At 35.4% G+C, this 72089-nt stretch overlaps 3 protein-coding genes across 3 annotated transcripts; all 3 read right to left on the bottom strand.

The window, feature by feature from the left end:
* Window positions 1-9991: 9991 nt before the first annotated feature.
* Window positions 9992-10432, bottom strand: LOC131151254 (repetitive proline-rich cell wall protein 2-like). Its single transcript, XM_058102508.1, has one exon. The coding sequence runs from the start codon at window positions 10430-10432 to the stop codon at window positions 9992-9994; it is 441 nt and encodes a 146-aa protein (XP_057958491.1).
* A 21151-nt stretch (window positions 10433-31583) lies between these two features.
* On the bottom strand, window positions 31584-33738 carry LOC131151992 (D-3-phosphoglycerate dehydrogenase 3, chloroplastic-like). The gene is made up of 2 exons (XM_058103534.1): window positions 33404-33738; window positions 31584-32900 (listed from the first exon to the last, which is right to left on the bottom strand). The coding sequence occupies exons 1-2, from the start codon at window positions 33438-33440 to the stop codon at window positions 32692-32694; spliced, it is 246 nt and encodes an 81-aa protein (XP_057959517.1). The 5' UTR covers window positions 33441-33738; the 3' UTR covers window positions 31584-32691.
* On the bottom strand, window positions 31815-32309 carry LOC131151256 (repetitive proline-rich cell wall protein 1-like). Its single transcript, XM_058102509.1, has one exon. The coding sequence runs from the start codon at window positions 32307-32309 to the stop codon at window positions 31815-31817; it is 495 nt and encodes a 164-aa protein (XP_057958492.1).
* Window positions 33739-72089: the final 38351 nt, after the last annotated feature.

Genomic DNA, 72089 nt, shown 5'->3' on the forward strand with positions numbered 1-72089 from the left:
TTCATAGCTACTGTGCGTCGTGCTTCTCTACTAAAATTCAAAATTTGGTTTTTACTCTTCATTTTCAAATATTTCAGTCCATAAAGCCCTAGCTTTCTTTTTAGCTTCATTACATCTTCTTATTGAGAGATTATTTGAGTTTTATATAGTACAAATCTGCTCTTCTTAGAGAGTAATTTACTTGTACAAAAATATGTTGTATTGCTTATTGAACTTTCGATTTGGGAATAGAATCGAACTAGCAAGAGGGTTGTTCTTGCTAGAGAGGTGTCTCTACCTATTTAAAAGAGATAGGGAACTCCACCTATTGAACAGAGAAAGTAAAGGAAATCCACAAAGCGGGTTGCTTGAGGCAAGGACGTACATAGGCCACCAAACCTTGTAAAAAATCTAGGTGTTCTTCTTTCCCTTATCTCCTTAATTTCTTGCACATATAAAATGATATTCATTCGTTTGAATGAGTTAATTATTTGGGATTGGTATGAATGCTTAGATAGATTTGTGGATATTTTGAATGAATTAAACACAGATTGAGATCAAACGCTACTGCAGTTGCATATTCTGAATTGGTTCAATCAGCTGAGATAATTTCATTTGGGTTGATTAATTGTTTAAATACAAGAAGAATATTTGCTTGGCTTAATTTGTTGGGATTGTTTGATATAGACATATTCATTTCTTAAACACAAGATTAATATTTATAAGGTTAAAAATCTTGTCACTCATATTAATCTTCTTGGAATATAATATACCTTGTGGTTTGATATTATATATAGGATTGTTCATTGGTATAGTCATTCGCTGATTAGACTTTTGTGTTGATTTAAATATAGGGAGTATGTGGTAAATACGTTTCAAAATTAATCAAGCTTCCGTGCATTTAAAGTTTAAAATACCCAATTCACACCATCACTTTCGATTGGAATCAGAACATAGGTTGTAACATATCCTAATAGGTAGTGCACAAAGATCACAATGACCAACCTAGGTGTATCCCCATTCGGTGAAGGACAATCCACCACTAGACCCCCCCCCCCCCATCTTTTGCGGTGTAAATTATACCTTTCAGAAACAAAGAATGAGGATATTCTTACAAACAATGGATTGGAGAGTCTGGAGAGTCATAATCCAAGGGAACTATGTTCCTTATAAGATTATTAAAAATAAGGAAATTCCTAAGGAAGAAAACGCAATGAATAAGGTTGATATGAAACAATTACAGATAAACTCTAATGCAATAATTACCCTGTATAGTGTGTTAGATGCAAATGAGTTTAATAGGACAATGAACTGTAAGACTGCCAAGGAAATCTGGGAAAAACTAGAGATAACCTATGAAGGAACCATAGATATTAGGGATACCAAGATAGACATGCTCACCAGTGAGTATGAAGCCTTCAGGATGAACCCTGAAGAATCTGTATCGAGTATGTATACTAGGTTTACCCACATTATTAGCTTTGGTGTATTCCTAAGAGGGGGTGAATTGGGTATTTAAAAACTTTTTCTTAGGTTAAACCAGATCAACAGTACATTCATAACCTAGGATCTGTCTATGCAGTTCCAAATGAGCAGATAAATATAATGTGCGGAAATTAAAATCATGCGCAGTATTCACCAACTATAACATACACGTGCAAGAATGTAAATTGCAGAAAGATAAACAGTACACACACGATATGTTATTGGGGTTCAGCCAATACTTCCTATGTCCCCACCTTGGCTACACCAGCAAAAGGATTCCACTATGGCTCACTTAACGGATGGAGCAGCACCGATTACAACCAGGTCAATTCAAGGGGCTGACCTCAACCAACACGCCTTACCAAGATGGTGCAACTAACTTTCCTAACCAGATTTAAGCCAGTCCAAGACTATTCAATAAGGCTAGTCTCCCTCTTCAAGCCTTGCCTGGAATACAACTAATGATATAAAATTTACGTACAAGTAAATGCTTCTTACTCAAGCTAATATGTACCAATTCAGCACAAGATAATCAATGCACCTCAATGATGTAAGAATTATAAGCTCCGTGCTCTATGTGTGCAATCAACACTTAAGATTATGTCTATAAACAATCAAACACAAGAGTGTATCAAACAAGCTATTCTTTGAAAACCAGATAAACTAAATCTCAATGTCAGATTAGGGTTTCAAAGATGTTAGCAATAATATTCAAACAAACGCAAAAATATTTTCTTCAATGTAGCAAGCACAAAAGTTGTTTGAAAACAAGCATTTAAAATGATTTTTGCACACAAAAATATAGGCTTAAGTAGCTTGCAATGACAATGCAAAACCCACAACCTTCCAAGTCTTTCCGCTCAAGATTTATCAAGTTAAATCAGTGGAAGAACTTGATGCTTCTACTCTCAATAAAATCAAACAATCAATACAATCTAATGAGAGTATTAGCAAGTATGAATGAAGCACAAGCACACAAATATACTCACAACACTTGCAAGATCAAGAAGGATGATGTGTATAAGTGTTTTGGAGTATTATAAGCTTAAGAAGGATTTTTGAATTTGAGAGAGTTTGCCCCTAATCAATTTTGCTAATCCTTACTAATTATGACAAATGAACAGGTATTTATAGGCAAGGAGGATTTTTTGACCGTTGGGGACTAAATGGGGATTCTTAAAATTGTTTTAAAACGGTTTAGGAAAATTAATCCATTTTACCCCTTTTAAAAAATTATTAAAAATATTTTAACCCACGAGGTTCAGGTGCCCGACCTGAGATTTGGTCGCCCGAATAGACTCAACCAAAAAAGTGTTTTTTCAAACTTCGGGTGCTCGAGTCTGGGATCGGTTGTTTGAATAAAAGACAAAATGTTTTTGCCCGCAGTTTGGGTGCCCAAAGCTAAGTTCGCTAGCCCGAACTTGCCAATTCGGTCACCCGAGGCATATTTCAACGTAATGTTCAGGCGCGCGAGTTAGTGAAAAGGTATCAAGTCAGGGATTCGGTCGCCCATGGACGATGTAGTCAAATATGCTCGACTGCTTGAATCTAGGTCAACATGTTGACTTGTCCACGGTTCGGGTGCCCAAGGCTTTTTGAACGCCACAGGTTCGGTCACCCGACCTCTCTCTAGATTTTCAATTAAGTCTAATATTTGTTTCAATTAATTTCCCTGATATTATAATTTATATTGGGGACTGTTTGTGCATTTTTTTAGGGACCTAAGGTCTTTCTATCCTACCAGAAAAATTCGGTGTCGGTCAACCAACCCTAAGATCTCTCTAAGTTAGGGTCTTGAGCTTATAAGTTCCTACATGCATGCAATGTAGATTATTACAGACCCGAATAAGGCAATAATATAAAGTACAATAATGAGAAAGCTTCAGGGTCTTTGTTTTCTTCAAGTCTTCATGTGCCATCAATTGATTTCGTCAATATAAACTTACACACATACTTGGAAAACATTAAATACCAAGAGTATTTGTCATTATCAAAACTGGGAACGACCAATAGGGTCAACACACATTATAAACTCCCTAAATGCACTTAATTGGGAAGAACTACCCAACTTACAAAATGATTAGGAAAATCCTTAAAGGAATTTTACCTATTTGGGAACCCAATGCCACTGCTATAATTGAAGGCAAGAACTTAAAAGTTATAACCTTAGACGAACTCATTGGGTCCCTTCTCACATATGAGATGGTCATTAATGAAAGATCATCTGAAGTTGTAAAAACCAAGAAATCCACAACACTCAAAGCTTCCAAAGAAAGCTCAAGTGATGAAGAAGAAGAAGAGATGGATGATGATAACCAAGCGTTATTCACCAGACGACTAGGTAGATTCTTTAAAAAGAATAAGAGATTTGCTAGAAAATTTAGAGGATCTAAATTGGACAAAGGTGAAACTAGCAAGAAAGAAACAAAAGCAAAACTTCCAACATGTTATAACTGCAAAAAGGTAGGTCGCATAAAACCTGACTGTCCACAGCTTAAGAAAGAGTCTAGGAAGAAGAAGAAGAAGGCAATGAAGGCCACAACTTGGGACAACTCTAGCTCAAGCAACTCGGAAAAGCGACTCGAGTGATCAGGAAGTGGCAAACCTTTCAATTCACGATATTAAATGATGAGGTGTGTTTTAGGTCCACCCCTTCGAAAGACAAGTGGTACTTGGATAGTGGATGCTCAAGGCACATGACGAGAGATAAGTCAAAGTTCACGTCGTTAACCCTAAAGTAAGGTGGACATGTCACTTTTGGAGACCAGTGTGATATTATTGTTTTAGTATATACTCTTAATATATATATATATATATATATATATATAAAGAGTAATATTTTAGAAAAATAAGAAAGGAAATACAAATTTAATTTAGACCATTGTTAGGTGATTGTTTATGATTTTAATTAATTAATAGGTGACTTTAATTAATCTTTACAATATACTTTATATGGGCTTTCGGCGATATTGTTTTTATAAAATAAATGTATATAAATAAAAATAAATAAAATATATTATATGTTATGTTGATATTAGTTTTGACCAATCAAATATCTTACTCGATCGACTAAAAGTCTGAATTTATTTATCAATAAATTACCCAGCAATTGGCCAGAAATGATAAAGCAAGCTGTTAAGCAGTGACTAGAGAGAGATACAGAAGTATCAGATACTCTCGGGATTAGAGCTGAAACAGTAAGACAAATGATAAAAGGGCTGGTTTCCCCGTGTTATAGAACTTTAAATATAACCTGGCAATGAGCCTAATGCACCTCCTATCTGGGCTACATTTTAACATATTCTGCCAATCTCGCGTATTAACTCTTATCTGCAGAGTTTTCTCCACACTTTTATCTTGAAGATCCATATGTAAATCTGGTATAACTTTTATCCAAGCTGCTCCTGAATGTACGTTAGCCTTTGCTCCTCCTAATAAGGACCTACCAAAATTACCAATGCTTCGATCCATAACTGCAATAAGGATAGGAAGATCTTGCCTTTTTCTAACTAATGGATCTATCCCTACCTGAATAATTCCATAATGGACATATCTTGCTCTTTTATCCATTGCTTTCTAGACTTCCTGTGTGGTGAGTAATGGAACTATAAATGTTCCTGCATCCGTCTTGGATACTTCTACTGTTACCTTTTTCTCGATTACCTTTACAGTCTCTTTGTAAGGTATCCATGAGGTTTGGTATGCTTCAGCCCAAATGGCTCGAGGCATCCTCCATTCCTGATAATCCCTACTTTCTAAAGGACTTTCAATTTCTGCAGTTTGTACTAGATCTCCTTCTTCTCCCGCTAGAGGTACTTTATCTACTGCTCTCATCATAGCTAGTCTTAGCTGACTTAGCTTTAGATTAAAAGGAGATTCGTCTTCTGAATCTTCCTCTTCATCTTCCAAATTGGAGTATTCTGAGAAAATAGAATAAATACTCTCATCATCTGAGTCTATCTCCTCTCCCCAAATCGGTTCATAAAGCAATTTTGAAGAATTTTCCATCAAGATACTCTTGAGGCTACCCTTCCTTTTCTTTGCGTCTGGACAATTATTAGCCTTATGACCCTTTTTGCCACAGAACCAACAACAGTCACAATTCTCTAGAAATTTTCATTGCGGACATTTAGGATATCGTCCATATTTCTTCTTGGATGATTCCTTAACATCTCCTCTAACCCTACTGGGTCTAAGATATCTCTTCTCTGGGTTTTTCAGCCCTTTTTTAGAGCTTTTCATTTTTCCAAATTTCTTTCAAGTCTTTCCTTTGACTTTGGATGTTTTCTTCTTATGGCATATTCCTCCTGCACAACTAGTTTCTACTCGTTCTGAGTATCTAGTTGGTCATTGGTTATAGTCATATCTCCCTACTACCCCACTTAACTTGGGACAACACTCTAGATTCATATAAGGCATGTTTCTTATATCCTGATACATATGACGCTACATACAATAAAGTCTTATCATTTGTCTTACTATTTCAGCTCTAACCCCGAGAGCATCTGATACTTTTGTATCTCTCTCTAGTCGCTGCTTAATAGCTTGCTTTACCACTTTTGGCCAATTGCCGCGTAATTTATTGATAAAGACTTCTTTTGTGTATGCTTGATCTTAGGGACCGAGCTTGTAATACCAATATTGAAATTCACAAAGAAACTCTTCAAGGGGCACAGGATTAGTCACGTGGACCGTAAAGCGAACACGTGGATACCTGGTGCGTAATCCAAAAAAAAAGATAAGTCCAAGGGATCATGTCTGTTCTGTTCTACAGCTAAACGTAAAGCGAAAGAACGACATTGACGTCATGTTGTCATTTCAACCCTCATGTGATTCTGCAGCTGTGGTGGCCCGAGATGGTACAAGTTGAGTTTCATTTCATTGTTACAATATATATATGAAGTAAACATATTCAGGACAAATTCTAACCATATTTTTTATCAATTATATTTTCAAAAAAACTCTTATGAATTAAATTTTCAACTTTCAAACAACTCATCTCTGTTTTTTTTCTTTTTTTCTTTTTTTTGTTCTTTTCCTCAGTGGGACAGACCCTTCCTTTTTTATTTATTCATTTTTTGGATATGACAGTTCCCAATCCTCTTTGATTTGTCATTTCAAATGACAAAATACTTTCAATTATAAATTTTTTTTAAAAAAACATTTCTATCATTTTTCCTCAATTAAAAAAATAATAAATCAATACGATAGCTTTATTTTTAAATTCCTAAAATATCTACATACTTTTTCAACTCAGTCTCCAATTAATAAGATATTTGACGGTCTAGAAATTATATGTAGTTCACGTCTAAGTTTATCTATGTTTTATTATACATGTTATTAATTGTCATTTTTAGGATTTTGTTATTGAGATGTACAATACCTTTTCAATATTGAAACTCTTAACACATTTTGTGTCTTGACCACAAAGTCTTGCCATAAAAATTATAAATGATTTTTTTTTTCTATCTCTCCCTCCAATTTCATAAGAAAGTGTTACAATTTATTGTCATACGTACTGTTTGACACCTTAATATATGACATTTCTTGTGTTTTTTGAAAAAAAAAAATGCATTAAGAGGATTATATGTGTCCAAATTGTGGATAATTTGACAACAAATGTTTATAATGATTCTACTATTTTTCGCTTTTTTAGTTCAAGCACACTGGCTGAGCTCCACAAGGGCATAGTTGACTTGAACTAACGTCATTTGTTACCTTAGTCCATTTCTCTATTTATGAAAGTTAGAATTTAAAAGTTAAAATATGAAACTTCCAATTAATGAAATCATTTTTATAGTCGAGTCATAAAGACTAATAAAATATTTTTAAATATTTTACATAAGGATAAAAAACACTCACTCTTCGGAGATTTGACAAAAAGACATAAACCTCCCCTAAGATTTTGAAAATCTCACAAACATCTACTAAGTTTGGCCAAAACACATATACCTCCCCTAAAAAAATTGTCTTTTTATAAAATACTAGGACATGTTTGTGTCCTTTTGAAAAAATCACAGGAGAGGTCCTTATAATTTTTGAAACCTTAGGGGAGGTTATTGTCTTTTTGCTAAACCTCAAGGTAGGTCAATGTATTTTGCCCTATAAATAATGTTGCCAATAAAATTTGGATCAAACTTGTTGGCACAATCATGATCTTGACCACCCAAAAAATAAATAAAAAAGAAAAACTTAGGATTGGGGGTATACTTCAGGAGATCATTTCAATGCCTAAGTCGAGAAGATTTAAGGGTATGCATTGAATGAGAACAATATAAGATAGAGAACTTCTTAGATGAATTTACCTCTTCTCAAAACGGCCCTTTTATAGTTGTTTGGCCTTCTTCTTATTAATTCTCCAATCAAGGAGAGATTATAAGGGAGTTATGAGCCTTTATGCTGAGAGTTACATATGATTTATGAGTTTTTAATCTGACGTTTATTTGGGGGTTATAAGGGTTTCATTATCCTATCTAATTGTCTTTTAATTCCATGTATTTAGAGGAATATTGACTTTGTATATGCCATGACCTTGTAATCACTACCATTTGATTTAGGTGTATTAATTTCGGGGATCATTTCGATGCTTAAATCAGGAAGATGGAATGGTATGCATTAAATGACAATAGTATAAGATTAAAAATTTCTCAGATGATCTTACCTCTTCCCGAAGTGTTCCTTTTATAATTGTGTAGGTCTTCAATCCTCTCAATAATTCCCCATTTATGAGGAACAATTAGTGATTTTTGAACCTTTTATATATGTTGGACATTGTATATTCGACTTATGGGTCTTTTTGAAGGAGTTACAAGAGTTTATTATTTCCTTTAATTCTATTTAATGTTTGTTTGACTTTATTTAATTTTAGACTAACAATTTGCTACCTATCAAATACAAATTGCACCTTGTAAATTTTATTAGTTAACTATCAATTGCAATACTAATATAAAGATAAGTTTTTGAAACTAAATCATTGATCTTATAGTTACAAATTTGTTAAAGTATACCTTATATCTCATTATTGCAAATTCCATCATGCCTAACGAAAGAAAAAGAAAAAAGAAAAAAGAAAAAAAGAATTGTAATTCAGTCATAGATGTAGTTCGATATATGCTTTTAATTTTTTTTTTATTTAGTTTCAAGACATTTATTTTTTTTCCAAATAATCACATAATTTATTTTTTAAATATTTAATTTTGAAGGTTAAGATATAAGTAGTAAGAGATTCTTCAAAAATACCAATAAATGTTGACTGAAAACTGTAAGCCCTTCTTTTAATTAGTTACAAATTCTTAAAATGACCCAATAAATATCAGTTAAAATATTTGAGCACTTTTAGTTAATTAGTTGCCATACTTGTATGATTAGTATGAGATATTATATAGTAGTTAGTGTTCAATAGCATCAACCTCGGAATTTGGATTTGAATTTGTATAAATTTAAAAGAATGATAATATAATTATGTGCTATATTTTATTCAAATTCATACCATCCAAATCCAAGTTCAAGTATTTTTAGAAATTGAAAAGCACGCGTTTATATCATTTAATAGAAGATGACCTGTGTTCCTATGTAATAAAAAAAATTATGCTTTATTCAACTCCCACAATCCAAATCTAAGTTTACACATTTTTAGAAATTGAAAAGCTTGTTTTTCTATCATTTAATAGAAGACGAGCTGTTATCTTATATTTTATGAAATTGTCAAAATTTTCTCTCCGTTTTCTAATTATTTATGCATTCATGCTTTAAAAATATTACTAGTAAATGGTAATATGTAGTGAGTGAATTTTTTTTTAAATAATATATTGAAGGAATCATAGTTAAAAGCCATATTACCTTCCTTCATATAATAATAATAATAATAATAATAATAATAATAATAATAATAATAATAATAATAATAATAATAATTTCTCTTGAGATTTGTCAAAAAATTATTATTATTATTATTATTATTATTATTATTATTATTATTATTATTATTATTATTATTATTATTATTATTATTATTATTATTTTACAATCCATCTTGTAACACCTCCCTTTTCAAAAACTCCAAAAATCAATCTTATCTTAATATTTGCCTTTTTGAGACCCTCTCTTAACCTTTATTTTTACTAAATATAAGAAAGGCTCGTGTCTTTTAGACAAATTTTATAGGAAATTTTTAAAATTTGATGCCTTCAAAGGAGATATGTGTTTTTCCAACTAGCTACCTAGGCTTGGCTACTACTCTGCAAATTGCATGCAAAAAGAATTAAGAAACCCCACGCAGAAAATTGATGCAAACACCTTGGTGATAAAAAGACCACAACCAGCAGGCCATATATATAACATGATCACTAACCTCTTTCATACCTTTGACTGGCTCTACATAGTTGCAATAAAAATATAAAGGCTGACATGCTTGCACAAGCTCTTATTCAACTTCAAGACCAACTATAGATACAGTACACCATAATAATATCTGCTTATTGTAGCTACGTCTTTAAATTAAGTCTTGCAGTCACTAGCTCGATTATGTTCAGTTAGCCGTGGGCGGCTTGTGGTAAGGCGGCTTGTGGTAAGGTGGCTTGTGGTAAGGCGGCTTGTAATAAGGTGGCTTGTGGCCATCGACTTCGACTTCGGCTTCTTCAGCAGGAGGATGTCCCTTACGAGGTGGCTTGTGGTAAGGCGGCTTGTAGTAAGGTGGCTTGTGGTAAGGCGGCTTGTAGTAAGGTGGCTTGTGGCCATCGACTTCGACTTCGGCTTCCTCAGCGGGGGGATGTTTCTTATGAGGCGGCTTGTAGCCATCGACTTCCGCTTCCTCAACGGGAGGGTATCCCTTATGAGGTGGGGGCTTGTAGGGTGGCTTGTAAGGTGGTTTGTAAGGCTTGCCGTCGGGAAGGAGGTCGGAGGGTTCAGATGGAGCAGCAAGAAGAACCACCGCTCCAAGAAGGAGAAGAAGAAAGTTTGTGGAAGACATCTCTCTAAAGCAGTGCAGTTACGGCTCTGCTGGTGATGCAAAAACTGGAGGGCAAGGTTGGCCCTTTAATGGTGGAATGTAGCCTCTACCATCACGACACGTGTCCACTACATTTTCCATCCATTTATTCATTTTTTTTATTCATTTATTTGCTTAATTTGGGTTGAGTTTGGTAGATTGTAGAAACTGGATATCCATCTTATTTCATATTCATGCATTCGTGTGGTCTACATGTAATGATATTTTTTTGACGCAGCTAGATTTTAAGTTTTGCAGAAACTGTTAAGATGCGAAACTGGAAATAATTTATGTCGACACCCCAATTTTAATCAGGCCTTTCCGGAGAGATCTCATGTCAAAACCTTCCCATACTGGCTGTGGACCCCACACATTCTTGTAGGTCCCACACTGCCGTGGACCCCACACATTCTTGTAGGTCCCACGTTGGCTGTGGACCCCACACATCTTTGTAACCCTAATGGCTTGTGGGCCCCCCACATATCTCCATGGGGCCCCACATATGTTGTGGGCCCCACATTCCCTAGTACACTAGCTTGGATTCCTACATCCGATGCACGTTACCCTCTGGTACGCTAGCTCGGATTCTTACATCCGATGCACGTTACCCCCTCTGGTACGCTAGCTCGGATTCTTACATCCGATGCCTGTTACCCCCTCTGGTACGCTAGCTCGGATTCCTACATCTGATGCACGTTACCTCTTTTGGCATGCTTGCGCCTGCTAGCTCGGGTTCCTATAACCCTCAAATGGCTCGTGGACCCCACGTGGCTTGTGGGCCCCACATATCTTCGTTGGGCCCCACATGTTTGGTGGGCCCCACCTCTCTTGGTATGCTAGCTCGGATTCCTACATCCGATGCACGTTACCCTCTGGTACGCTAGCTCGGATTCTTACATCCGATGCACGTTACTCCCTCTGGTACGCTAGCTCAGATTCTTACATCCGATGCACATTACCCCCTCTAGTACGCTAGCTCGGATTCCTACATCCGATGCACGTTACCCTCTGGTACGCTAGCTCGGATTCCTACATCTGATGCACGTTACCCTCTGGTACGCTAGCTCGGATTTTTACATCCGATGCACGTTACCCCCTCTGGTACGCTAGCTCGGATTCCTACATCCGATGCACATTACCTCTTTTGGCACGCTTGCACCTGCTAGCTCGGGTTCCTATGACCCTTAAATGGCTAGTAGACCCCACGTGACTTGTGGGCCCCATATATCTTCATTGGGCCCCACATGTTTGGTGGGCCCCACCTCTCTTGGTAAGCTAGCTCGGATTCCTACATCCGATGCACGTTACCCTCTTTGGTACGCTAGCTCGGATCCACATATCCGATGCCTCGCTAGCTCAGATCCACATATCCGATGCCTTGCTAGCTCGGGTTCCTGTAACCGTCAAACGGCTTGTGGACCCCACATGGTGCGTGGACCCCACACATTTCCAATGGGCTCCGCACAGCTTCTAGAACCTTATTATTATTATTATTATTATTTATTTTAATTTGTCAAATGCAAGCATATTTTGTTCCTCCCATCATCATTCACCACATGTCATGTTTTTTTTTTTTTTTCCTTTATCATTCTTCCCATACTATATTCCATTCATAATTTTTCATCCCATACTTTGTTCCCTCCATCATCACTCACCATATGTCATGTTTCTTTCCTTTATCATTCTTCCCATACTATATTCCCTTCATAATTCTTCATCCCATACTTTGTTCCCTCCATCATCACTCACCATATGTCATGTTTCTTCCCTTTATCATTCTTCCCATACTATATTCCCTTCATAATTCTTCATCCCATACTTTGTTCCCTCCATCATCACTCACCATATGTCATGTTTCTTCCCTTAATCATTCTCCCCATACTATATTCCATTCATAATTCTTCATCCCATACTTTGTTCCCTCCATCATCACTTACCATAGGTCATGTTTCTTTCCTTTATCATTCTTCCCATACTATATTCCCTTCAGAATTCTTCATCCCATACTTTGTTCCCTCCATCATCACTCACCACATGTCATGTTTCTTCCTTTTATCATTCTTCCCATGCTAATTTCCCTTCATCATTCTTCCCCCCATACTTGGTTCCCCCCATCATGACTCCCCTATGTCTTCTTTCCTATGCTTGCCCCAAGCTAAGCCTATAAATAGTCCTCTCATTCCAAGCACAAGGGGAGAGAGCTCCTAGTGGTGGTAAGGAGAAGATTTCAAATATTGAAGTTTTCTATTATAAGTTTGTGAAGTTAGTTTTTTTTTTTAGTGAAGATCAAGAGGTCGACTAATCCCATTTCCTATCGGAGCTGAGTCACACCATTTGAAGAAGGCACCCCTTAGTGCCTCGAATCAGAGCTCAAGAACAACTCTCGGGAAGACGTTGTAGAGCGGTCCTAGTAGATTCACCAGCAGGAAAAGAAGACTGGAGCAGAGGAAAGCGAAAGAAGATCAAGCGATCGATTGATCCCATTTCCTGCCGGTGCCGGGTCACTCCATTCGAAGAAGATACTCCTTAGTACCTCGAGTCAGAGCTCAAGAACAACCCTCGGGAAGGTGCTGTAGACTAATCCTTGCGGATTCACAGACAGGAGAGGAAGACCGAAGGAGAAAAAGACGATAGGTAAAACCAATGAACTTTCTCTTCTTATGTTACATTTTCGTCCCCCTTTCCCTAATCGGCCTCTGTTGGTTTATTTGACTTTATTTCACTTTTCTTTACTTTAAATAGCTTCCTTTTAACCCATAAAAACAAAAACAAAAAAAAAAAATTCATAAAAGACACAAAAATTCAGAAAAATTTTCAAAGAAAATTCAAAATTTTTAAAGCTTTGAAACTTATTTACCTTTGAAAATTTTTGAAGAAAATTCAAGAAAGTTTCCAACATGTTTGACAAAGGTTAGATTTGTTTCCCTACATTCAAGATTTTCAAAAATACATTCTAAAGACATATCTTTAAAACCATGACTTTCATGATTGTTGTCTAAAATTCTGTTGTATTCGGAAGGACATTGGAAAATTCCGAAAAATCATTGGTCTCGACCAAGACCTTAAACTGGTTTTTCCCCCCCCAAACTGGTCAACGTTTGATCGGCTCACCATTCCCAAACTGGTTCACCCCAGTTTTCTCCATTTCGCTTGTATATCATTGTTGTATCCATAAAATTCACAAAAATCATGAAATTTTCAAAAATTCCAAAAGTATTTTCACATTTTGGTTTCAATTGATTTCATTTGTGTTATTTTGAAAGTTCAAGAAAAATCACAAAAATCATTTTCACACTTAGGAAAAATCACAAAAATATCTTTTTAGGCACAAGAAAAATTCATTCCAATCCCGAACAAATCTCAAAAACCTCCTGAAATAGTATTTTTGATACTTAAAAAAAAACCTATAGATTTCAAAATCCCCGAGAGCGTATTTTGTATCCTATTTTCGAGTTTCCTTCCCGATGATTGCAAACGAGAACATTGACTCTTCGGAGTACTAGATTGCCCCGGTTCTGAGGGAATACCTATATAGCATTTTCTTTTTTCTTTTTTTTACTTTTGAAAAGGAGTAATCTTTAAAGGCTTATTACATTTATTTAGGGAAAACTCTTTATTAATCTGGTACCGTTCATAAGAACGGGCGTGTAAGGGGTGCTAATACCTTCCCCTTGCGTAACCATACTCCCGAGCCCGACTTTGGTGATGCAGACCTATTCTACCCCCAACGGGGTAGCAATCAAGTGTTCTAACCACACTTCAAAAGGTTAGTGGCGACTCTACCACACATCGTTTTCCACAAAATTCACATTTTCAAAATACACATTCATTTTTCCCAGTTCGCAAGCCGAACCCATTTTTAAACCAGAGATTGGTTCTCTGGGCCAGGTCCGGGACGTCGCGACAATTTATTACGCAGAATAATTTATTTTCCGATTTATCATTTTTAAAAAATATATTAAAAGAATTTATTGTATAATAAATTAAAAATTTGAACTTTATTTTAAATTACCAATTTTAATTGTACCTGAAATTAATATATATATATATATATATATACACTGACAGTTTGTTAAAGGGACATAAAATATAACGTTCAATAATATTTTTTATTTTTAAAAAATATTTAAAAATAATAATATATATTGAGAGTTTGAAATTTAAATTATAAATATGATTTTTATGTATTTGTACAAAAAAATAAATATTTTTTTTATAATTTTACCCAAATTTAAATTTGACTCTCGAATTCAAATTCCTAAATATAATTTTTTATTTAATTACTAACTAATTTTTTATGATTGATGAATAGAAAAAATCAAAGTAAAAAAAAAAAGTGTGTTGGATTTTTTGAGGTTAAATATTCTTAAGTCAAAGATTTGTGTAATTAATATATTTATTTGTGGATTCTAATTATGTGGAATACTCTTTCTAAGACTACTTCTTAGGTGTTTCCACTTATTATTTTGTTCAATAAATAAAAAAAAATGAGAGAAGATTAAGATATGATAATTATGTATACATTTATTATTCAAAGTAAAGATGGATTATCTTTATTATAAGAGATGAGAAAAAAAAATGTTAAAGACTTGCTTAGTTGTAGAAGATATTTTTTATTTTCTAATATTTAAAATTTTAAAAAGTTATAAAAATTTAGCTTTTTTTAAAAAATATTTTGAATATACATATAAAAAAGGTATAAAATTGAGTGTAAATACCCAGAAAATATAATAAATAAAAGAAATTGAAAAAAATAGATTTTTGACTGAGAAAGGAGAAAAATTAGCGACGATTTCCTGGAAAGGAGAGAAAACTGGTGACAATTTTGGGGATTTGTCGCAGGACGGTAAATAAAAACCATTTCAAACTCTAAATAATTCTCTTTATATTTTATTAATTTATTATTTATTAAATATAATTCCGCCTAATTATCAACAAGACATTCAAACTAGGATCATTTGTTAGCAATTTTTAAAAATTAAATTGTGGTATCCAAAATAATATGTGAATCGCTTTAATTTAAAATTTTAAACAGATTGCTTTTGAGATTTAGTGAAAAATATAAAAATCTATATTTTAAAATTTTGAGATTTGTTCAAAAAAAACATATATTTATCTATATATTTAATATGAAAATATATATTTTAAAAAAATTATTCTGTGTAATAAATTCTTCTGCGTAATAAATCATGAAATAATTTATTACGCAAAATAATTTATTTTCTGATTTATTATTTTTTTTAAAAATGTATATTAAATAATATATTTTTTATGGAAATGACACGTGGCAAATCTCGCTACTTCAAATAGCGAGATTTGCTTAAATCTCGCTACTCCAAGTAGCGAGATTACGTTAGAGTTATTTTGAAAAATATTTTTCCAAAAAAAGTATTTTTTAATATATTTAAAAAATAAAAAGTTAAAACAGGAAAAAACTCGTAGATGTGATCCTCATGTTCAGATTTCTACCTTGTGCTTTCACTGTTCAGATTTTCAGTACACACATGCTTTTGCTGCTGCCGTATATTGCGCCAGTCAATTTTAACTATAAATTTAGCTAGGCTAATTAATATATATATATATATACATAGTATTGGAAAAACGAATCATATTATTTTAAATTTATTGGAAGGGGGAAACAGTTACTCATACACTTTAGTACTCAATATCCATATACATATGCCAATTAATTACCGCAGTAGGTGCTGATATGCTAAAAAGTATTTTACAAAAAAAAACAAAACAAAACAAAACAAAATTAGAGGTGCCAGTAGAGTTGGGTAGAAGGTGAAATGTGAGTATGTGGATGCCTGAAATGGTAAAGGCATGCATGAACCACGCATGGTGAACGAAAGCTTGAAGCAATTGACGCCAGCTTTGAAATGCCTATGTAAGGCAGCAGTGTAATCCATCTCAAGGCAGTGTACTGCTGGAGAAATTATACTGGGAAACTTTTCCTGTGTGCCTAATTTTTTAATGTTAGACATGTAACAAATTATGTCTGTCTCTTGTAATATAGTAGTTTCTATTTCATGAATGCATTAAATTGAATTTCATATATTCTTGCTCTTCCCATTTTGAATTTTTTTCTTTCATGTTTAATTAGTCATCAATTACTTTCTCACATAGCACTCAACAGGTTAAACATGTCTTATTTTATAGTCACACATTTTTAAAAAATTATTTAAAGAATTGAAAACCTATAATAAAAGATACAAAATCTAAGTATACATAAAGGAATTAGTATATTATATATTGTTGTAGTAAAAAATTGAACGACCTTCACGATCACTAATCACGACCACCTGAAAAGAGATAAATAAGTAAGGCTTGGAGGACCCGGGGTGTACTCCCGGGGATCACTCCGATGCCTAAGTTAGGGATTGGTTTGAGAGGTTTTTTATGTAACAGTAAAGTAGAGTTTAAAATGAGATACCTTAACCTCTTCTCTGAATCCCCATTTATAGTAATGAAGTTTGACCCAAGGGTAATGTGCCATTTATTAGTGAATTATAGCACAAACGTGAATCGCTCCGGTTGTTATAACGTTGGCGTAGATTGCTCTAGTCATCATGGAGCTGGCGTCAATTGCTCTGCCTGAGTAGTTGACTTAGGTGGTAATTGCCCTCATCAATGCTGGGCTCTAGTCTCCTTTGGATTTATGGTAAGTGATATATTTGGGGTATATCAGTTGTCCCCCCTTTAGTTTCGAATTTTTGAAGCTGGCTTCCAAAGTTCGAAAGTTGTATTTTTTTTTTTTGGTCGAGCAGCTCTTCTTGAGGCATTTTGGGCTGCTTGTGGTTTCATGAGTCGTGCTCTTCTTTTTTGTCATTTCTGGCCAAATGAGCTGTACTCATATTTTGGGCTGTTTTTAGGCCTCACGAGCGTTGCTCGTCAGTTGGGCCGATTCTTCTTTGCCTAATGAATTGTGCTCATTTTTTGGGCAATCTTCTGGCCACATGAGCATTGCTCGTCAGTTGGGCCGATTCTTCTTTACCTAATGAGATGTACTCATTTTTTGGGCAGTCTTCTAGCCTCACGAGCATTGCTCGTCAGTTGGGCTGATTCTTCCTTGCCTAATGAATTGTGCTCATTTTTTGGGCAGTCTTCTGGCCTCACCAGCATTGCTCGTCAATTGGGCCGATTCTTCCTTGCCTAATGAGTTGTACTCATTTTTTGGACAGTCTTCAAGCCTTATGAGCGTTGCTCTATTTTTCTTTGCCTAATGAGTCGTGCTCATTTTTTGGGCAGTCTTCAAGCCTTATGAGCGTTGCTCATCAGTTGGTCTAATTTTTATTTGCCTAATGAATTGTGCTCATTTTTTAGGCTATATCTTCAGTAACATTTTGATAATTTATGATGTCGGGATGGTTGTTCAATTCGACAAGTTCTTGCAGTTTTGATTTCTTTGGGGTTAAAGATGTGAGCTTTGGTATTTTCAATATCAATTAGGATTCTTAATCGGTTAGAGATGGATTTGTTTCAAAGGGTTTGGATGTGTATGCACTAAGTGTTTGATCATTTGTGGCAAAGGGAACTGCAAATAAGCGTGCAATGTTATAGATTTCGTAAACTATTTTTGTGTTGTCTGTGTCATATGTGGGGTCTATAAACTCAGATTATTCGATTGTATCCCAGTTGATTCATGAATCCCATGTTGGATGGGGTTTTGAGTGCAGTGACAGATTGAAGTTTAAGATTGAGATCTACGAGATGTCTACCATTGACGATGGTGATTTTGTTACTGTTTGTTTTAATTATGGTATGGATTATTCAGGTGATTGGGCTCTAGGTGCTTAACTGAACGTCACTACGAAGCTTAGTTTTGCTATTTGGGGTTTTGCCGATTGCATTTGCTACAATTATGCAATTTCTGTGTGCATTACAATTTCAACTCAAATTTCCAATTGTAATTTCAAATTCATTGTTTAGAGCATTATTTAGTGCACATGATGTGCAAGAGACATTATTGCTGACCTCATGGTGCATTCGGCTAACCCATTGGAATTTTAAAGCTTGGCTTTGTTTATTTGACTGGCAGTGTAGCTGTCATGACCCCACTATGCATTTAGTGCATAGGTCTGTTCAATCAATTAAATATCTTGAACATCCTGTTAATTATTATTAGCCATTAAGGTGGAACTCTTTAAGCGTTGAAACTGTGGCATCTATTTATTTTATTCTTTTTAGAATTACTATTGTATAATGGAGAAAAAATCATACCTTGAGAATAGGCACGTTGGCTACATAAATCTTGTGCATAGAAACATCAATTGTAGTCAAATTCATGTTAGATCCAGAATTTCCCAATATCGCAAGCTGGGTCCCGGTTATTCGTCCGTCAATTTTCTTAGTTGGCTTCTTCAACACAAGTAAAGCGCCATTGACATACTTAAACGTAATAAACTCGTACCCTTTACTTTTCCCAATGACATTGCTAAGAATCGTGACGACCTCTTCAAGGTCACCGTAGGTGGAGAAGAGATTGTGAAGGTTCTTGATGGTAGTGTCCCACCCAATTCCACGAATGAAGAGTTTGCACTGGGTAGGGTCCCAAATGGCGATGGATCGGACGACGTCGAGTACGTCTAGGTGTCAAACAGTGGCATTTCAGACAATCTTAATTGAGCCAATGCATCGACCTTCAATTATTTGATGTAGTCATGATCAAGGATTAAAAGAGAAAACCTCTCAAGAAGTTCCCACAGACGGCGCCAACTGTTGTAGCAAAAAATTGAACGACCTTCACGATCCCTAATCACGACCACCTGAAAAGAGATAAATAAACAAGGCTTGGAGGACCCGAGGTGTACTCCGAGGGATCACTCCGATGCCTAAGTTAGGGATTGGCTTGAGAGGTTTTTTATGCAACAGTAAAGTAGAGTTTAGAATGAGATACCTTAACCTCTTCTCTGAATCCCCATTTATAGTGATGGAGTTTGACCCAAGGGTGATGTGCCATTTATTAGTGAATTATAGCACAAACGTGAATCGCTCCGGTTGTTATAACGTTGGCGTAGATTGCTCTAGTCATCATGGAGCTGGCGTCAATTGCTCTGCCTGAGTAGTTGACTTAGGTGGTAATTGCCCTCATCAATGCTGGGCTCTAGTCTCATTTGGATTTATGGTAAGTGATATATTTGGGGTATATCATATATATATATATATATATATTGTTACTACCATGTAACAAGTAGGGTAGAAGAGAGTGGTGTCACTCGAAAATGTTAAACGTGAGATAAACTAAAAATTCATATAATAGACAATAAGAGAAGATAGTGTGCGGTTGTCATTTATTCAAAAAAATAATTGATGCAAAATATTGGATAAGGCTTGCCTTTTCTGTTATTTGATAAAAAGTCACATTCTAACAAAAATTAAAAAAATAGATATTAAAAAAAATATATTTGGCTTTTCAGCCTTATAACTCATTTTCCTCTTTTATTCTTGCACACTTTCCCCTTTACTGTTATATATATATATATATATTTTCTTGAAGAAGAGATACGCCATTTTCATGCTGAAAGAAATATTAAGGCCTAGCTAAGATGGTAATTCTGGATGTGCATGTAGCAGATTGGCAAACACGCACTGAATCACTGATCAAGAAAATAGGGATTAAAAAAAAAAAAAAAGGTGCCATACATTAAGAAGGTAAAAGTGGTCTGCCGTTCATCATCAGGTTCCTTAAGCGAGCTTTGATTGGCTTGATTGTGGGTGGCGCAGGAAAAAAACAAACAGAGAGAGAGAGAGAGAGAGAGAGAGAGAGTAAATTTACCACACGGACTGTTATCACGTAATGGTCTGTTAACTTTGGTAGCTAGATTTTTAATATGCTGAGGCATATACCACTGATGAGTTTTAGTTTAGTTATAATTACTTAATTCCCCACGAGATTGAGAAGTGCATTTGGACAGTTTCGCCAGCCAGGTTTACGACGAGTCTCGTTCCTATCGTTGAAAACACACGCGCACCAGTGAACGAGGGCCCGGCATTAGTTCCTGCCGTCGAAACGTTCAGAAGAAAAAAAGAGGGCATTCATTGAGTTTTATCAGGATGCACCGCGCACCAGTGAACGAGGGCCCGGCATTAGTTCCTGCCGTCGAAACGTTCAGAAGAAAAAGAGAGGGCATTCATTGAGTTTTATCAGGATGCACCGCTTGCCGGGGATGGTGTGCGGATGAAAAAGACGGCAAGTACGTGTCTTTTAGTTACATAAATATATTACACATATCTCTTGACAAATAACATACGTCTACTCATGACCCACCCTTTATAATATGGGGTAGTGATTTAATTAGGGAGACTTAATATTTTGTTTAATTTTTATTTTTATTTAAAATTATTTTTTAAAAATTTTTTAAATGTAAAATCACTAATTAAAATTTTATATTCAGCACGTATTTCATTTACTTAATAATGGAAGAGTCAATATACAATAAGAGAGTATCATAAATAATGTTAACATTATTAAATTTAAAAAAAATTTGAGACCCCAAAATTTACTTGAAAAAGAAAGAATCAAATTGCATTTTCTTTATATTTTAAAATATAATTTTATTTACCTGATAGTGGGAAAGTCAACATGTGGGAAGAGAGCATCATAAATAATGTTAACATTATTATATTAAAAAAAATAAAATTGAGAGGCAAGCACCTCAACTGCCTTAAGGTCAAGCCGGCCCTGCATCTACTTACGAACTACATTATGCCTATTGTATCATAGCTATGGTATAATTCTTTTTTTAAGAGGAAAAGGTGAAAAATACTGCATTAAGGACAACTCCCCATTCCCCAACAAGATGCTTGGGAGCTGAGAATTACACAGTTAGAAAGTATAGCAGAATTACAACCCTATTGTTGAACAGCAAAGTAGAAATTCATTCTAGTTCATGCCCATAAAATGATAGTTAGAATGGCTTCAAAGGAATAAATTGTCATAGCGTTTTCTTGGGTATAGGCTGCTGATTTGTGAATGTTTTGAAAAATTCTTGAGTTCCTTTCCCTTCAAATCTCCCAACATAAGGCAGCTGGGATAAGAGCTTGAAAAATCTTTCATTACCTTTGCTTTTAGTGCGAGACCTACTTCCAATCACTCCTCCAACCCAATGGCATTTACACTATTTCCACTGCGAAGGCAATGAATTCCTATGTATATTAGGCTCCTTCATGTTAAACACCCGCCAACTCGCATCTCTTATGGCTTGCAACATGTGCTTAAAAAACAAAAATTTGTTTACTGAATGTCCTATGATATTAGCATGATATTGATGAGTCCTTAAAATACAAATTTTTAGGCCCTTATTTACCTTTATTTTTTATGAGTCCCTAAAATGCACTATTTTAGGCCCTCATTTACCTTTATTTATCCTCATTTATTTTGTATGAAACCCGTTGTTATCATATTTCGGAGTTATGCAAGGTTTGTTCGTGTTTCATGGAAAACAGGTTAAAACCACGGAATTAGGCATCACAAGAAGTCAAGGGAATATTTGGGACACTCAAAGCTCAAATCGGATGTTTAGTCAAGTCCCTAGAGCATCGGTGCATTCAAGGAAGAAAGATCTTATTCGACCATGTGGAGCGACTAGATACCAATAAGGGCGATCAAGGCAATAGATGTGAACTCCAAAGTTTAGGCCTAAGATAGAAATATTTGCAAGGGTCAACCAAGTGACCCTCTAGGGCGACTAGGTCTAGAGATTGAAGCTAACTAAAGACTGAACTACCGAGATTCTCGACCAAATGCTCAACTAGAGAGACCATTATGGGCAACAGAGTCGAGTTCCTAAGATTTCCTGAAGCTCAAGATCCTGCAAGTCTTGACCATCGACTTGACCATCAAGACCCAATGGTGCGACTATGTCAACAAGATCTGAATTTGAATTCCTGCTTTCTCAAGAGAATCAACCAGAGCGCAACCATGGGAAAGTATGGATGTGACCTGGCCGAAACTGATGATCTGCGTCGCGAGATACTTACAACAGTTTCCATTTCTTGAATTTCATACCTTGTAAACCCTAATGGGTATATATAGTAACTTTGAAAATGAGCTTAGGGTTCCTCTTTGGCCAATTTTGGGTTAGTAACATACCTAAAATGCCATTGGGAACCACTGTAGATTAGATTTACATACTTTTGTATTTACATTCTTGCTCTGGTTCTCTTTGTGTATGAGTGATCGTTAGTGATAGACGATTTGTTCTGCAATAAAGAAGTCATATTTACATGCTTTCTCTTTACTGCTTTCATCTTTACATGCTTTCATTTAATCGCTTTCCTTTATTGCTTTCCTATACAGCTTGATTATGATGAATACTTAGTAGATAAGATAGCATTTTCAACAGCTTCAGTCAGGTACACTTTGTAGGCTACGGTCTCCAATAGAGGTTCTCATAATCGTTGTGATAGAGCATACTCCGATTCCCGACCGTGCTCCGAACGGTTGGTGCACCCTTGCTACCCTATGCCATCGAATGGCCCCTTGGACCGTTTAGCCAATTCTCGGTTAGCCTAATATGGTAAACTGAATGAACTTAGATTACTCACACAACATCCTAGGTCAGATTCATGATTGAGCACTGTTTTGTAGGAGTAGGGTTAATTTAGATTTATCTGCTTTCCAATAATTGTTAGAACACACCTTGAAAAATACCATCTTTTTACTTTTCTTTTACACAAGGCTGTGATAAACGTATTTGAAAGTGGTTTTGATAACTGTGCTTTAAGTCCCTGAGGATCGACACCCAACTTCCCCCACTTTCTACTGAACTTGGGATTAGTTAGGTTTTATAAATATTATTTTTGGTATTCAAGGACCCAAGCCTTGGCGAGCCTACCAGTTTTGTCTTCCTTTATCCTGTAAATGTCCTTTATTAATATAGTTCAGAGTTATGCAAGGTTTGTTCGTATTTTAGGAAAAATGGGTTAAAACCGAGGAGATAAGCATTATAAGAAGTCAATGGAGTATTTGGGATACTTAAAGCTCAAATTAGATGCTCAAACAAACCCTTAGAGCCTCAACACATCAAAGGAGAAAAGACCTTGTTCGACCATGTGGTGATACCAACAAACACAGGGGCGACCATGTCACAAGCTGTAGACTCCAAGATTCAGACTGAAGAAGAAATGTTGTAAGGTTTGACCAAGTGATTGACCAAGTGACCCTCCGGGATGACTAAGTCCAGATATCGAAGCCTACTGAGCTAGAGATACTGAGAGTATCGACCAACTGCTCGACCAAGCAGACCATGAGGGGTGACCAAGTCGAGTTCCTCAAGTTGAGATCCTGCAAGTTTCAACCAGCAACTCAACCAGCAGGACCCATTGGCACGACTAGGTCGAAGATGTTGAAGTTTGAATTCTTGATTTCCCACGAGCCTTGACCAGGACGCGACTGGGGAAAGTGTAGATACCAAGAAAATTTAATTTATGAAAGTAATAAAAGAAATGAAATGAAAGAGAAGGAAAAAAGGAAAAGGGGGATTAGCAGGGGTTCGTCGACGAACCAATGGTCTTCGTCGACGAAGTACACATGTCTCATCAATGAGAAGATACCGAGAGTCAGGGAATTTTATAGAATTTAAGGTTCATCAACGAAATGTGTTGGAATTAATATATTCCCAAAAGGGGGTTAAATTGGGTATTTAAAAATTTATCCCTAAGTCAATCAATCTAGCAGCAGTATTACGCAACCTAGGGTCTTTCTATGTAATTACAAATCCAACCAGATATTTAACCAATAAACATAAAACATACATGTGCAAAAAAATAAATTGCGGAAATGTAAAGTGCACACACGATATGTTATCGAAATTCAACCAACTATGCCTACGTCCCCGCCTCTAGCTCGCAAGCCCGAGGATTCCACTAATGCTCACTTAACAGGTGAAGCGGCACCATTTACAACCAGGTCAATTAAAGAGACTGACCTCAACCTACAACCGCACCTTACCAGGATGGTGCACCTAACTTTCCTAACCGAGTCTAAGCCAATCTGGGACTATTCCATAGGGCTAGTCTCCCTCTTCAAGCCTACGCCTGGAATACAAAAGATATAATAATTTTTGCGTACACGAAAATGTGCTTCACAACAAGTAGGTATGTACTATAATATAGCACAGTATAATCAATGCACATCAATAATGTAATAACTATAAGCTCAATGGTGTATATGTGCAATCAACACTCAAAGTAATGATTATCTCAAATTTAAGCACAAGAGTGTTCCTACAAGCTAATCTTTGAAACTATAAACCAAAGTATATCTCAATCACAAATTAGGGTTTCAAAGATTTCCAACAATAGTAATCAAAATATCTCTAAAAATATTTTCTCAAAATTCTAGCATAAAGAGATATTTGAAATATAAGCTTGTCAAAAATAATTTTATGACAATCAAAATACAAGTCTTGTAGTCTTGCAATGCAAATGCCAAGACTCACAAGCTTCAAAGTTTTCCCCACACAATGAAGTTATTAAATAAACCGGTGGGAAAAACTATATGCTAAAACTCTCAATAAAAATCAATCAAGCAATAAATCAAAGAGAGTTTTTAGCAAGTAGGAATATTGTAGAATCACTCAAGAATACTCTCACACAATAAGATTTTTCAAATGAATTAGCAAAGGATGAGTATTTGGCTTAGTATGGGACGATAGATCTCTCAAAATTTCAGAGGACATTTCCTAATCATCTCCTAATTTTTGCATACTTAAAAATATAACCATTAGGACACAAAGGGTATTATTAAATTTTTTTAATGAATTTTAAAACCAATTTACCCTTAATTAACCAGAGTTACTGCGGTTAAAAATTAACCAACCCGAGAGGTTCTGTCAACCAAATTTGAGATTTGGTCGACCATCTCACTAAGTTCGGTCGATCGGGGCATTTTTGAACTATAATTTGGGTCGACCATCCAAAGGCGATTCTGAACCCTCCAAGGTTTGGTCGACCATACTAAGTTTGGTTGACCGAAATTCATACACTTCGGTCGACCAAGTCTTTTTGAACCTAGAGGTTTGGTCGACAAGGGTGTTGGGACTTCCCACGTGTGTGTTCGATCGACCAGGGCGTTGGTATACATTTTAGGTCAGTCGACCGAGTGGTCAATAGTTTGACCCTGGGAAGGTTCGATCAACCGAAGAACTCTGTGCATTGGACTTCGGTCGACCGAACATGCCAACATTTAGCATTTCGGTCCTATTCTTCTCATGAAGTGTCTCTATTCATATGATAATCAATTCTAAGATTATGGGGGACATTTTCATACAAAACTTTGGGTTCTACGGTCAATTTAAGGCTTTTGAGCATATACCCTAAAAATGTGGCATCGGTCAATCGGTGATCCCTAAGGTCCATCTATGGTCATGAGCTTATAGATCTTACATGCATGACATGCACCAATTATTTTAGACCGTTAGAATTTAAATAATATTACAGACCCAAATTAAAAACTAAGAAGTAATTAAACACTTTGGGTCTTCTTTTGCTTCAAGTCAATATGTGCCACTGTATGATTTCGCCAATTTGATCCTACACACAAACTCAACAAATATTAAATACCATGTATTTGTCATTATCAAAAACGAGATTGGACTCAAAAAGTCAACAAAGTGCCTTCGTGGGCTTGTCGATGAATCACTTTAACTCGTCGATGAATGTTGGCCTATAAATAGACTCTGGGTCATTTTCAACGTAATTTCTCTCGCTCTCTCTCTCTCTCTCTCACACACACACACACGAGGGTTTCAGTCCTCCTTCTTTCTCTCTTCAATTTTTGCTTTGTATTAGGCTGAATCAACGATCATAAGATACCAAGAGGTTCATGGGAAGATTCTCTATATCTTAACCCTAGCAGATTTAATTTAGAGCTCTCGAGCACCATCCCAAAATCAAGGTAAGTGAAGTATTTTAGGGTTTAATGGGCTATTTTAGGTATTCGGAACCTAGGAAGTGCTAAATGAGAATTGTTCTGGGAATTGAGTTGATTAATTTGGGGAAATGTGAATTTCAGGCTTTTAAGTTTCGAACACCGTGGAGCGTAGGATCTAGGGTGCTAGTGGATCTCTCGGTAAGTCAGGTAAGGGGAATAAATTATAGCAGTATTTTAGAAATTATGGGTTGAATAAATATGTGAAAATGGTGATATGATATTTTAACTGTATATAATGAATAACAGATGAAGTTCGGGTGCCCGAGTCAAGGATCGGTTGGTTGAACAAAAGACATAATGTTTCTGTCCGCAGTTCGGGAAATGATTAGGAAAATCTTTTTACCTGTTTGGGGTCCCAAGGCCACTGCTATAATTGAAGGCAAGAACTTAAAAGCTATAACCTTAGACAAACTCATTGGATCACTTCTCATGTATGAGATGGTCATTAATGAAAGATCATCTAAAGTTGGAAAAACCAAGAAATCCACAGCACTCAAAGCTTCCAAAGAAAGCTCGAGTGATGAAGAAGAAGAAGAGATGGATAATGATAACCTAGCGTTATTCACCAGACGATTAGGTAGATTCTTTAAAAAGAATAAGAGATTTGCTAGAAAATTTAGAGGATTTAAATTGGACAAAGGTGAAACTAGCAAGAAAGAAACAAAAGCAAAACTTTCAACATGTTATAACTGCAAAAAGGTAGGTCACATAAAACCTGATTGTCCACAATTTAAGGAGTCTAGGAAGAAAAAGAAGAGGAAGGCAATGAAGACCACAACTTAGGACGACTCTAGTTCAAGCAGCTCGGAAAACGACTCGAGTGATTAGGAAGTGGCAAACCTTTGTTGCTATTCATGACATTAAATGATGAGGTGTGTTTTAAGTCTAGCTCTTCAAAAGACAAGTGATACTTGGACAGTGGATGTTCGAGGCACATGACGGGAGATAAGTCAAAGTTCACGTCGTTAACCCTAAACTAAGGTGGACACGACACTTTTGGAGACCAGTGTAATATTATTGTTTTAGTATATATTCTTAATATATATATATATATATATAAATAGTAATATTTTAGAAAAATAACAAAGGAAATACAAATTTAATTTAGACCATTGTTAGGTGATTGTTTATTATTTTAATTAATTAATGGGTGACTTTAATTAACCTTTACAATATAAAGGCTTTCGGGCGATATTGTTTTTATAAAATAAATGTATATAAATAAAAATAAATAAAATATATTATATGTTATGTTGATATTAGTTTTGACCAATCAAATATCTCAAAGCCACTGGTTGAATGACTGAGGGAAGGTGCTGGTACCGCTGATTATGCAAATCTATTCCGCCAGCTCATCACTGGCTTCTCTGCGTGCCCATCTTACTGAAATTATGACACAGCTTCAGCCCCATTCGTCTAGACCACCCCATACTTGAATGCAACACATTCATATATCAGCGCAGATAAGTCCAAGAGATCATGTCTGGTCTACAGCTAAATGTAATGCGAAAGAACGACATTGACGTCATGTTGTCATTTCAACCCTCGTGCGATTCTGCAGCTGTGGCGTCCCGAGATAGTACAAGTTGAGTTTCATTTCACTGTTACAATATATATATATATATATATATATATATGAAGTAAACATATTCAGTGACAAATTCTAACCATATCTTTTATCAATTATATTTTCAAAAAAACTCTTATGAATTAAATTTTCAACTTTCAAACAACCCATCTCTGTTTTTTTTTTTTTTTGGTCTTTTCCTCAGTAGGACAGTCCCTTCCTTTTTTATTTATTTATTTTTGGATAAGACAGTTCCTAATCCTCTTTGATTTGTCATTTCAAATGACAAAATACTTTCAATTATAAATTTTTTTTAAAATAATTCTATCATTTTTCCTCAATTAAAAAAACAATAAATCAATACAATAGCTTTATTTTTAAATTCCTAAAATATCTACATGCTTTTTCACCTCAATCTCCAATTAATAAGATGTTTGAGGATGTAGAAATTATATGTAGTTCCGTCTAAGTTTATGTATGTTTTACTACACAAGTTATTAACTGCCATTTTTAGGATATTTTATTGAGATGTACAATACCTTTTCAATATTAAAACTCTTACACATTTTGTGTCTTGACCACAAAGTCTTGTCATAAAAATTATAAATAAAATATATTTTTTTCTATCTGTCACTCCAATTTCATAAGAACGTGTTACAATTTATTGTGATACATAGAGTCCAACACCTTAATATATGATATTTCTTGTGTTTTTTGAAAAAAAAAAAAAATGCATTAAGAGGATTATATGTGTCCAAATTGTGGATAATTTGACACAAATATTTATAAAGATTCTACTATTTTTTGCTTTATTAGTTCAAGCACACTGGCTGAGCTTCACAAGGGCATAGTTGATTTGAACTAATGTCATTTGTTACCTTGGTCCATTTCTCTATTTATGAAAGTTAGAATTTAAAAGTTCAAATATGAAACTTCCAATTAATGAAATTTTTTTATAGTCGAGTCATAATGACTAATAAAATATTTTTAAATATTATACGTAAGGATAAAAAACACTCACCTCTCCGGAGATTTGACAAAAAGACATAAACCTCTCCTAAAATTTTGAAAATCTCACAAACATCTACTAAGTTTGGCCAAAACACATAAACCTCCCCTAAAAAAATTGTCTTTTTATAAAATACTAGGACATGTTTGTGTTTTTTAAAAAAACCTCAGGAGAGGTCCTTATAATTTTTGAAACCTTAGGGGAGGTCATTGTCTTTTTACTAAACCTCAAGGGAGGCCAATGTATTTTGCCCTATAAATAATGTTGCCTATAAAATTTGGATCAGAACTTGTTGGCTCAATCATGATCTTGACCACCCAAAAACAAATAAAAAAGAAAGACTTGAAGGATCTAGGGTATACTTCGGGAGATCATTCCAATGCCTGAGTCGAGAAGATTTAAGGGTATGCATTGAATGAGAACAACATAAGATAGAGAACTTCTTAGATGAATTTACCTCTTCTCAGAACGACCCTTTTATAGTTGTTTGGCCTTCTTCCTATTAATTCTCCAATCAAGAAGAGATTATAAGGAGTTATGAGCCTTTATGCTGAGAGTTACATATGATTTATGAGTTTTTAATCTGACGTTTATTTGGGGGTTATAAGGGTTTCATTATCCTATCTAATTGTCTTTTAATTCCACGTATTTAGAGGAATATTGACTTTGTATATGCCATGACCATGTAATCACTACCATTTGATTTAAGTGTATTAATTTCGGGGATCATTTCGATGCTTAAATCAGGAAGATGGAATGGTATGCATTAAATGACAATAGTATAAGATTAAAAGTTTCTTAGATGATCTTACCTCTTCCCGAAGTGTTCCTTTTATAATTGTGTAGGTCTTCAATCCTCTCAATAATTCCCCATTTATGAGGAACAACTAGTGATTTTTGAACCTTTTATATATGTTGGACATTGTATATTCGACTTATGGGTCTTTTTGAAGGAGTTACAAGAGTTTATTATTTCCTTTAATTCTATTTAATATTTGTTTGACCTTATTTAATTTTAGACTAACAATTTGCTACCTATCAAATACAAATTGCACCTTGTAAATTTTATTAGTTAACTATCAATTGCAATGCTAATATAAAGATAAGTTTTTGAAACTAAATCATTGATCCTCTAGTTACAAATTTGTTAAAGTATACCTTATATCTCATTATTGCGAATTCCATTATGAATAGTTTGTCATATTTCTACATGTAATAATTAATAGTTTGCAGTTGAGCACAAGCTATACCTGTGCAAGTGTAATTCAATCATGCCTAATGAAAGAAAAAGAAAAAAGAAAAAAGAAAAAAAGAATTGTAATTCAGTCATAGATGTAGTTCGATATACAGTTTTAATTTTTTTTTTATTTGGTTGTAAGACATTTATTTTTTAAATATTTAATTTTGAAGGTTAAGATATAAGTAGTAAGAGATTCTTCAAAATGACCAATAAATGTTGACTGAAAATTGTAAGCACTTCTTTTAATTAGTTACAAATTCTTAAAATGACCCAATAAATATTAGTTAAAATATTTAAGCACTTTTAGTTAATTAGTTGCCATACTTGTATGATCAGTGTGAGATATTATATAGTAGTTAGTGTTCAATAGCATCAACCTCGGAATTTGGATTTGAATTTGTATAAATTTAAAAGAATGATAATATAATTATGCACTATTTTTTATTCAAATTCATACCATCCAAATCCAAGTCCAAGTATTTTTAGAAATTGAAAAGCACACGTTTATATCATTTAATAGAAGATGACCTATGTTCCTATGTAATAAAAAAAAAATAGAAGATGACCTGTTAACTTATATTTTAAGAAATTTTTGTGTAAATTTAAAAGAATGCTAATATAATTTGTACTATGCTTTATTCAAACTCCCACAATCCAAATCTAAGTTTACGCATTTTTAGAAATTGAAAAGCTTGTTTTTCTATCATTTAATAGAAGACGAGCTGATATCTTATATTTTATGAAATTGTCAAAATGTTCTCTCCATTTTCTAATTATTTATGCATTCATGCTTTAAAAATATTACTAGTAAATGGTAATATGTAGTGAGTGAATTTTTTTTAAAATAATATATTGAGGGAATCGTAGTTAAAAGCTATATTACCTTCCTTCATATAATAATAATAATAATAATAATAATTTCTCTTGAGATTTGTCAAAAAATTATTATTATTATTATTATTATTATTATTATTATTATTTTACAATCCATCTTGTAACACCTACCTTTTCAAAAACTCCATAAATCAATCTTATCTTAATGTTTGCCTTTTTGAGACCCTTGTACCCTCCCTTAACCTTTATTTTTACTAAATATAAGAAAGGTTCGTGTCTTTTAGACAAATTTTATAGGAAATTTTTAAAATTTGAGGCCTTCAAAGGAGATATGTGTTTTTCCAACGCCTAAGGGAGACCTTGTTATTTTTTAATTTGAAATATTCTTTAATTTTTTATCACAATTTAGGCGGGGTATATATATAAGGTTCGTGGTAAGCTTTAGATGACTACAGTTACCAACTAGCTACCTAGGCTGGCTACTACTCTGCAAATTGCATGCAGAAAGAATTCAGAAACCCCACGCAGAAAATTGATGCAAACACCTTGGTGATAAAAAGACCACAACCAGCAGGCCATATATATAACATGATCACTAGCCTCTTTCATACCTTTGACTGGCTCTACATAGTTGCAATAAAAATATAAAGGCTGACATGCTTGCACGAGCTCTTATTCAACTTCAAGACCAACTATAGATACAGTACACCATAATAATATCTGCTTATTGTAGCTACGTCTTTAAATTAAGTCTTGCAGTCACTAGCTCGATTATGTTCAGTTAGCCGTGGGCGGCTTGTGGTAAGGCGGCTTGTGGTAAGGTGGCTTGTGGTAAGGCGGCTTGTAATAAGGTGGCTTGTGGCCATCGACTTCGACTTCGGCTTCTTCAGCAGGAGGTGGCTTGTGGTAAGGCGGCTTGTAGTAAGGTGGCTTGTGGTAAGGCGGCTTGTAGTAAGGTGGCTTGTGGTAAGGCGGCTTGTAGTAAGGAGGCTTGTAGTAAGGTGGCTTGTGGCCATCCACTTCGACTTCGGCTTCCTCAGCGGGGGGATGTTTCTTATGAGGCGGCTTGTAGGGGGGCTTGTAGGGCGGCTTGTAGCCGTCGACTTCCGCTTCCTCAACGGGAGGGTATCCCTTATGAGGTGGGGGCTTGTAGGGTGGCTTGTAAGGTGGTTTGTAAGGCTTGCCATCGGGAAGGAGGTCGGAGGGTTCGGATGGAGCAGCGAGAAGAACCACCGCTCCAAGAAGGAGAAGAAGAAAGTTTGTGAAAGACATCTCTCTAAAGCAGTGCAGTTAGGGCTCTGCTGGTGATGCAAAAACTGGAGGGCAAGGTTGGGCCTTTTATAGTGGAATGTAGCCTCTACCTTCACGACACGTGTCCACTACATTTTCCATCCATTTATTCATTTTTTTTTTATTCATTTATTTGCTTAATTTGGGTTGAGTTTGGTAGATTGTAGAAACTGGATATCCATCTTATTTCATATTCATGCATTCGTGTGGTCTACATGTAATGATACTTTTTTTTACACTTGGGTCCATATGATAAGGGCGAGGGATCCAGTATTCGGTCCCGCAGTTAGACTTTTCGCCACACCACTGCGTACTAATCTAATTCTGGCACACTTTTCCCTTAGCTGTTAAATCATCACCAGCACTAAACAGCTTTCACAGACGCATCAGCCTGCGCAATCTTGCGAGACATGGCTGTGAGCAAAGCAATCCCGTGTTCAGCGGCGGCTACAGTGTTCGTCGTGGGCGCGTTAACCACGAGACACCTGTGCTCCGTCGCCTCCGCCAGATCCACGTTGTCGATGCCGACGCCAGCATGTCCGACGACCTTGAGCCTCCCGCCGGAATGGTTTTCTATTCATATATTTGTAAGTTGAAGGGATTGAGGATGGTTCATAACACAAGTAAAAGTAAGTAATCATAAGGAATAGCGGAGTTACTTTCACTAAATTAATAGAAAATATACTGGAGTTACTTTCACTAAATCAATAAAAAATACAGTCGAAGTGGAGTAACACACCCAAACTTAACTCTATCTCAACTTTTCTATCTCTCAATCACAGTTTATAACACACTTACTTACACCACCCCAACTACACTTATGTCTCACTTCCTCTACAACACACACACCTTTTATAAGGAAAAAAAAATACATAAAAATAGTGTAGCATGCATAGTATTTATTGAGTTAAGAGCATTTATTAAGTCAAGAATATGTGTATTTATTAAATCAAAATTTGCAAGCTACAAATCCATAATTATGAAGGTGCACTATTCTCATTTATTTGCACATTGTGGCCTAATAATAAATTACCTAATGCATGGAACATTACAATTCTATCTTGTCAAGAAATTACCTTTCGAGGAGGAAAAATCAAAGGCTTTAAATTCCATATGTCGGCAAGCCAAATGAAAAAGTAGTGGCTACACAGAGCTTCTAAATTTCCCACTCAAGATGGCGACCTCCGCGTACATATTTGACGGATCAAGCTACAGTGCAAGTTAATCTCAAGCGTGGTCGATTCTGCACCAACCCAACCCTCAGCTAGATTTTAAGTTTTGCAGAAACGATTAAGATACGAAACCGGTTGATGTGATCCTCATGTTCAGATTTCTACCTCGTGCTTTCGCTGTTCAGATTTTCAGTACACATATGCTTTTGCTGCTCCCATATATTGCGCCAGTCAATTATGGTCTAGTGCCCGACTGAATGCCCAAGCTTTATACTATCTCTGTTTTTTCATTGAAAGAGCAAAGCAAAGAGAAAAAAAATGCATTATGTGGTAAAATGCTGAAAGAGTGAAATAAAAAATATTCAAAGATTGACATGGAAATGACTTGATCTTGTAAAATGCATTATGTGGTAAAATTCTAAATAGTTAAACTATAAATTAAGCTAGGCTAATTAATATATATATATATATATATATATATATATATATACATAGTATTGGAAAAACGAATCATATTATTTTAAATTTATTGGAAGGGGGAAACAGTTACTCATACCCTTTAGTACTCAATATCCATATACATATGCTAATTAATTACCGTAGTCGGTGCTGATATGCTAAAGAGTATTTTACAAAAAATCAAAAACAAAAAAAAACAAAAATAGAGGTGCCAGTAGAATTGGGTAGAAGGTGAAATGTGAGTATGTGGATGCCTGAAAAGGTAAAGGCATGCATGAACCACGCATGGTGAACGAAAGCTTGAAGCAGTTAATGCCAGCTCTCACACCCACTTTGAAATGCCTATGTAAGGCAGCAGTGTAATCCATCTCAAGGCCGTGTAATGCTGGAGAAATTATAATGGGAAACTTTTCCTCCATGTATCAGTGTGCCTATTTTCTTAATGTTAGAAATGTGACAAATCATGCCTTGTCTCGTATAGCTCATATTTCATGAATGCATTAAATTGAATTTCATATATTCTTGCTCTTCCCATTTTGAATTGTTTCTCTTCATGTTTAATTAGTCATCAATTACTTTCTCACATTGCACTCAACAGGTTAAACATGTCTTATTTTATAGTCACACATTTTTAAAAAATTATTTAAAAAATTGAAAACCTATAATAAAAGGTACAAATTTTGAGTATATATAAAGGAATTAGTATATTATATATATATATATATATATATTGTTACTACCATAAGAAAAAAAATTAAATTTTAATCATTATGATCATCACAAGCCCGTAACAAGTAGGATAGAAGAGAGTGGTGTTACTCGAAAATGTTAAACTTGAGAAAAACTAAAAATTCATATAATAGGCAACAAGAGAAGATAGTGTGTGGTTATCATTTATTCAAAAAAATAAATGATGCAAAATATTAGATAAGGCTTGCGTTTTCTGTTCTTTGATAAAAAGTCACATTCAAGCAAAAATAAAAAAATAAAATAGATATTAAAAAAAAAATATTTGGCTTTTCAGCCTTATAACTCATTTTCCTCTTTTATTCTTGCACACTTTCCCCTTTACTGTTACATACATATATATATATATATATATATATATATATATATATATATATAACTTCTTGAAGAAGAGGGACGCCATCTTCATGCTGAAAGAAATATTAAGGCCTAGCTAAGATGGTAATTCTGGATGTGCATGTAGCAGACTGGCAAACTCGCATTAAAAAAAAAAAAAAGGTGCCATACATTAAGAAGGTAAAAGTGGTCTGCCGTTCATCATCAGGTTCCTTAAGCGAGCTTTGATTGGCTTGATTGGTAGGTGGCGCAGGAAAAAAACAAACAGAGAGAGAGAGAGAGAGTATAAATTTACCACACGGAGTGTTATCACGTAATGGTCTGTTAACTTTGGTAGCTAGATTTCTAATATGCTGAGGCATATGCCACTGATGAGTTTTAGTTTAGTTATAATTACTTAATTCCCCACCAGATTGAGAAGTGCATTTGGACAGTTTCGCCAGCCAGGTTCACGACGAGTCTCGTTCCTATCGCTGAAAACAAACGCGCACCAGTGATCGAGGGCCCGGCATTAGTTCCTGCCGTCGAAACGTTCAGAAGAAAAAAAGAGGGCATTCATTGAGTTTTATCAGGATGCACCGCTAGCCAGGGAAGGTGTGTGGATGAAAAAGACGGCACGTACGTGTCTTTTAGCTACATAAATATATTACACATATCTCTTGACAAATACCATACATCTACTCAGGACCCACTTTTTATAATATGACACATATCTCTTGACAAATACCATACATGATCACTCTTTATAATATGGAGTTTTAGACGAATGATTTAATTAGGGGTACTTAATATTTTATTTAATTTTTATTTTATTTAAAATTAATTTTTTTAATTTTTTTAGATGTAAAATCACTAATTAAAATTTTATATTCAACCTGTATTTCATTTATTTGATAATGGAAAAGTTAATATATGAGAAGAGAACATCATAAATAATGTTAACATTATTACATTTAAAAAAAATTTGAGATCCCAAAATTTACTTGAAAAAGAAAGAATTAAATTATATCTTTTTATATTTTAAAATATAATTTTATTTACTTGATAGTGAGAAAGTCAATGTATGGGAAGAGAGCATCATAAATAATATTAACATTATTATATTAAAAAAAAAAATTTGGAAAGCAAGCACCTCAAGTGCCTTAAGGTCAAGCCGGCCCTGCATCTACTTAGGAACTACATTATGCCTATTGTATCACATCTTTGGTATAATTCTTTTTTTAAGAGGAAAAGGTGAAAAATACTGCATTAAGGACAACTCCCCATTCCCCAACAAGATGCTTGGGAGCTGAGAATTACACAGCTAGAAAGTATAGCAGAATTACAACCCTATTGTTGAACAGCAAAGTAGAAATTCATTCTAGTTCATGCCCATAAAATGGTAGTTAGAACGGCTTCAAAGGAATAAATTGTTATAGCCTTTTCTTGGGTATAGGCTGCTGATTTGTGAATGCTTTGAAAAATTCTTGAGTTCCTTTCCCTTCAAATCTCCCAACATAAGGCAGCTGGGATAAGAGCTTGAAAAATCTTTTGTTACCTTTGCTTTTAGTGAGAGACCTACTTCCAGTCACTCCTCCAACCTAACGACATTTACACTATTTCCACCGTGATTAGGCAACGAATTCCCATGTATATTAGGCTCCTTCATGTTAAACACCCGCCAACTCGCATCTCTTAAGGCTTGCAACATGTGCTTAAAAAACAAAAATTTGTGTACTGAATGTCCTATGATATTAGCATGATATTGATGAGTCCTTAAAATATACTATTTTAGGCCCTTATTTACCTTTGTTTTTTATGAGCCCCTAAAATGCACTATTTTAGGCTCTCATTTACCTTTATTTATCCTCATTTATTTTGTATGAAACCCTTTTTTATCATATTTCAGAGCTATGCAAGGTTTGTCCATGTTTCAGGGAAAACAGGTTAAAACCACAAAATTAGGCATTACGAAAAGTCAAGGGAATATTTAGGACACTCAATGCTCAAATTAGATGTTTAGCCAAGTCCCTAGAACATCGGTGCATTCAAGGAAGAAAGATCTTCTTCGACCATGTGGAGCAACTAGCCACCAGTAGGGGTGACCAAGGCAATAGATGTGAACTCCAAGGTTCAGGCCTGAGACAAAAATATTTGCAAAGGTCGACCAAGTGACCCTCTAGGGCAACTAGGTCTAGAGATTGAAGCTAACTAAAGACTGAACTACCGACAGTCTCGACCAAATGCTCAACTAGAGAGACCATTATGGGCGACGGAGTCGAGTTCCTGAGATTTCCTAAAGCTAAAGATCCTGCAAGTCTTGACCATTCACTTGACCATCAAGACCCAATGGTGCGACTATGTCAACAAGATCTGAATTTGAATTCCTGCTTTCTCGGGAGAATCGACCAAAGCACAACCATGGGAAAGTATGGATGCAACTTGGTCGGAACTGACGATCTATGTCACAAGATACTTACAGCAGTTTCCATTTTTTGAATTCCATACCTTGTAAACCCTAATGGGTATATATAGTAGCTTCGACAATGAGCTTAGGGTTCCTCTTTGGCCAATTTTGGGTTACTCACATACCTAAAATGCCATTGAGAACCACTGTAGATTAGATTTACATACTTTTGTATTTACATTCCTGCTCTGGTTCTCTTTGTGTATGAGTGATCGTTAGTAACAGATGATTTGTTCTGCAATAAAGAAGTCATATTTACATGCTTTCTCTTTACTGCTTTCATCTTTACATGCTTTCATTTAATCGTTTTCCTTTATTGCTTTCCTATACAGCTTGATTATGATGAATACTTGGTAGATAAGATAGCATTTTTGACAGCTTTAGTCAGGTACACCTAGTAGGCTACGGTCTCCCATTGAGGTTCTCATAATCGTTATGATAAAGCATACTCCAGTTCCCGACTATGCTCCGAACAGTTGGTGCACCCTTGCTACCCTATGCCATCGAATGACCCCTTGGACCATTTAGCCAATTCTCGGTTAGCTTAATATGGTAAACTGAATGAACTTAGATTACTCACACAACATCCTAGGTCAAATTCATGATTGAGCATTGTTTTGTAGGAGTAGGGTTAATTTAGATTTATCTGCTTTCCAATAATTGTTAGAACACACCTTGAAAAATACCATCTTTTTACTTTTCTTTTACATAAGGCTATAATAAACTTATTTGAAAGTGGTTTTGATAACTGTGCTTTAAGTCCCTGAGGATCAACACCCAACTTCCCCCACTTTTTAGTGAACTTGGGATTAGTTAGGTTTTATAAAAAAATTTCTTGGTATTTAAGGATCCAAGCCTTGGTGAGCCTACCAGTTTTGTCTTCCTTTATCCTGTAAATGTCCTTTGTTAATATAGTTCAAAGTTATGCAAGGTTTGTTCATGTTTTAGGAAAAACGGGTTAAAACCGAGGAGATAAGCATTACAAGAAGTCAATGGAGTATTTGGGATACTTAAAACTCAAATTAGATGCTCAAACAATCCCTTAGTGCCTCAATACATCAAAGGAGAAAAGACCTTGTTCGACCATGTGGTGCGACCAACAAACATAAGGGCGACCATGTCACAAGCTACAGACTCCAAGATTCAGACTGAAGAAGAAATGCTGCAAGGTTTGACCAAGTGATCGACCAAGTGGCCCTCAAGGGCGACAAGGTCGAGATATCGAAGCCTACTGAGCTAGAGATACTGAGAGTCTCGACCAACTGCTCGACCAAGGAGACCATGAGGGGCGACCAAGTCGAGTTCCTGAAGTTGAGATCCTGCAAGTCTCAACCAGTAACTCGACCAGCAAGACCCATTGGCACGACTAGGTCGAAGATGTTGAAGTTTGAATTCCTGATTTCCCACGAGCCTCGACCAAGACGCGACTAGGGGAAAGTGTAGAGACCAAGAAAATTTAATTTATGAAAGTAATAAAAGAAATGAAATGAAAGAGAAGGAAAAAGGGAAAAGGGGGATTAGCAGGGCTCTGTCAACGAACCAATGGTCTTCGTCGACGAATATCCCTATAGGTCTCGTCGACGAAGTACACATGTCTCATCAATGAGAAGATATCGAGAGTCAGGGACTTTTAGAGAATTTAAGGTTCATCGACGAAATGTGTTGGAATTAGTATATTCCCAAGAGGGGGTTGAATTGGGTATTTAAAAATTTATCCCTAGGTCAATCAATCTAACAACAGTATTATGCAACCTAGGGTCTTTCTATGTAATTGCAAATCCAATCAGATACTCAACCAATAAACATAAAACATACATGTGCAAAAAATAAATTGCGAAAATGTAAAGTGCACACATGATATGTTATCGAGGTTCGGACAACTGTGCCTACGTCCCCGCCTCTAGCTCGCAAGCCCGAGGATTCCGCTAATGCTCACTTAATGGGTGGAGCGGCACAGTTTACAACCAAGTCAATTAACGAGGCTGACCTCAACCTACAACCACACCTTACAAGGATGGTGCACCTAGCTTTCCTAACCGAGTATAAGCCAATCTAGGACTATTCCAAAGGGCTAGTCTCCCTCTTCAGGCCTACGCCTGAAACACAAATTATATAATAATTTTTGCGTACACGAAAATATGCTCCTCAACAAGTAGGTATGTACTATAATATAGCACAGTATAATCAATGCACATCAATAATGTAATAACTATAAGCTCAATGGCGTATATGTGCAATCAACACTCAAAGTAATGATTATCTCAAATTTAAGCACAAAAGTGTTCCTACAAGCTAATCTTTGAAACTATAAACCAAAGTATATCTCAATCACAAATTAGGGTTTCAAAGATTTCCAACAATAGTAATCAAAATATCTCTAAAAATATTTTCTCAAGATTCTAGCATAAAGAGATATTTGAAATATAAGCTTGTCAAAAATAATTTTATGACAATCAAAATACAGGTCTTGGAGTCTTGCAATGCAAATGCCAAGACTCACAAGCTTCAAAGTTTTCCCCACACAATGAAGTTATTAAACAAACTGGGGGGAAAAACTATAAACTAAAACTCTCAATAAAAATCAATCAAGCAATAAATCAAAGAGAGTTTTTAGCAAGTAGGAATATTGTAGAATCACTCAAGAATACTCTCACACAATAAGATTTTTCAAATGAATGAGCAAAGGATGAGTATTTGGCTTAGTATGGGATGATAGAGCTCTCAAAATTTCAGAGAGTTTTTAGCAAGTAGGAATATTGTAGAATCACTCAAGAATACTCTCACACAATAAGATTTTTCAAATGAATGAGCAAAGGATGAGTATTTGGCTTAGTATGGGATGATAGAGCTCTCAAAATTTCAGAGGAAATTTCCCTAATCAAAATCCCTAATCATCTCCTAATTTTTTCAAATGATCACATATATATAGCCTTACTCAAAAATATAACCATTAGGACACAAAAGGTAGTATTAAATTTTTTTAATGAATTTTAAAACCAATTTACCCTTAATTAACCTGAGTTACTACGGTTAAAAATTGACCAACCCGAGAGGTTCTGTCGACCAAATTTAAGATTTGGTCGACTATCTCACTGAGTTCGGTCAACCGGGGTATTTTTGAACTACAATTTCAGTCAACCATCCAAAGGCAATTTTAAACCCTCCAAGGTTTAGTAGAACATACTAAGTTTGGTTGACCGAACTTTATACACTTCGGTCGACCAAGTTCTTTTGAACCTAGAGGTTTGGTCGACAAGGGTGTTGGAACTTCTCACGTGTCTGTTTGGTCGACCAGTGCATTGGTATACATTTTAGGTCAGTCGACCGAGTGGTCAATAGTTTGAGCCTAGGAAGGTTCGGTCGACCGAAGAACTCTGTGTATTGGACTTCGGTCAACCAAACATGACAACATTTAGCATTTCGGTCCTATTCTTCTTATGAAGTGTCCCTATTCATATGATAATCAATTCTAAGATTATAGGGGACATTTTCATACAAAACTTTGGGTCCTATGGTCGATCTAAGGCCTTTGAGCATATACCCTAAAAATCTGGCGTCGGTCGACCGGTGATCCCTAAGATCCATCTATAGTCTTGAGCTTATAGATCCTACATGCATGATACACCAATTATTACAAACCATTATAATTTAAATAATATTACAAACCCGAATTAAAAACTAAAAAGTAATAAAACACTTTGGGTCTTCTTTTGCTTCAAGTCAATATATGCCGCCGTATGATTTCGCCAATTTGATCCTGCACACAAACTCAGCAAACATTAAATACCATGTATTTGTCATTATCAAAAATGAGATAGGACTCAAAAAGTCAACAAAGTGCCTTCGTGGGCTCGTCGATGAATCACTTTAACTCGTTGACGAATGCTGGCCTATAAATAGACTCTTAATCATTTTCAACGTAATTTCTCTCTCTCTCTCTCTCTCTCTCTCTCTCTCACACACACACACACACACACACACACACACGAGGGTTTCGGTCCTCCTTCTTTCTCTCTTCAATTTATGCTCTATTTTAGGCTGAATCAACAATCAAAAGATACCACGAGGTTCGTGGGAAGATTCTCTATAACTTAACCAAAGTAGATTTTTAATTTGGAGTTCTCGGGCACCATCACAAAATCAGGGTAAGTGAAGTATTTTAGGGTTTAATGGGCTATTTTAGGTATTCGGAACCTAGGAAGTGCTAAATGACAATTGTTCTGGGAATTGAGTTGATTAATTTGGGGAAATGTGAATTTCAGGCTTTTGAGTTTCGAACGCCGTGAAGCGTAGGATCTAGGATGCTAGTGGATCTCTTAGTAAGTCAAGTAAGGGGAATAAATTATAGCAGTATTTTAGAAATTATGGGTTGAATAAATATGTGAAAATGGTGATATGACATTTTAACTGTATATAATGAATAACAGACGAAACCGTGTGGCATATGAGTTATACTGAGAACATGTTTGAAACTAGGTTGTGTGAACTACATGGCGAATTATGAGAATATGAGATAAACATATATTGAAATATTTTTGTGCAGAAAAGAATATAAGAGAAACCTAGTGATGTTTATATACTGAACAGCAATGTAAGAGAATTGTTTATTGAGAAACAATGAAAAGGTGATATATCAAAGAGTATTTTCTGAGAAATGATGAAATATGTAACATGGATATATTTACTGGAAAAATGATGGAACATGATATATATATATATATATATATATATATATATATATAGAAATTATTTCTATGATAAATGTGGCAGTATGAAATAATGATATGTTTTATATTGAGAAATGTTGAAATACATGAAATGAGAACCTATTGCGAATACTGAATTTGGAATATTGAAATGTGAATATGGAAATGTGAATAGTGCAATGTGAATACTTCAATGTGAATATTGAAATGAGAATATGAAAATGTGAATCTTGGAATGTGAATACTGAAATGTGAATATTGCAATGCGAATACTACAATGTGAATACTGAATTGCGAATAGTGAAATGTGAATGTTGAGATGGGAATACTGGAATGTGAATGTGTAAATATGAAAATGAGAACCCTAATGGATGGATTGTGATAAAAAGCATGGTACTGATTCTAGCGGATGATAAGTGCAACCATGCGGTCTTGTGGAGAGTGTGGCGTGACAGTCGAATAAGCTAGTGAGAAGGGTAGTTTTGCACCCTAAAGTCCAGACTAGGGTTTGGCGGGCCATTCGTACTACACATGGGTATATGGATTGTTTATTTTAATCTAACTGGGTAGGCCAACTACAGTTTAGATCCAGCCTTCAGGTCGTATAACCTCGACCATAGGGGGAAGCATGGTGTGGAGAATATCCTCAGGGCAGCCATGAGTTACAGACGCGTATGTATTGGTTACCGATCATGTGCTAGATGATGAAATGGAAATGAAAAAAAAAAAGTGTTAGTTTAATAACATAAATAAATAAGGTGAAGTACAACTCTCCACCTAAGGGCTTACTGAGTAAGGTGAGTGCCCTGATAAGTATCAGTTGTAGCCACACCCAAACTATTCGGGCAAGGTTACAAACAACAACAGAACAAAGGGGAGCTACATGTATGGGCGTGTAATCTCCCCTATCCTTGAGAACTTTCGCTGATAAATTTGAGTTGCATGTGAATGAGTTTGAAAATGGAATTAAAACTTATAAAAGCTTATGTTTTATATCTATATGATTTTGAGTATAATTGGTATATTTTCTCAGATGGTATTATCACTGAAATGAGAACATTATGATATAACAAAACTCTTACTACCACACACTATAAATAATTTATTCCATCTTACTAAGATGTGTCTCACCCAAATATCTAAATATTTCAAGGAACCGTTACAGACCAAAAGATAGAACTCTAAGATAGAGGGGAGCTGGTACCCTGATAAATAGGGTGAGTGTTTTTAAGTTAGGGATGTATGTTTCCCCTAGAGTTTTTGGTTGATGTTTTGGGATGTGTTAGATGTGTATATGTATATATATATGAATGGTTAGAACTCTAGTTATTTGTATTCTAAATGGTTTAAAAATATTGACTTCCGCTGTTAAGGATGTTTGTATGATCATTACTCAGCACCCACTTCGGGTCGAGTTATGTTTAAATGGTATCAAAGTTTTTGACATTGCCGATGTGTGATTAATATTTATTATTTACTGAAAATAAAATGGTATGAAAATCGAGGCATCACAGTTTGGTATCAGAGCCTAGGTTGCTAGGTTTTGTAAACTTTAGTAAACAGCAAAATACAATACCAGAGTATAGGAATGGATTATGAGGAGAATAAGAGATGGGTAGATTTAGATATGAATCAGTTGTTGCTTAGAGGATGAGATTGGGAATTTAGGGTTCTATCTTGCGACCTAGAGGCAAGAGTTCCATGGTTATTTTTGTGATTTTTCTGGGATGACGATTTTAAGAAAACCATGGATACTATCGCTGGTTCTTGTTTTTGAGTGGTATGACTGAATCTTAAATTGGGATTGAGGATATTGGAAATGGATGATTGCAGAGGACAATTTTATGAGTTTAGTTCATTGAGTGTATTAATGATGTTGAGATTATAGAGTTCTAAGACTGTTTTATGCCATTTTCAATATGGATCCAGGGAGTAGTAGTGCCCATGCTAGAGGTGATGATACAGGGCCTTCTAGTATAGGTGGTGGAGATCCTAATGTAGTGTTACATAGTGTCACCTAGCAGGTGATGGCAAAAATGGCTAGAAGTTCAAGGAAGTGTTGCTGCACCATTGAGCAGTCCACGCACATGAGACCTCCGTCGTTCTTTAAAAGGGCTGACCCATTAGTAGTTGAGAATTGGGATCAGGATATAAAGGATATATTGGCAGTTTTCTCATGTACAGATGAGTAGAAGGTACTGTTTGCAATGTTTAAGTTGATTGGGAAAGCTAAACGCTGGTGGAGATCAACAAGACTGATAGAGGAGTAGAGACCTAAGCCTGTAGTGGTGACCTGGAGCCGCTTTAGGGAATTATTTTTCAAGCAGTACTTTCCCACTACTGCTAAAAGCACAAAGGCAGCGGAGTTTTTGTACTTGACGCGGGAGCATATAACGGGACAGCAGTATGCAATCAGATTTATCGAGTTGTCCCAATTTGCCCCGTATTTAACTCTAGGCAAGGAAAAAAAGACAAGAAAGTTCGAGGAGGGCCTGAGACAGAGTTTGTTTGAGTAGGTTATAGGCTTCTGAGCCTATACTTTTGCAGAGGTAGTGGATACAGCTGCAGTGATTTAGAATGACTTGCAGAGAGGTGCTACAGCACAGAACTAGGGAAAAAGGCTTGTGCCTCCATTTGCAAACAGGGTCCAGCCGAGGGCCTTGAAGGAGGCAGGATAACAGAGGAGGATGGAGAAAGGGAGTGGGAGATTGGGCATTACAGGGCAGACAGATGCCTCCTCTTTGTCTCATATGCTACAGGAGACACTCGGGGGAGTGTTGGATCAGGGAGATTGTTTTTATTGATGCCATCGACCTAGGCATATGGTGAGAAACTGCTGAGCACCACCAGCTGTCGCACCTGCTCCTAGACTATACAGAGGAGGTCACTAGCCACCCCAAGGTCGATAGCAAAGGAATACCGCCCCAGCATGAGTCGACACCAAGAGATGCTGAGGCGACAAGAGATGTCATGACAGGTACTTTTTCAATACTATCATATAAAGCTACTGACTTGTTTGATTTAAGGGCGACTCATTCTTTTATCGCCTAGGAATTTGTTAAATTTTGTGGGATAAAAACTCAACAATTAGATATTAGTTTGTCTATTTCTACACCCACTGGGGTAGTTGTGTTGTGTAGGAAGGTACTCAAGAACTGTCCAGTCCATATTCAGGGGAGGTCTTTACTAGTCAATTTGGTGGTTTTAGAGATACATGGGTTCGAGGTGATTCTGAGGATGGTGTTGACCTTATAGGTCAGCCCTGTTTTGATCATGACAAATACTCATTGTATCTAATAAGTGTTTGAGGATTTGTCCAGGAACTTAAATTGACAGATCATAATGCACGTGGAGAAAGTGAAGATTGAAGACCAAATTTCTATTGAAGACCCAATTTCTTATGTTGTAATATATTTCATTCATGTAAAGGGTCTGTAATAGTAATTAGGGCTTTTCTGTATGTAATAATCACACACATCACATGCATGGTCTAATACGTAAGCTCAAAATAAAAATGACCTTGGAAAGACCTTAGGGATTACCCTTCGGTCGACCAACACCAAATTTTTTCAGTGCTCTCAAAAAGGCTTAAAATGACCCTATGACACTCATTCATGCATACATATGATTGATCATTTGATTTGGGTAATTGCTTGCTTGAAAAAGGACCGAAATGCACTTTCGGTCGACCGACCTATACAGGTCATTTTTCCCTTGGTCGATCGAATCCGGTCTGGGGCAACAAGTTGACCACAGTCTAGTCGACCAAGCCTCTGAAGCTCATTTGACCCTAGTCGACCGAACCATCTTGAATTCAATACTTTGACTTCCTGGTTGACCGAGCATAATTTGTATCACACCAACCTCGTCGACCGAGTTCCCAGGTGTGGGATCCAACGATCTGGTCAACTGACCAGTCTAGTTTATTCTAGTTCTGGTTAACCAAACCTCGGAGAATTGAAAAATCACCTCCTTCCGGTCAATCGAGTCCCTAGTTCATTTTTGCCCTGGTTGACCGAACCGCACTGTTTTTGAAAAATCGCCTTGGACACACCGATCTGGTCGACTGACTCTGAAGTTCATTTTTGACCTAGTCGACCAAATCATATGAACTTGGGTCTACCAAAAATGTTTCTAGTCGACCGGTGCTCTCAGGTTGTTTTGACATGTTACCATATTTAACTATTTTAATTTGCTAAAATGGTATTATTCTTTTCTAAAAATACCGACTTTGTCCCCAATGAGCATAATTTATGGTATGCCTATATATATATACTTTATTTCCATTTTGGGAAATAAGAACTAATTTAGAAAAACCGATTAAGCAAATTTCTCTCGTGCATAAACTTTCTATCTCTCGATTTTCGATCTTCAATCGCTCATACTTACCCACTACGATTGTCTAAACCCGGTGTAAGTCGATTGAGTGTTTGCTTGGAAAGGTTTGCTCTCCTTGTTCCATTTGATTGACACGATTTTATTGAGAGCCAAACTTAAAGATTCTTAGGGGAATTTGCTGATAAGTTCATCCTAAGAAGACTTTATTTGATCTTTTGAGATTGCACTTTCATTGCAACATCTTGAGAAGATTGTATTTGTTTTTGGATTACAAAAACATTTTCAAAAACAGTTTCAAATATCTTGTGTGATTTAGATCTACATATTTTGTGAAAAGATATTTGAGTTTGTATTAGCGATCTTTGTTGCAATATTTATATACTCACATATTATTTGTTGAATACAAAGATTACACATCTTTTGCAAACCAAGCATGTACATATTCATACGATTGAAGTATCCTGTTGATTGATATTTTTAAGGCTACTTGACATCTTTGTGTGAACATGGTTACTTGAATATCTTAAGATACAAATATTGTTTGTTGATACTCTCACGCACTCATTACACTGATAGCAAACATATTTGAGAGTTGAAATATAAGATCACACTGAACTTACATATTGAATCATCTTGTGGTGTTTGATACAAATATGCTTTACGTGAAAGCACTTTGATTGTGCCATTTGATTGTAAATCTGAGTGTTTCCAGGTGTGGCCTAAGGGGGCGGTAATCCAGCCTGGTAAAGATTGGTTGTAAAGGTTGAGGTCAGCCCTGTGCTAATTGACCTAGTTTGTATAGGTGCCACTCCACCCGTTTAAGTGAGCAACTATAGTGGTAATCCTTGTGCTTGTTAGCCAAAGCGGACATGTAGGCAATTGGCCGAACCTCGATAACATTTCTGTGTGTCACTCTTACTTTATTGTTTTTTGGTGCATGTGTTGTTAATTAAATTGCTTCATTCGATATCTGATATATTTATCTTACTTCCACTAAATTGACCATAGGGTTGTGAACATACTGTTGTTAGGTGGTTTACCTAGGGATTAAATTTTAAAAATATCAATTCACCGCCCCTCTTGGGATCACGGTAAAGCTAACAGATGGACTGGTTAGCTGCCCATTATGCCAGTATTGACTGCCATCAGAGAGAGGTAGTATTTAGACCTCCAAAAGGATAGGAATACAAATTTGTGGGGTTATGTGTGCGCACCCCACCACAATTTTTATCCGCCATTCAGGCGAGGAGGTTGTTGTTAGAGGATTTCCAGGGATATTTAGTTTATATAAAGGAAGTATCAAAAGGGGAGTTGAGGTTACAGAATATCCCGATAATGAGGGATTTTCCTGATATTTTCCCTAAGGATTTACCGAGACTACCTCCTGATCGAGAGGTAGATTTTGCTATTGATCTAGTTCCGGGGATAGCATCAATTTCAAAAGCACCGTACAGAATGGCACTGGCAGAAAAAGTTGAAGGAGTAGTTGCAGTAACTGTTAGATAAGGGGTTTATTCAACCCAACGTGTCGCCCTAGGGAGCGCCAGTATTATTTGTGAGAAATAATGATGGTTCTATGAGAATGTGCATCGCCTACAGAGAAATTAATAAAGTGACTATCAAGAATAAGTACCCACTTCCCTGCATTGATGATTTATTTGACCAACTGCAAGGGACACAGACTTTTTTGAAAATAGATCTACGGTCTGGGTTCCAGCAGGTGAAGGTCAGGGCGGAAGATGTTCCAAAGACATCATTCAGGACTCAGTATGGCCACTATGAATTCTTGGTTATGTCGTTTGGATTGACAAATGCTTCTGGAGTGTTTATAGATCTGATGAATAGGGTCTTCCAACAGTATTTAGATCAGTTCATGGTAGTGTTCATTGACGACATATTAGTGTATTCAAAGAGCCCAGGGGAGCACGAGGAACATCTAAGGATAGTGCTTCAGGTGCTCAGGGAAAGAAGAATGTATGCGAAATTCAAGAAGTGCAAGTTCTAGCTAGAGCACGTTACCTTCCGTGGACACGTGGTATCCAAGGGTGGTATTTCAGAAGATCTGAGTAATATTGAGGCGGTAGTAGACTGGGTACAACTGAAGAATGTGCAGGAGATCAAAAGTTTCCTGGGACTGGCTGGCTACTACCGTAGATTTTTTTGAAGGCTTCTCTAAATTATCAATTCCTTTTACGAGATTAACCAGAAAAGGTGTGAAATTTGAGTGGACCGATGAATGTGAATAGAGCTTTCAAGAGTTAAAGTAGCAGCTCATCACTGCACTGGTGTTGATGATTCCTTCAAGAGAAGAGAGTTTTGTAATTTACAGTGATCCATCGCATAAAGGGCTCGAATGTGTGCTGATGTAGCAGAGGAGAGTGGTAGCATATGCCTCCTAACAGCTGAAATATTATGAGAAGAATTACCCTACCCATGATCTGGAGTTTGCAGCGGTAATTTACACGCTGAAAACTTGGAGACATTATCTGTGTGGGGGTAGGTGTGAGATTATCACTGATCATAAGAGTTTGAAATATTTCTTCACACAGAAAGAATTAAACATGCAGCAGAGGAGATAGTTGGAGCTAATAAAATATTACAACTGCACCATCAGTTACCACCTGGGAAAAACTAATGTGGTAGTTGATGCTCTGAGCTGAAAATCAGTGGGAACAGTAGTGTCAATAGGAATGGTTCGACATCTGATTCAGAAGGATTTGGAAATACTTGGGATGGAACTCATAAAGGGTGATTATCAGGCATTTATTGCCAATATAGCACTGCAACCGATCCTACAGGATAGAATTAAAGTTGCTCAGCTAAAAGACGTATAATTAATGGAAATTATGGGAAAAGTACAAGATAGTTTGGAGGTAGATTTCAGTATCTCAAATGATGGAGCCTTGAGATTCCGTACCAGAATGTGTGTACCTGCTGAACCTGAGATTAAGAAAGTTATTCTAGAGGAAGCACACCGATTCCTGTATACTATACACCCTAGTAGCACTAAAATTTATAGGGATCTTCAGGAGTCTTTTTGGTGGAACAGTATGAAAAAGAGAGATCGCTGAGTTGGTAGCGCAGTGTTTGACATGCCAGTAGGTAAAAGCTAAACATCAGAGACTAGCAGGATCATTGCAGCCACTCTACATCCCTAAGTGGAAATGGGAACATATAGCGATGGATTTTGTCACAGGATTTCCACCAGTACTACATGGACAGGATGCCATTTAGGTAGTCGTAGATCGACTGACAAAGACTGCCCATTTCCTTCCTATCTAAGTTAACTACTCCATGAGTATACTAGTATAGTTGTATATACAAGAGATAGTTAGACTGCATGGTGTGCAAGTGTCCATTGTATTGGACCGAGACCCACGGCTCACATCTCGTTTCTGGAGGGGTTTGCAAGGAGTCATGGGTTCTCAGTTGTCGTTCAGCACAGCATTTCATCCTCAGACAAATGGGCAAACGGAGAGGCCTATATAGATACTGGAGGATATGCTACGAGCATGTGTGCTGGACTTCGGAGGCCATTGGATACAATTTATACCACTAGTCAAGTTTGCTTAAAATAACAACTATCAGGCCAGTATTGGGATGACACCATATAATGAGTTATATGGCAGAAGATGCTGATCTCTGTTATACTGGGATGAGAGCGGGGAAAGACAGATTTTGGGGTAAGAGCTGGTACAGCAGATTCATGATAAAGTCAAACTCATCAGAGATAGGATTAGAATAACACAGAGTCGGCAGAAAATCTATGCAGATACTCGCCAATGAGAGTTAGAGTTTGACGTAAGGGATCATGTATTTCTGAAAGTGGCATCGATGAAAGGAGTTATGAGATTTAGGAGAAAGGGTAAACTTAGTATTGACTCTATGAGTCCAATCCTGTTTTGATAATGACAAATCACTTGGTATTTGATCTATACATTGAGATTGTGAACAAGAACTATATTAAACATGCACAAAAGGATAACAAGTCATGGAAGCCATAAAGAATAAAGTATACACAACTTGGCAGATCTATGGAACTCAAAGAGTACAAGAATGAAAATGCAAGTGACAAGTTCAAAAACGTCATGGGAATGGGTACTTAGAACTCATGTATTTACATTTTCATATGATTTAATTTGAGGCTCAACATATACCCTCCAACGACTTTAGGACTCATGCATCTCATGAACATCATTAGGGGACATTCATGAACTTAGACATATTTTAAAAACCATGGAAAATATTTTTATAAAAGAGCCAAGAAAGAGGGCAAAGTAGATTTTTAAATTAGAAAGAAGAAATTCAGAAAATGGGAACTTCAATAGCCTAAAGTTATCCTCAATCGCATGAAGAATTTCTTCAAGACACTGAAGATTAAATTCAGCCACCTAAAGAATTAATGGTGAAACACAGAATCTGGCCGAGGCACTTCGGTCGCCTAAACCTATGACTTCAGTCGCCTGAAGTTGTCACTTCAGGAGCCTGAACTCCACTTTAGTCGCCTGACCCAATATTTAGGTTGATTTTTTTCGAAACACTAAGGAACTTCAGTCACCTAGGCATCAACCTCAATTGCCTGAACTTGCGGGAAAACTTAAAATTTTAATTTTTATTAAGAGAACTCGCCAGATATTTTTTAATCCAATGGTCAAGATTGATTCTAAGGGTTAAGCACCTATATATTGAACATCTAAACCCTAAAGCATTAGCTAAGATCAACGAGAAGAGAAGAAAACATCGTTTTGAAAGAGATTTGAGAACTTTGAACACATTGCTATACGATTGCCTACACTCTTGCACATACTCATCAAGCTTGGGCAAATCAATTCAGAAAATCAAAGGGGATTCATTTACACATCTTGATTTCAACTTGGTATTGATGTTTGGTTAATCCATTTAGTGTTTTCAAGAGTTTCTCATACCATCATCTGTTATTGAATATTATTAGAGAGATTGGCCTTGAGTGTTAATATCCATATAGAAATTGTTTTTAACAAGTTCATTACTTGAGAAAGTTTTTCTTGTGCCATTGATATATATTTTTCAAAGAACTTCTCATTTCAAAATCTATTGTTGAAATAGGCTAAGTGATAGATAGTAAGTATACTTTCATATAGATTATTTAGATAATCTCACTACTTGATAAAGGGTTTCATCATTGGTTTGAATCAAGTGTGTGTTTAGTTAAAGGTCCTATATTTTAGATATATTAAAACACTTGATTAAATATTCTTGGTATTCATAAATATACATTTTATTGAGGGATATTTTCTGGAAAACAATATATTCAGTTTGTGATCTTTGAAAATCATATACATACATACATACATATATATATATATATATATATATATGTATGTATGTATGTATTGGCTTATTACAAAATCATTGTGTGATTGAATATTTGAAAGAAAGTTGTTGATTCTGATTGGCTTATTACAAAATCATTATGTGATTGAATATTTGAAAGAAAGTTGTTGATTCTGATTGATCTAATATTCAAGACAAAGTTTTTTAATAAGTTCACATTAGATATATTTGTGCATTTTTACAAAGTGAACTAGGACCCTAATATTCTCCAAAGCGTTTAAATATATCATTTTTTGGGAGATTTGATAAAAGGGAATTTGTGTGTTGAAGCATATTATTTATAAATGATAGTATCGTTTCATACATTTTGAGCTTCAAGTTTCATCATATGATTATGTATTAGGAATTTGAATTGTACTCACTAGTTTTGTTGGAAGCAACTTTGAGTGTTTTACAAATTTCATTGTATTCACGGTTCGAGTTGTGAACCGGGTTTTAGAAGAGAGTTGTATCTCTTGTAAGTAGCAGAGTAGAAGGAAGTTGTACCTCTTGTAAGCAGCGGATTGTAAGGGAAGCTCCGTCCCAATTTAAGGAGCAAGGATTATAGTGGAATCCTTAAGTGGGTTGCTCAAGGCGAGGGCGTAGGCCGGGTTAGCTGAACCTCATAAAAATTGTGTTTGCATTCTCTCTTACCTTATCTTTTTAATTTTCACAACGCACATCATTACTTCCATTGCTTGTATGCTCGTTGAATAATCTCACATGAACTTGATAAGTAATTGGTTAAATTTAGACATAGGGACTAAGTGGTGAATAAGTTTCAAAGAATTTTTAAAATACCCAATTCACCCCCCCCCCCCCCTATTGGGATTACATCTAAATCAACATTTGGTATCAGAGAGGGTTTACCTAGACTAAATAGTTTATTTGTAAAAAGATTACATGACACATCGGTGTAACTCCATTCGGTGAGGGACACTCATCTACTAGACCACCAATTTTCTGTGGTGTAGATTACACCTATTGGAAACGTAAGATGAGCATATATCTATTGAACGTAGATTGGAAGGTATGGAAAATAGTGAGTAATGGAAATCATGTTCCCATGAAAGTAATTGATAAAATTAATGTACCTAAAACTGAAGATGAGTATACAGAGGAAGACTGAAAATCGGTACAAATCAATGCTACTGCCATGAACTTGCTTTTCTGTGCATTAGATATAAATGAATTTAATAGGGTAATGGCTTGTAACTCTACTAAAGAAATTTGGGAAAAATTAGAAGTTACATATGAAGGCACTAAGGAAGTCAAGGATAGTAGGATGGACATGCTCACCAATGAATATGAAGCATTTAGAATGACTGTTGATGAATCTATTCAATCCATGTACACTAGATTCACACACATCATAAATTCTTTAAATGCACTTGGAAAAACTTACCCTACTTATGAGTTGATCAGGAAAATACTCAGGGGATTACCTCTAGTGTGGGAAGAAAAAGCTACGACAATAGCAGAAGGGAGAAATCTCAAGGAGATGTCGGTTGACGAACTCATTGGATCGCTCAACACCTATGAGCTGGCAATAAATTAGAGAAAGAATGAGCAAAGCAAAGAAAATAAAGCCACAGCGCTTAAGGCAACATCTCACAACTCCAGTGTGGGAAGTGACTTAGAATCAAATAACGACATGGCCTTGCTAACAAAGAAGTTCGTGAAGTCCTTGAAAAGGAATAAGAAGTTCAACAGAAAATTCTGGAACTCAAAATCAGAAAGAAGAGAGTCAAGCATGAAGAAAAAAAATAGGAAGATCCTCCAATATGCTACAACTGCTGAGAGGTTGGACACATCAAGCCTGAGTGTCCTAATCTAATGAAAGCCTCAAAGAAAAAGAAGAAGGCGTTGAAAGTCGGTTGGGATACACACGACACTAGTTGTTCAGAATCTAAATCCAGCGACGACGAGATTGCCCATCTGTGTCTAATGGCACATGATGACCTTGAGATACAATCATCATTTTCATCATCTTCGTATTATTCTAGTGATTGTAAAAATGAAAATGACAAGATTTCATATGACGAATTGAAACAAGAATACATGTACTCTATTAAAATGCTTGGGAAGAAAACAAAGAAAATTTCTAAGTTGAAAAGTAAAGTCAAAGAACTTTCAAGTTTAGTTGAACGCCAAAATGAATCTTACGCATCTTTCATAAAAGACAAAGATTTTGAAATTTGAGGAGTTAGAAAATGATTTGTAAGATAAATTTGAAATTATTTGTAAATTTACTGAAGGACAAAATAATTTTGAAAAACTCCTAGGAGCTCAAAGAAATTCCTTAGAAAAGGAAAGGCTTGGTTTTAATAGGAAGGAAAATCTAAAGAAGAGACATCTTTACATGGGATATTTTATAAGAGAGTCAAAATCATATATTCCAACTAAGGATTATCACAGGAATATTACATGCTTTATATGTAAAAGATTAGGTCACATAAAATTCGACTATTCTTTCAAAAATAAAGATGTCAAAATTAAGAAAGTGTGAAAAGTCAAAGGAGAACATAGTACTAACCCCCTCTAGACCTAAGAAAAATTGGGTACCAAAGCTAGTTGTTTGATTGTGTCTTACAGATATGCTTAAGATCAGCATCCTCAAAAAGGCAGATAGTATATGGATAGCGGATGCTCACGTCACATGATCAGGGATAAAGCGAAGTTCACATCCATCACACCCAAGGATGAAGGATTTGTCAATTTTGGAGATAATGCTAAGGGAAGGATCACAGGTGTAGGTAAAGTTGGTAATGATTCGTCATTAATTATCGATGATGTTTTACTATTAGATGGTTTAAAATACAACTTATTGAGTATAAGACAACTGTGTGATAAAGGTTACAAAGTGTCTTTTGAACATGACAAGTGCACTGTTGAACACAAAACTGATAATAAGATACCGTTCACTGCTAAGCGACATGAAAACGTATATACCACCAGTTTTGATGACTTGACCTCACAGAGTGTGACATGCTTCTCTGCTATGAATAAAATTAGTTGAATTTGGCATAAGATGCAAACATGGATTTAATCTCAAAACTTGTTAAGAAAGGATTAGTTAAGGGACTGCCTAAGACTAAATTCATGAAAGATAAAATTTGTGAGGCCTGTTAACTAGGAAAACAAGCAAGAATAAGCTTTAAGAAGAAAAAAGAAATCTCCACTACTAGGCCACTCCAAGTGCTACACTTAGACTTATTTGGTCCAAACCCAATTCAGAGTTTAGGAGGAAAATCATATGCATTTGTCATAGTTGATAATTTTTCAAGATTTACATAGGTATTATTATTAGGTCACAAAGATGAAGCATGTGAACAATTTATAAACCTGTGCAAGAAAATCCAAAATGAAAAGAGATATACTATCAAAAAATTCGAAGTGATAGGGGTAGAGAATTTAAAAATCAAGGCATGGAAGATTACTGTAATTCATTAGGAATTGCCCATAACTTTTCGGCCCCTAGAACACCACAACAGAATGGTGTAGTTGAAAGGAGGAATAGGTCTATACAAGAAATGGCCAGAACTATGCTTAACGAACATAAATTACCTAAGTATTTCTGGGCTAAGGCAGTGAATACTGCCTGCTATGTACTAAATAGAGTTATAATTGCACCATCACTTAATAAGACTCCGTACGAATTATGGTATGGCCATAGACCAAACATATCATATTTTCATGTCTTTGACTGTAAATGTTTTGTACTTAGAGACAACGAACATCTAGGAAAGTTTGATGTGAAATCTAATGAAGGCATCTTCCTAGGGTATGCCTTAGATAGTAAAGCCTATAGACTATATAACAAACGAACATTGACGGTTATAGAATCTATTCATGTAGTGTTCGATGAGTCAAATCCCTTCTCCAAAAGAGCTGATGAAGATGAAATTGAGATAAACAAGGAATTTGAGAAATTATCCATTGAAAAAGATTCAGAAAATAAAAATGAGCTTAAAAGACCATCCACTAAAACTAATCAAATTGAAAATGAGGTTAATGAACCACCTAGAGAATGGAAGTACATTAAGAATCACTCCATTAATCAAATAATAGGTGAACCATTACGTGGAGTAGCCACTCGATCCTCTCTTAGGAATATGATTAGTCATTTCACATTTGTATCTCAAGAAGAACCTAAAAATGTGAGTGAAGCTATAGAGGATGAATCATGGGTGTTGTCCATGCAAGAAGAGCTAAACCAGTTTGAGAGAAACAAAGTATGGACAGTAGTTCCTAGACCTGAGGATAAGTCAATCATTGGAACAAAATGGATATATAAGAATAAAAAGGATGAATATGGGATAGTTGTAAGAAATAAGGCTAGACTAGTAGCTCAGGGATATAACCAGGTAGAAGGTATAGATTTTGAAGAAACCTTTGCACCTGTAGCTAGAATGGAAGCCATTCGAATGCTTTTAGCCTATGCAGCGTTTAAAGATTTCAAATTATATCAAATGGATATCAAGAGGGCATTTTTAAAAGGATACATAAATGAAAAAGTATATGTAAAACAACCCCCAGGCTTTGAAAATCATCAGAATCCAAATCACATTTATAGACTAACAAAAGCCTTGTACGATTTAAAGCAAGCTCCAAGAGCTTGGTATGAAAGGCTAAGCGGATTTATACTAGAGAAAGGATTTATCATAGGAAAGAGAGATACAACTTTGTTCATAAAGACTAAGAAAGATGACATTCTCTTAGTCCAAGTTTATGTAGATGATATCATATTTGGAGCTACAAATAAAGAATTATGTAATGAATTTGATAATACAATGCAAAATGAATTTGAGATGAACATGATGGGTGAACTAAATATCTTCCTAGGACTTCAGATCAAACAAGAAAAAAATGGAATATTTATAAATCAATCGAAGTACATTAGAGATCTACTCAAAAAGTTTAATATGGAAGATGGAAAAATACTAAGTACACCTATGAGCACTTCATTGAAATTAGATAAAGATGAACAAGGTATACCGGTAGATGTCAAGCTTTATCGTGGAATGATAGGTAGCTTACTTTATCTGACTACCAGCAGACCTAACATAATGTTTAGCGTATGTTTGTGCGCAAGATTTCAGTCTACATCAAAAGAGTCACATTTGCTAGCTATTAAACAAATACTTAGATACCTAATAGGAACCATGGAAATTGGATTATGGTATCCTAAGTACACATATTTTGAGATTATCAGCTATTCAAATGCTAATTTTACGGGTAGCAAAGTGGATAGGAAGAGCACTAGTGGTTGTCATTTCTTAGGACATTCCTTAGTCTTTTGGTTTTCCAAGAAGCAAAATTCAGTAGCTCTTTCCACAGCTGAGGCTAAATACATAGCGGCAGGTAGTTGTTGTGCTCAAACGCTATACATGAAGCAACAATTGAAGGATTTTGGATTAATCTATGAAACAATCCCTCTAAGATGCAATAATATGAGTGCAATAAACGTCTCAAAGAATCCTATATTACATTCACGAACTAAACATATAGAGATAAGACATCATTTTCTTCGTGATCATATGCAAAAAGGAGATGTGACACTTGAGTTTGTATGCACAGATGAACAATGGGCAGATTTATTCACGAAACCACTTACGGAGAATAGGTTTATCCAAGTTAGGCGTGAATTAGGCTTGATGCATAGTCGAGAGGTTTCTTAGAATTATATTAAACGACAATTCAGGGGGAGCAACGTCACTTAAGATGTAAAAATTTGGTATCACATTAATTAACATTTGCTATCCTCACATAATCTTTAAAATTTGGAACACTGTGTATGTTCACAATGCAATTTACATTCCACAACACAGATTTAGGCATTAGCAAGGGGGATGGTTGATGTAAAAAAGGGAGAAGTAATTTTTCTTGGTCAAATCTGATAGTTGAACAAGTTTAAATCTTTAAGATTTCAAATGGAAAAAGAACATATGGTTATGTACACTCATGCACTATTTTTTATACACCTTTTTGTTGATGTCAAAAGGGGGAGAAAATTAAGGAGCGAAAATGTTGTTGGCATTGCTAGATAAATATCAGGAGCAAATATTGTTGGAAGCAAAGTGGGAGAAGGATAATAGCAAAAAATTGTTGAAAATCAGAAGCAAAAATTGTTTGGCAAAACTAATTGTGTAAATAGGAGAAGAATCAGGTTAAACAACATGTGTATGAACATGAGTATATTTCATTTGGCATGAGCATATTTCATTTATTGAATATTTAATGCATTATTTGGGGGGGAGCCTTGTTAGGCGCAACCCATTATCTATTTTTTTGCTCGTGTATTGGTCATCATCAAAAAGGGGGAGATTGTTGACTCTATAAGTCCGATCCTGTTTTGATAATGACAAATCACTTGAGATTTTAATTTTTGCATTGAGATTGTGAATAGGAACTATATTAAGCATGCACAGAAGGATAACAAGTCATGGAAGCCATAAAGAATAAAGTATACACAACTTGGCAGATCCATGAAACTCAAAGAGTACAAGAATGAAGATGCAAGCGACAAGTTTAAGAACGTCATAGGAATGGGTACATAGAACTCAGGTATTTACATTTTCATATGATTTAATTTAAGGTTCAACATATACCCTAGAATGACTTTAGGGCTCATGCATCTCATGAACATCATTAGGGGATATTCATAAACTTAGACATATTTTTAAAACCTTGGAAAATATTTTTATAAAAGAGCCAAGAAAAAGAGCAAAGCAGATTTTTAAATTAGAAAGAATAAATTTAGAAAATGGGAACTTTAGTAGCCTGAAGTTATCCTTAGTTGCTTGAAGAATTTCTTTAGGAGACCGAAGATTAAGTTCAGTTGCCTGAAGAATTAATGGTGAAACACGAAATCTGGCCGAGGCATTTCGGTCGCCTGAACCTGTGACTTTAGTCACCTAAAGTTGTCTCTTTAGGAGCTTGAACTCCACTTCAATCACCTGACCCTGTATTCAGGTTGATTTTTTTCAAAGCACTACGGAACTTCAGTCGCCTAGGCATCAACTTCAGTCGCCTGAACTTGCGGGAAAACTTAAAATTTTTATTTTTATTAAGAGAACTCGCTATATATTTTTTAATCCAACGGTCAAAATTAATTCTAAGGGTTAAGCACCTATATATTGAACATCAAACCCTAAAGCGTTAGCTAAGATCAACGAGAGGAGAAGAGAACATCTTTTTGAAAGAGATTTGAGAACTTTGAACACATTGCTATACGATTGCCTACACTCTTGCACATACTCATCAAGCTTGGGCAAATCAACTTAGAAAATCAAAGGGGATTCAATTATACATCTTGATTTCAACTTGGTATTGATGTTTGGTTAATCCATTTAGTGTTTTCAAGTTTCTCATACCATCATCTGTTATTGAATATCATTAGAGAGATTGGCCTTGAGTGTTAATATCCATATAGAGATTGTTTTTAACTAGTTCATTACTTGAGAAAGTTTTTCTTGTGCCATTGATATATATTTTTCAAAGAACTTCTCATTTCAAAATATATTGTTGAAATAGGCTAAGTGATAGATAGTAAGTATACTTTCATATAGATTATTTAGATAATCTCACTACTTAATAAAGGGTTTCATCATTGGTTAAATAGGTTTGAATCAAGTGTGTGTTTAGTTAAAGGATTTGTATTTTACATATATTAAAACACTTGATTAAATATCCTTGGTATTGATAAATATACATTTTATTGAGGGATATTTTCTGGAAAACAATATATTCAGTTTGTGATCTTTGAAAATCATATTATATATATATGTATTGGCTTATTACAAAGATCATTGTGTGATTGAACATTTGAAAGAAAGTTGTTGATTTTGATTGATCTAATATTCAAGACAAATATTTTGAATAAGTTCACATTAGATATATTTGTGCATTTTTACAAAGTGAACTAGAATCCTAATATTCTCTAAAGCGTTTAAATATATCATTTTTTTTTGGAGATTTGATAAAAGGGAAATTTTTTGTTGAAGTATATCATTCATAAACGATTGTATCGTTTCATACATTCTGAGCTTCAAGTTTCATCATATGATTATGTATTAGGAATTTGAAGTGTACTCACTAGCTTTGTTGGAAGCAACTTTGAGTGTTTTACAGATTTCATTGTATTCACGGTTTGGATTGTGAACCAAGTTTGAGGAGAGAGTTGTATCTCTTGTAAGCAGCGGAGTAGGAGGAAGTTGTACCTCTTGTAAGTAGCAGATTGTAAGGGAAGCTCCATCCCAATTTAAGGAGCATGGATTATAGTGGAATTCTTAAGTAGGTTGCTCAAGGCGAGGACATAGGCCGGGTTGGCTGACCCTCGTAAAAATTGTGTTTGCATTCTCTCATCCCTTATCTTTTTAATTTTTGCAACGCACATCATTACTTCCATTGCATGTATGCTTGTTGAATAATCCCACACAAACTTGATAAGTAATTGGTTAAATTTAGACATAGGGACTAAGTGGTGAATAAGTTTCAAAGAATTTTTAAAATACCCAATTAATCCCCTCCCCCCCCCCCCCCCTTCTCTTGGGATTACACCTAAATCAACACTGAGCCCAAGTATATTGGACCATTTGAAATTCTTGAAAGAGTGGGTCAAGTTGCCTACAAGTTGGCGTTACCACCGGTTTTGTCTAGAATGACGTATTTCACGTTTCCATATTAAGGAAATACGTCATAGATACCTCCCTTGTAATCAGTTATGAGGCAGTGGAGCTTAATGATGCTTTATCTTATGAAGAGATGTCAGTGCAAATTTTAGACTGGAAAGAACAAGAGCTACATACAAAGAGGATTCCACTGGTAAAAGTAATATGGCGCAATCATGCAGTAGAAGAAGTTTCATGGGAATTAGAGGAACAGATGCGCCAAAAATATCCACATCTCTTCAATGGAGTTTAGAGCTGAGCCAATCAGAGTAAGAGTAAATAACAAGGTATGTATGTTGATTTTTATAGTGTAGTGTAGGATAGATAGTGTTTTTGGTTTTAGGATAAGAGTGGTTTTGGGAGAGTTATGTTTGGTTATTGTAATCTCCTACGACCGTAAATGTAACCACAATATTCCTCCGTCAGAAGTGAGCCTAATTAATAAAATTGGGGTGTTTATCTTTAAGGATAAAAAGGTGATGAATAGAAATTTCGAGGACGAAATTTTATAAGGAGGGGAGAATGTAGAGACACAAAACGTTTAATTTATGGAAGTAATAAAAGAAAAAAAATGAAAGAGTAGGAAAAAGGGGGATCAACAGGGGTTCGTCAATGAACCAATGGTCTTCGTCAACAAATGTCCCTATAGGTCTCGTCGATGAAATACACGTGTCTCATCGATAAGAAGATGCTGAGAGTCAAGTAATTTCAGAGAATTTAAGGTTTGTTGATGAACCAGCCTCCTCATCGATGAAGTGCCTTCGTGGGCTCGTCGACGAATCACTTTAACTCGTCAATGAATGCTGGCCTATAAATAGACCCCAGGTCATTTTCAAAGTAATTTCTCTCATTCTCTCTCTCTCTCTCTCTCTCTCTCTCTCTCTCTCTCTCTCTCTCTCTCTCTCTCTCACGAGGGTTTCAGTCCTTTTTCTTTCTCTCTTAAATTTCTACTCCATTTTAGGTTGAATCAATAATCATAAAATACCATGAGGTTCGTGGGAAGATTCTCTGTAACTTAACCAAAGTAGATTTTCAAATTTGAGTTTCGAGGCACCATCCCAAAATCACTGTAAGTGAAGTATTTTAGGGTTTAATGGGCTATTTGAAGTATACGAAACCTAATAAGTGTTAAATGAGAATTATTCTAGGAATTGAGTTGATTAATTTGAGAAAATGTGAATTTCAGGCTTTTGAGTTGCGAATGCCGTGGAGCATAGGATCTAGGATATTAGTGGACCTCTCAGCAAGTCAGGTAAGGGGAATAAATTATAGCAGTATTTTAGAACTTATGGGTTGAATAAATATGTAAAAATGGTGATATGATATTTTAACTGTATATATTATGATACGAATAATAGGCGAAACTGTGTGGCATATGAATTATACTGAGAACATGTTTGAAACTGGGTTGTGTGAACTGCATGGTGAATTATGAGAATATGAGATAAACATATATTGAAACGTTTTTGTGCAGAAAAGAATATAAGAGAAACCCAATAATGTTTATATACTGAACAGTAGTGATAAGAGAATTTTTTTTATTGAGAAACAATGAAAAAGTGATATATCGAAGAGTATTTTCTGAGAAATGATGAAATATGTAACATGGATATGTTTACTGGAAGAATGAATATGTGTGTGTGTGTGTGTGTGTGTGTGTGTGTGTAGAAATAATTTCTATGATAAATGTGGCACTATGAAATAATGATATGTTTTATACTGAGAAATGTTCAAATACGTGAAATGAGAACCTATTACGAATACTGAATTGGGAATATTGAAATGTGAATATGAAAATGTGAATATTACAATGTGAATACTGCGATGTGAATATTGAAATGATAATATGAAAATGTGAATGTTGGAATGTGAATACTGAAATGTGAATATTGTAATGCAAATACTACAATGTGAATACTAAATTGTGAATAGGGAAATGTGAATGTTGAGATGGGAATACTAGAATGTGAATGTGTAAATGTGAAAATGAGAACCCTGATGGATGGATTGTGATAAAAAGCACAGTACTAATGCTACCGGATGATAAGTGCAACCACACGGTCTTATGGAGAGTGTAGCGTGATAGTCGAATGAGCCAGTGAGAAGGGTAGTTTTGCCCCTGGAGTCCAAACCAGAGTTAGGCAGGCCATTTGTACTATAGATGGGTATATGGACTTTTTATTTTGATCTAATCGAGTAGGCCAACTGCGGTTTAGATCCAACCTTCGGGCCACACAACCTTTACCATGGGAGGAAGCATGGCGTGGAGAATATCCTTAGGGCAGCCATGAGTTACAGACGCACATGTATTGGTTATTGAGGATACTCATGTGCTAGATGATGAAATGGAAATGAAAAAAAAAAAGTGTGAGTTTAATAACATAAATAAATAAGGTGAAGTAAAACTCTCCGCCTGAGGGCTTACTGAGCAAGGTGAATATCCTAATAAGTATCAGTCGTAGCCACACCCGAACTATTCGGGTAAGGTTACAAACGATATTAGAGCAAAGAGGAGCTATATGTATGGGCGTGTAATCTCCCCTATCCTAAAAAACTTTCGCTGATAAATTTGAGTTGCATGTGAATGAGTTTGAAAATGTAATCTTATAAAAGCTTATGTTTTATATCTGTATGATTATGAGTATAATTGATATATTTTCTCATATGGTATTATCACTGAAATGAGAATATCATGATATAACGAAACTCTTACTACCACGCACTGTAAATAATTTATTCCGTATTACTGAGATGTGTATCACCCAAATATCTAAATATTTCAGGGAACCATGACAAACTAGAAGATAGAGCTCCAAGATAGAGGGGAGCTAGTACCCTAATAGATAGGGTGAGTGTTTTGAGCTAGGGATGTATGTTTACCCTAGAGTTTTTGGTTGATTTTTGGGGATGCATTAGATGTGTGTGTGTGTGTGTATGGATGGTTAAAACTCTGGTTATTTGTATTCTGAATGGTTTATAAATATTGACTTCCACTGTTAGGGATGTTTGTATGACTATTACCCGGCACTCACTTCGGATCAGGTTATGTTTAAATAGTATCAGAGTTTTTGACATGGCCAATGTGTGATCAATATTTATTATTTACTAGAAAAAAATGGTATGAAAATCGGGGCATTACAGAAAGCATGGGTGTGACTTGGTCGACGGCAACGATCTTTTGTGCAAGATTTTGGCAGAACTTTCCTATTTTGAAATTCAAACCTTGTAAACCCTTCTGGGTATAAATAATAGCTTCGAATATGTGCTTAGGGTTCCTCTTTGGCCTCTTTTGAGTTAGTGATAGACCTAGAAAGCCATTAAGAACCAAAGTAGATTAGATTTACTATTTTGATTTAAATTGCTATTCTGGTTCTCGATTGTACTCTTCATTGTTAATGACAGACTATTGAGTTTGCAATTAAAGTCATCTTTACTGCTTTCCTTTACATGATTTTCTTTACTACTTTCATTTATATGCTTTCATTTAATTTCCATGCAAGTTTAAATCTTTTAAATTGATGATACCTTAGGGGATAGGATAGCCTGGTTAGGGATTCAGTCTTCTATACAGATTAGACTACGATTCATGTATGAGGTGGATTCATGATCGTTGAAATAAAGTATACCCTAGTTCTCGACCGTGCTTCGGACAGTTGGTGCACCTTCTAAAAAGTAAGGTGTACTCCCAAGAGGGGGGTGAATTGGGATTTTTAAAATTCATTTTACCCTCTTTAATTAATTCTTTCTTAACTCTTTTTGGTTTCAACAAACACACATACAAAGTTGGTTTACAATCACTAGTTTAGCAAAAAATTAACTTAGTTATAAACCTTTATGAATGAGGATTCCAATTTGAATACTTCTTTCAGCAATTTAATTCAACCAACTAAGATATTCAAGACAAGGTTCACAATAAAGAATAATTCCAGCAATACTTCCAAGATTCAGCAATTTAGTAACTCAAAGTAGAGTTTAAGTATGTAGCTAATAAATGCCCTATATTAATAGACTTGATTTCTCAATATGAAGCACAATAGAAATTTCTAATCACTCTTCCAAAACTCAGAATTTAAACAAACTTTCAATTAATTAATGAGTCTTGGGTATTAATCAATCAACGTAGTCCCTTAGGGTTTCCACAATTAGTATTGATCAATCAACGTACTCCCTTTCGGTTTCCATAATCCCAAAGTCAAATTGATTTTCAGTTTATTTAATATCCAATCCACGTAGTTTATATGAGCAGAAAATTAAATATCCAACCAAGCATTTTATATGAGCAAGAAATTAAATAAGAGTAGGGAAGAGAGTGACACCGCGAGTTTTATGGGGTTTGGCTATCCTCGCCTACGTCCTCGCCTTAGGCTACACACCTAAGGATTCCACTATACTAATTTACAGGGGTAGGAGCAACCTTTTACAATCCCTCCTTCAATAGGATAGAGTTCGCCTTTCCAAACGATACCCCATGCTTGGTCCAACAATGATTCAAAACTTGAACCGTCTACAAAAACAAGAACAAATTTGGTGTACAAAGATACTCTCTACAAGAGTTGATTAGTACAACAATAAAGCACAATTCCATATACTTGAATTCAAAATAACAATAGAAAGAATTTGAAGTTTTAGAAGTATATCACCGTGAGCTTATTTCTTGATGGAAAGAATTTAGAATATGCTCATAAATTTGAGAGAGTTTCACAAAAAAACTCAGTAGAGAATTTCAGAACGTATGTGAGCAAGAGAGCTTTTGAGAGTATTGTAAGCAAAGAAGCTTTGATTGCTGTGTATTGCTTCTTCTTTTTTTGAATCCTTTCTCTTGGGAGGCATTTATAGATGTTTAGAAAAGAGTATTTTGTGCTCCTTAGGTGACTTGAAGTTTTTCCCAAATTTTCATTACGTTTAGAATTCAAAAACTCAATTTTGGAAACTTCCCGTTATTTTTAAAATTTGAATTCTCGAAGAGTCTATCGACTGGGTATGAAGAGTCAGTAGCCTAGATCATTAAAAAAAACTAAGAATTTCAAAGACAATAGGGTGATTCGGTCACCTAGGTCCTCTCGGATTCTCTCAAATTCCTTCTTTATTTGTCAGTCGCCTGGGCCATCTCAATCAGACGCCTGGACAAACCAAAAAACTAATTTTCCATTTTGTTTCCAAAAATTTTTTGCTCTTTTGTTTTACCCAAAGTAACTTAAAACTTTAAAAAAATATTTTTCGGGGTTTTGAATAATGTGGTCTCTAAATCAATGAGTTTCCTAATAAGCTTCAAATCCAATCATATCATCATTTGAATGAAGTACTTACATAGAGACTCTCTTAAAACTTTAAACATATTCTAAGCTTGGAGTTTTCATGCTTGTCATTGGCTGAGTCCATCTTGTCTTTTAAGCTTCAATTCTCTAAGCTTTCATCAAGTCATATTTTGAATTTATGCTTTCATGTCCTTTATGCTTTCATTTCCTTTTCATGTAATCTTGTAATGAGTTTCGTGATTACTTGAACTTGAGTTTAAAAAACCTTATTCCTGAAGTATCATTACTTTCAACAAAACATGTTAAACTACCTTAGATTTGTTATCATCAAAATAAGATTAGAAAGTCATGTAAGGCCAACACCTTCACTACTCTATGCCCTCGAATGGTCCACTTAACCAATAGCATAAGATGGATAGTTGACCAAACATAACTTGTGCCAAATGACAGTCTAGGCGTGATTCATGATCTTGAATTCGCTTTGTAGGAGTAGTGATAATATAGAATTTACATGCTTTCAGTAGATTGTTAGAAAAAAAAAAAAAAAAAACCATTTAAAAATCTCTCCTTTTTACTTTCTTTTACACAAAGCTTTAGTAAACTAGATTAGAAGTTGTGAATAACGGCACTTGAGTCCCTGAGTATTGATACCCGACTTACTCACTTCTACTGAACTTGGGAGTAGTTAGGTTTATAAATTTATTTTTGGTAGTAAAGGACCCAAGCCTTGGCTAGACAAAACCCTGCCAAATTTTAGCACCATTGTCAGCGACTAAGTTACGGTTGTAAGCCAATTTCAAGTTTAGCGTATTATTGCTTTGTTCTGCATTATTTTTCTTTTTGTTTGATACTTTGAAGTCTTGATTGTGTGCTTCATGTATATGTATTGGGTTTGCGTTCTTTGGATCCTGAGTTAGTGCTTATAGACCCCGAGATTAAGAGATCCCATAGGGCCATTAGGAAATCCACCTCTAATCCCAAGTTTGCTAATTCATTTGAACCTAAAATCATGGCTAGAGGACAAAGAATATTGTTAACACCACAAACCTTGGCCCCCATTCTTTGTATTGACCAAGGTGATTTTGAGTGTCCTGCATTCTCACGTACTTGGATCATGGACCAAGGATTCACCCCCGAGGAATTTTTTCCGTTAATTATGGTCGAAGCACTAGATCAATTTAGGAATCCTCCTAAGTATACACAGTTGAACCTTCAAGCACAAATACTTCAAAAAATCATAACATACAATATTGTACCCTAGGCTAGATCACATGCTTACATGTTATGCGTGGACTGCTTTGTCATGTGGAGCCTTTTGAAAGGGAAGAAACTTGACTTGTCTAGTTTGATTCTGAAATGGATGTGGACAAGATTGGACGCACGACGAGGTACTCTTCCATATGGCGGCATCCTTAATCTCCTATTTTTTCATCTTAGTATCATCAATCCAAATGAGTTGTTCATTAGAAGGACTCAATATGATCTCTTTGGATCCATAACTCTGAAAAAGATGGGATATGAGAAACATGAGTAGGGTTGGTTTCCAAGAGGAAGAAGACCACCTAGGCCAGCACCTAAGCAAGCTCCACCTCCTGATCAGTAGCCAGAACCTCAGATTGATACTCCTTCATGGTTCATACCATTTCATCATCTAATTACTACTTTTTAAAAGTAGTAACGTGCGCTTAGGACTTCAGTATCTTATGGAAAGTAATACCTCACTTTAGTCTAGTGTTTCCTTAATTGATCAAAAACTTAGTCGTTTGGAATAGTATTAGGCTAGTTCCTCACGTTATCCTAGTGATGATGCATTTGATGAGAATTTGAGAAAGAGAAAGATGAAGGAGATGATGAAAGTTCTAGAGATGATGATGCAGCTGATGCTAATGCTTGATATTTTTGTTGCTATGATGTGTATTTCAGTGATATATCAATTTTTTTTGTGCATCTCATTGCTATATATATGTAAATCAATTTGTTGTGTTTCGGGTTGTATCTCAGTTTGTTCTTTTTTTTTTTTTTTTTTTTTTGGGTATGTATCTTAAGATTGCTTATGACACTATGTACACCTATGGTTCTATATGAATATCTTTTTGTGTATGAATTTGTGTCTACTTTGGACTTTGGTTTGTTATTTCTTTTCTCTTTTTGATTGATGTCGAAAGGGGGAGAAGGATTGAGCGAAATTGAGAGTAAAGTTGCAAAGCAAAATTGAGAAAGTTGTAAAATTGAGAATGATATATGAGAATGCTGACATATGATGATATGCTGATATATGTTGAAATGTTGATATATGAAATGAATCTGATATATTATTGACAAATGAAATCTTGCAATAAGAACTTTCATGCAATATGAAATTGAAGTTGATACTATTTGAAAAACTATCATATGGATGATTATTGTACTTTCAAAACATTGTTAAAAATATGCTTATTGTAAGGGGGAGCCTTATCAAGGTTCACTCACTTTTGCTCCTTATTTGTCATCATCAAAAAGGGGGAGATTGTTGGCCTAACATGACTTACTAATCTTATTTTAATGATAACAAATCAAAGGTAATTTAACATGTTTTGGTGAAAGTGATGATACTTTAGGAATCAGGTTTTTAAACTCAAGTTCAAGTAATCATGAAGCTCATTGTAAGACTACATGAAAAGGAAATGAAAGCTTAGAGGACATGAAAGCATGAATTCCAAAGATGACTTGATGAAAGCTTAGAGAATTGAAACTTAAAGGCAAGATGAACTCAACAAATGACAATGATGGGGATCAACATACCTTATGTATCCCTTTTACTGATATGATGACACATGGACGACCTCCCGATCTCCACTCCTTTGCTGACATGGTAACACGTGGACGACCTCCAGATGTCCACTGTTGTTTATATCTATTTTGCAAGAACACATGGGATTAATTAAAGATCTTCTACTTCTTTGATGGAATACTTTTTTTATGTGAGGACTTTGCTATTGTGTTAATTTATATTTTTCGTAGACATGTTATTTCAAGATTATTAGGTGCTTGAAGACCATGCTTGAAGACCCAAGTGAAGTATTGAAGCAAAGTCCAACTCAAAACCCATGTGGCCCCCACATGGCTCCAATGGGTCCCACACGGTTTTGGCCTTCCTTTTGGAATGTGTTTAAATTTCAAATTTGAATTGTAATAATGCAAGACAACTAAGCTTGACTTGTGTGCTTATGAGTTGGAGTTCCTTGTTTTTAAGTAAGTATTAATTGTGTTAGGTTAATAGTTGTTGATAGTTGTTGAAAGTTGTTGAGAGTTGTTGTTGAAAGTTATTGAGAGTTGTTGTTGAAAGTTGTTGAGAGTTGTTTAGTGTTTAAAGTTTTGTCTCCCAAGCTTTGCCTATAAATAGTCTTCTTATTGTAAGAATAGGAGACATGTAGTTGAAGTTGAATATTGAAGAAGCATCTCTTTGCTTGAGCTTGTAAAGCTTGTTCCTCTCCTTGTGAGTGAGTAGTGTGAGGCTACGGCATTCTCTCCAGAGATCAAGTGGTGAGAAACCACTAAACTATCCAATGACTCCATCAATCCCTCCTCCATCTAATACTCTCATAACCCCCATCAACACCACACGGCCAGCATCTTTAGAGACCCACACGACGATCATCACCTACACTTCATTGCTGCGATCATCTTGTGATTCAAATCTTGTACGAAGGACCTACGGTGTGATTTAACTACATTTGAAACAACGTCAAGTCATCCAAACCAATCTCTTGGTAACTTCAGGACTTGTGTTTGAATCCTTTGTTATATTTTGTGAACCCTTGCTAGTAGATTAAAATCACATCTTTGAATAGCCCATTTGATCCATAGATTGCAATATTGGTACTTGCTAGTTAAAATCAATTGTGTGAATATTAGTTTGCTAACATAGAACTTTTATTCTTGAATCTTTGAAATAACAACTTTTCAGCATATAACTTGATTCCTTTGTGAAAGAACCAATTGGTACTTAATTGCTAGACAAGTCGTACACCTTTTGAAAATCCTTGAACATGTGAAATAAAGTATGATTTATGGTGTTTATGTTCGGATAATTAAATTCTTGAATTAAAGTGTTTAAGTGTATGTGCTTGTGTGAGGGTTGAATCGAAGGACATAAGTCGACCATTCCTGTCCTACATCAGACAAGCATGAAGACTCCAAGCTTAGAATATGTTTAAGTCTTAAGAGAGTTTCAATGTAAGTACTTCATTCAAATGATGATATGGTTAGATTTGAAACTTATTAGGAAAATCATTGACTTAGAGACCATATTTTGAAAAACTCCGAAAAATATTTTTCATAAGTCTTAAATTACTTTAGGGAATATAAAAAAGCAAAATAGATTTTGGAAACAAAATGAAAAAACAGCATTTTTGTCTATCCAGGAAACTGACTGTAGACAGAATGAATTTAGGAAAACCAGAGAAAACCTAGGCGACTAACTCTTGACTGCCCAGTCAACTGACACCTTACTGCCTTTGAATTTTCTGTGTGTTAAACTATCCAGATGACTAAACCTTCGTAACCCAATCGACTGACTCTTCGAAAATTCAAATTTTAAAATTAATGGGAAGTTTTCAAATTTGAGTTTTTAAAAAGTATTCATTATGAAAACTTGGGAAACACTCCCAATCACTTAAGGAACACGAAATTAACCTTTTTACATCTATAAATACCCCCTAAGACAAAGATTTTATACACACCGAGATAGCAATCAAAGCTTTCTCGCTTACAATCCTTTCAAAGCTCTCTTGCTCACATACTTGCTGAAGTTCTCCACTGAGTTTTGCTGTGAAATCCTCACAAATCTCTAAGCATATACTGAATTATTTCCATCAAGAATGAAGCTCACGGTGATATACTTCTAAAGCTTCAAATTCTCTCTATTGTTATTTTGAATTGAAGTATATAGTTGTTCTTTATTGTTGTACTAATCAACTCTTGTAGAGAGTGTCTTTGTATACCGAATTTGTTTTTTTTTTTTTAGATGGTTCAGGTTCTTGAATCGTTGTTGGACCAAGCGTGGGGTATTGCTTGGAAAGGAGGACTCTATCCTATTGAAGGAGTGATTGTAAAAGGTTGCTTCTACCTGTAAAGGAGTGTGTAAGGTTGCTCCTACTCGTAAAGGAGTGGAATATTGAATCCTTGGGTGTGTTGCCTAAGGCAAGGACGTAGGCGAGGATAGCCGAATCTTGTAAAAAATTGGTGTCACTCTCTTCGCTACTCTCTTTAATTTTTTGCACATATATATACTGCGTGGTTGTGAATTTAATATTTTGTAAATCTATAAACTACATGGATTGGTTATTGTTGAAAATTAATTTGACTTTGGGATTGTGGAAATCAAAAGGGAGTACGTTGGTTGATCAATACATATTGCGGAAACTATAAGGGAGTACGTTGATTGGTTAAGACCCAAGACTCATTAATTTATTAAATAACAAAGCTTTTTAATATTGACTGTGGTTTGTTTAAATTCTGAGTTTTGGAAGCTTGGTTGGATTTTCTATCTTGAATCATATTGAGTAATCAAGCTTATATTGTTGATTGGATTGACATACTTAAAAAGCTGAATCTTGGAAGCAATTGCTAAAATTGTTATATTGCTTCATATTATGAAACTTATCTTGGCTGATTGAATCAAGTTAATTGGGTGTTGGTTTAAATTGCTGAAAGAAGTATTCAAATTGGAATTCTCATTCATAAAGGTTTATAACTAAATTAATTTTCCGCTGAACTTGTGATTGTAAATCAACTTTGCATGTGTGATTGCTGAAACCAAAAAGTTGAGAAAGAACTAATTAAAGAGGGTATAAAGAAATTTTTAAAATCTCAATTCACCCCTCTCTTGGGTGTACACCTTCCTCTTCATTCTCCTTAGTCATTTCCTAGGCTTTTCCCTTCCTTCGATATCAGGATTTATGATTAGTGGTGCTTGTGAATTCCCCCTCGGTTGAAATCCCAAGACTACTGTCATTGGGATAAACGGGTGTGAGCTTGGTCCCAAGCCAATTGACAAATTCATCGATTGTGATCACGAATGTTCACTAATAGGTGTAAATCTTGGTGGAAATAGAAGATCTTCTTCAACTACAGGTTCTTGAGATTACATAGCTTTCCCTTTGCTCATAGTAGTGAGTATCCCTATTAACTTATTCATTTGATCTTTAATCTCCCGAACATCTTAATGGATCTCCACCATGACTTTGCTTAAGTCCTCTTATGCAATTTTCCAACTGCTCACCCATGATCTTAGCTTTT

Source organism: Malania oleifera, chromosome 3 (genome assembly GCF_029873635.1).
Source record: "Malania oleifera isolate guangnan ecotype guangnan chromosome 3, ASM2987363v1, whole genome shotgun sequence".
In the NCBI taxonomy this organism is placed as follows: Eukaryota; Viridiplantae; Streptophyta; class Magnoliopsida; order Santalales; family Ximeniaceae; genus Malania; species Malania oleifera.

Coding starts and splice junctions, on each gene's coding strand:
- LOC131151254 (XM_058102508.1), bottom strand. CDS start 10,432: ATGTCTTCCACAAACTTTCTTCTTCTCCTTCTTGGAGCGGTGGTTCTT.
- LOC131151256 (XM_058102509.1), bottom strand. CDS start 32,309: ATGTCTTTCACAAACTTTCTTCTTCTCCTTCTTGGAGCGGTGGTTCTT.
- LOC131151992 (XM_058103534.1), bottom strand. CDS start 33,440: ATGGAATTTAAAGCCTTTGATTTTTCCTCCTCGAAAG. Junction 32,901..33,403: donor TGATTTTTCCTCCTCGAAAG/GTAATTTCTTGA, acceptor ATATATGAATAG/AAAACCATTCCGGCGGGAGG.